We start from the raw sequence: 72,089 nt of genomic DNA, 5'->3' as shown, positions 1-72,089 counted from the left end.
GCATCAAACAAAAGCATTAAAAGGCTCATCAAAAATAGTTATCTGAAGACATAGCTTCATGCAAATGAGAAAATGTATCTTTTCTGACTTATTCCCAGTTGCATGTCCATTAGTTCTGCTTACTTTGGCTCATGACTTGACAAAACAGACATAACACAATTCTTTATACCATCATGGATCACTCATTCATGATATGTAAATACAGAGAAGTGCATTTTAAGTGTAATAAGGGGTTTATGCACTGCAATGTGACCATAGTATCCCTCTCTGTGGAGTTCTCAGCAGACTGTTTGTGATGAAACTGCCTCCTCAGGCTCTAGATTGATATTTGCAGTTTACTGATTCAGATTTGCTTGTCTGTTTTGCTTTGCGTCTTGAACTAAGCCACAGACATCACAGTTGAAGAGTATCTGCTTTCATCCCCAATTGCCCCTACTTGATGACATCACCATACCCACTGTTCCTTGTGAAACATGAAATTGTGTATTGTTCATTACTGATGCACATACCAAATGTGCCCCAACAATCACCTCTACCTCAACGTCACCGAGATGTTTTCTTGTAATCATATTAGCCAAAATAATGGGCAAGTGGGTCTGCCCAGCATTGTTATACATGACCCTAAGCATGATGTAATTAATTGCTTTATTAATTCAGGAACCACACCTGTGTGGAATCACCTGCTTTCAATATACTTTGAATCCCTAATATATACATACAGTCAGATCCAGAATTATTGGCACACGATAAAAATCTAAATACTTTTATTTCAATACATTTATTCTCATGCTTCATTGTTTTTTATTAAGTAATGCCATTTTTTTCCATTATTGGCTTCCATATCCATCCAAATTATTGGCTTCCATAACAATTATTGTAAATAAAATCAAAGTTAAATTGGAAATAAAATTTTACTTAATTAAGTTAATCTCAGTCTAAAGGAACACTATTGTATCATTCCATCACTTCCTGTTTCTTTAGGGTGTAAAAATGAGGTAACACACACGCAAAATCCCTTTGCCATCCATCACCATGGGAAAAGCCAAAGAACTGTCAATTCAAAAGAGACAGACAGTAATTGACTTTCACAAGTCTGGAAATGGGTACAAAAAAATACATGACCCGTTAAACATACTACTTAGCACCGTAAGCAATAATCGAAAATTTAAAACATATGGAATGGTAGCAAACTTGGCGAGAAAAGCACGCAAGTACACATTGCCCCCATGGATGGTGAGGAAGATGGTGAAGGAGGCAATAAAGTACCCGAGGATCATGGTTCAAGAATTGCAGAGCTTGGTTGCATTTTAGGGTCACCACAACTCAAAAACAACCATAAGACGCCACCTCCGTACCAACAAGTAGTTGGAAGGGTTGCACGAGGAAAACCCTTACTGAATGATAGAAACAAAAAAAAGAATGTGAAGTTTGCCAAACATCATTAGAATTATGACTACAAGAGAGTGCTAAGGTCAGATGAGATCAAAATTGAACTTTTTGGCCATACATACCAGGAAAAATGCATACAAGGAGACACCTACTGTCAAATATGGAAGTGGGTCATTAATGTTTTGGGGATGTTTAGTTGCCAGTGATCTAGAGTCACAGGGTCACAGTTACAAGCAGTGGCATAATGAATTCCACCAAGTAGTTCCACCAGGAATTTCTGGCAGAAAATCTGGTTGTCTCTACTAGAAGGCTGACACTTAGTCATAGGTGGATTTTCCAGCACAGCAGAAATGGTTAAGTGAAAACAACAGCCATCTCAGTCTCCAGACTTAAATCCCATCGGAAACATGTGGTCTGAACTGAAGAGGACAGTCCATAAGCACGAACCCAAGGATTCCAGTAGTCCTAAAAAGTTCTGCATGACAAGAAATGGTCAAAAATCCCCCCAAATGTGTTCTCTTCCCTTTTCACAAATTATAGGAAAAGTCTCTGGGCTGTCATCTTTGGGGTATCATCCAGGGGTGGTTGCACAAAGTTAAACCAGTGGTGCCAATAATCATAAAACCTCTGGGGAAATAAATTTGTTATCTGAAAAATGTAAGACTTTGGTTGATTCCATTGAATCATTAATAAAGCACACTATTTTACATATCTGAAAATAAGGTTTATGTCAATAACGGTATTATTTTTTAGTTCACAGTATTTTAGTCCATATTTATCAAAGGATATGAAAGGAGGTAACACTCTGAAGTTGTGATGTTCATTTTTGAAATGTACGACTACTTGTATAGTGGAAACCTTCACAGAGGACACCAGGGTATTTTGCCACCATAGGCTATGAGACCCAGACTTTGCTACATAATCTTTTGATGTTGCCTGCGTGACTATGGCATTCATGGCAAGGTTGCAAAGAAGAAGCCACTCCTGAAGGCAAACCGCAGAAACCAGAAGGGGGCTTTCATTTGCCAAACTAAACCTAAAATTGAATTGAATTATGTGTTGTGGTCAGATAAAATGAAAATGGAGCTCTTTAGACCTGCTTAATAGTGTTATGTTTGGAGTAAAAAAGTTAAAACTTATGTTGAAAATAACCCATACTCACTGTGAAATATGGCAGGATTTCTGTTATCTTTTGTGATTATTAAGATGAGAGGGAGGGAGAGAGGGAGTCATGCACTCCAAGATGTACCAAAATATCTTGGTAAAAAAATCTAGCTTCACTGCGCCAAAAAGCTCAAGCCTAACTGGAAATTAAGAATCCTGAATGATAGCAATTTAGTGCATTCATCAAGTCAACAAAGCACAAAATCAATCTTCTCAGCTGACCATTTCATCTCATAGACCATCTTCAGACCTCAGTCCAGCTGAACCTGTGTGGTTCAAACTCAAGACAGTTCACAAATGAAGACCAAAAGATCTGAAGGACCCAAAGCAATTGCCAGGAGGAATGACCAAACATCCCCCCACAGAAATACCAGAACCTCACAAAACATGTTGAAAGTGAAGTCAAGGCTAGAGCAGGATTAATAAAATTACATTATAAAATTACAAAATTACAAACATACAATTTTGAACAATTATGAAGAATAATTGTTCAAAATTCAGTGGATGACAGTCTACTGCTTCTGTATTGAGAAGAAGGTAAGCCATGTGCTCTGCAGTGATGTGTGATGTAGACACTGCCACATAAATAGATGTAAAAGTTATATATGTGAAACAGATGTAAAAAATCATGTGGGTCCCTTTGATGTGATTCTTTTCTCTGAAAACAACAAACTACAGTCAGGTGCCATTCCAACATATGTGGTGGTGCAGTGTTGTCATAGAAGACCTCTACCTGTCCAATGTTCTCTGGAATAGTAGTCATGTTACCGATTCCTTCAGTGTCCGATTCACTCATAGAGGCCTGAAGGCAGAATGTTCTACAGATGGCCCCAACCCACACACACAGAGGCTCAATCTGCTGTGGTCAGCTGTGCCGTCTCACCCACCAGGGACCCAAGTGTGTAACTGCAGCCTCTCAGAATAACAGCGAAACATTCAAAATCCCACCCTCTGCTCAGTCTGAGAGAAGGGACTTCCTCAAATGAAACTTCCCTTTAATTAGTTGGCCTCAAAGTAATGGGGTAACAGCAGGGTGGGGGAAAGATGGAGGGATTTGAGTGACAAGGTCTTGCTCTTGTCCTTTTGTTGAATTAGAGAAGATCGCCGTAGATTGCGCGATATATTGAAACACCCCTTTGCATATTCGCAGATATATTAAAAAGGGATCAACTTTAGCCGGCAACGCACAACAAACAAGAAAAAAAATGCTGCAGTTTAATATCACAGATTACGCTGAGGGACTGACCCCTGTACACACAGCCTGATTAGATTAATTAGGAACTTCCCAATTCCACGCCTCCCTCTGTCTTTTTCCCCGTGTGTACAGCCAGGAGTTTAGTTGCAGATTCAATATTTGCTTGGTGCCCATGTGTTAGTATGAAGATCTTTTTGGAGAATTATGAAAACATGCAGGGAGGAAAAAAAATTAATATTCAGTCAAAAAAAACTTAATACGTACTCTTTGAATGCAGGTGCAAACCAATTAACAAGCTGGCATTTAGGGGATTTCAATATTTTGTCAGAGATGAAATAGACTGTGGTATCTTGGATGTGTTTGAACGTATTATCCATGAATAATCAAATATTGAATGGTGTGTTGCAGCTGGGGGAAAACCTCCTCAGTAGAGGATTGCATGGAGTTCCAATGGATCAAGGGTTCATTGCTGGGCTAAAATGCAAGAAAAAGGAACTGCTATTTTGTAGAATTGTATTTTTTCTTTAACTGCCCTAAACTAAAAGAGAGTGAACAATTGAAGCAGAGAATTGTGATGGATTTACATGCAGGATGTTAATATTACCTTCATTATTTTATGAACATGGTGAAGTGACAAAAATTGTAATGCTCCATATGATGATAATGGATCTTACAGTGAATCTGATATGGATTGTTTTCCATTTGTGAAAAGATATTTACAGTGATGCTCGAGAAAATTATTTTAAGTAATCATTTTTTTATTATTAAAAGTGATCAAATCAATGATACTTAAAAACATCCTGTACCTTTCTGACAATTAACCAGAGTTACACAACGAAGCTAACCTGTAACCCAGAGAAATACAGTGTTATTTCGACTCCAAACCAGAGTCACACCAAACCTGAGACATGTCAGTCCACTGCTCTGAAATGAATAGGAAAAATATGCATGTTCCATTCTTACCAGGTGTTGACCAGAAAGGAGCAGAGCAAATTGACTGACATGTCCACACACAGTCTCCTCCATGAAGCAATTAATTTAGGGACCACAGTTGGGTCTTTAACACAACAGGTTTGCAACATAGACACACCTGTTGGAATAGGTTTCACACAGACAAAAAATTATAAATCAATTATACTTTTTAATCAAGACAGAAATGTTTTAAAATGATGAGCAACACATAGAAAAGTGTTTGGGACCTGTCATATCCATTGTCAACTTCCAATGACCAAACACATCAGTGTCTGCCCAAACCAGTGTCCTTTCATCACAGTCCTCTCCAGTTTCACCATAGTGGGGTTCCTATACCCATGCCTCATAATACTCACAGTGCACAGGGCATTCTTTTCCAAGCTCCTACCAAGTACTGCAACCAGCACATCATCATCTAAGCTGCTAGAGTAGGACCAGAGGCTTTTTGCATGTTGTGCAGAGATCAGGGGCCAGACGTCAATAGATGAGGGGTGGGGGGGTGGGACAGAGAATCCCTGAGGCCATGATCTGGAACCCTTTCCTTAAACTATGACACTCTCCTCCCAATTTCACAGTACTGCCCCCAAACTGCCCTGAAGCAGGACTGAATTGTATGATTGTGTGATGTATTACTGATGATGTTCCTGTGCTCTTGGACTGGTGTCATGTCACTGCCCAATTCACAGCCACACATCGGCTGTGATTTCCTTCCCCTGTGCAGTGCTGCGAAGGCCTTGGTTTTCCTTCGCCTTGATTGTAAGAGAAGTTGGCTGATTCAGACTGTGGTGCTCCAGGTTGCACTGGGTGACAGGAGCACAAGTCCATCGCCTAGGGTTTGTTGCAGCATTAGCACAAAGTATTAGCATCCAACTGCTGGAGCCACCGGCAGGGTAAATGTGCTACTTGGTCTTATTTATTGTGATAAAGATGCAGATGTAAAAATAGTCTCGGTATACTGAAATCCACAACCATATTCACTGTAATTTATTTCTGCCTCCTCTTAAAGACCAAGAATCCAGCTGATTTACACATTTTGTTAGAGGAATAACAAAGGTGCTCTCTCCATCCAAAAACAAGCCTTTAAAACTGAAGATAGCCAGAGCAGTTGGGGGTGGGGTGGTGTGTTAACTGTGCATTTAAATACTGAATTTTAAATATTCAATGCTTATATACAGACCTATTCAAACAATCCCAACCAAAAAAGCTTAACTGGTTCAGAAGACCATGAACAATACTGGAATCAAAGAAAAAAGGCCTGTGGTTTTGAGCTGATCAGCGTGTGCTGAAGAAACATCATGGTTGGAGCTACAGTACGATTAGACCTTTGTCCTCAATAATCTTTACCGCAGCTGTTTTGATACTGTTATTTACTTATGTGGAAGTGCCCAGTGTAAACAGTGAACTGTGTGAGGGAGAAACTGAAGGATTTATCAGCCTTGCACTGATACAGTTCTCTAGCAGCCTTACCTCCAGAGGGCCCATGATGAAGATGCTGTTTAAGCAAGCAAACTGCTTAGTCTCCTGCAGCAGTGACCCCATGATAGTGTCTCCAGTAATTAACTCATTTATTAGAAACACAAGAGTTTGCAAAGCTGCTGCCCAATAAAACATAAACAAGGACTTCTTAGGTATCCACTCAGCTGGAACTAAACAGTATTTGCTTAATCTACAATTTTAAAATGCATTACCAAAAATAAATGTTGGTGGACGAAAGAGTCTGATTATGTGTCCCGGGCAAATTGGCGGTAATGAGTCAAGAGACTTTGCTCATTCACATACATTAAAACAGCAATCATTATGAAATTAAGGCTGAGATTAATCCTGTTAATGACACTGCAGTGCTCTTGGGAATAGGGTAGCCCAGATGTCAGGCGTGCAGTGATGAAACGCTGGTCTGTTGATAGGGCCAGCTCCTGAAGAGGCCCCTCCAACAGGCACGCAAGCCACTCCCACTCAGCCCCGGCACTTGAAATGCAAATGAGGAGCACAGCGGACTGGTAATGAGAGCAGATTCCTGCGATAAGGATGGGGGGATGAATAAATTAAAAGGAGATCTGAACTGGAGATAAGAACCAGCAGCAGGAACCCTGATGTCCCCAATTAGAGAGGATGTCACCCCCTGTCTCAGCCGCTGTAATAAAGCTCTCACTCGGTATTCCGAATCACACGACTCCAACACTGTTAACATTTTAATGTCTTGGGCGTGCTAGGTAACATTAATTACTTGGCCGTTTGGATGACTCCTGAATCCCTTTAACGTCTGCCTTCTAATGGAAATCTGATCTCAGGCTCAGAACCGTTACATTGAAAAATAATAAGTAATATTTACCGAACCAGCCAGCAGTCATGCCTACATTCAACTGGTTCAAATCTATGTATTGACAGTGAGGGCCCATCACCATAAAAAGAAATTACAATGTGAATTTCATTTACTCCACATTTATTTATTGCTCACTGTTTGAAATAGCAAAAATTTGAGATTTCATTACAAATGGTTTAAATATAAGCAAATCTCCCCTCTGAATCTTAACATCCAAATCCAATAATTTCAGGAAATCTCCCAAAACTATTTCAGATAACATAAAAATGTATGGTCACTTTGAGAATTTTAACAGCTTTGAGAAGCATGTCTGTGTCTGGTAAATTTTTGTCTTACTTATCTCTCTCTCTCTCTCTCTCTCTCTCTCTCTTTCTCTCTGCTAACATCTTGCTCCTTTGCCATGGTAGAAAGGAAATTGAACAGAAATGAGCATTCTTTAGTTTCAGTGACTTCAAATTGACAACTTTCGTCTCTGGAATACTACGGTTGGTGTATTGTTTTTAAGGTGAAGTGAACCCGAATAGGAAAGGGTAAACCCATTTTTGTGGGAGATGTATACTTTTGGTGCCAATATCCAGAGGCAGAGGACATAAAGGAGAGATTATATTTTCCCCATGTTGTGGTAGCAGAGCGGATGGCGAGAGGCAGAGAATAAGAGGGAATGTAATGGTTGTATTACTGCAATCGCTGATGCATTATTAATGTTAACTTGATCAAGGCAGGTGGACAGACCCAGGAGAGATATCGCCGTCTAATGAACAGCCCTCTTTCCATGGCAGAACAAGGCTGGCAGCTGTTTCACTGTAAGGTGTGAGCTTTTGTGCCTTTGTGTATAAGGTACCCTATTTAATTTACAAATAATTTACACCCACCGTAATTGACACTATTCATAGAGCATTACTGTGTCAGCTAGTGGCCATGTCTGTTTGCATTTTAAATGAACAAGTAAATACATTTTGCACTGTGTGAATTTTTTGGTTGATTTAAAGCAACAATTCCATTCAAAATAGCTTAAGATACTGTTTCCCCTGTGGTTTGTTGGTAAGATTTTCTTTTTATTTGTGATCAATGTTTTGATATTAGGGGATCTTCATTTTGTCTCTATCAGACCTGCCCTTATAAAAAGGGATGGCTTGTCCATGTCCATGACTGATCTGTATTTGTTTATTTGTTCTTATTTTATGCTACATGAAATGGGATGCTTTTAATGAAATTGTTCACAACAGACAACTATTTCCACAGCTCATATTTTGCACAATACAATGGTAATCCAAAGCCAGATTCTTTGTTCTTTCATTTAAAATTGTGAGACAAATTCTCAATACCAAAAGAGGAAAATAGACAATTGCTAGTTAATATACACATTGAAGTAATCAAACATTTTACTGTACATGCACACACAAACACACACACACACATACAATAATATTCAGTTGTTTTGGGGCAAGGATTGATACATGAAGCATTGAGCATTTATTATGATAATATTGTTATTATCTGAATCCTTTGTTTTGACATGCAAAAAATATTTATTAACAATTGTCTTAGAACAGATGCTGCGAAATGTAAGTGTACAGTTCCAGTTTCCACGTGGTTATTTTTCTTTTTTTTAAAATTAAAAACAAAAATTGTACATGACTATATCCTAGATGTAGCTCGTAGAATTCTGTAGGGCACAAAACTGGGCCAGCAGACTTGGCAGTCTGGTCTATGGTAAAGTGTAAAGCCTTATCAAATAGTGTCAAAAACAAGGCTTTACGGGCAACAGGGCCTTCTCTAGGCTATTAAAGCTTTTTAGTGGTGGGTTATCTATTTTGTATGGTGCCATTGCTAAAAGGTTATCCCTAACACTCCACAAGACCTTGAAACATGAGCCTCAAGTTTACTCACTTCTGTTAAAAACAGTGGATGGGGCAACTTTGAAAAGCTCAATAATAGATGAGAAGACTGTGCACTATTTATAAAGCATAAGAGGTAGTCCAAAAGTAAATAGCACTGAATACCTCTGATAAGGTGTGGTGCACGTTGTGAATACAGCACTGTGGTGAATATATGCAGAATACTATCTTATGCTGGCTTATATAGCATTCTTTGTTCCAAAGAATGTCCACATATGCCATGCTTCTGTGCAATCAATGTACAGTCATTCTTGATAATTACATAGCTTGGTGTTCCTCTGATGGTAATCCAACTTAAACACTGTTTTTATAGTAAAACTGAGGCATGTCCGTTTTCCTTTAATTTCTATTGCGGCGCTGTCCAGGGTCTGAATGGAGCCTTTTCTTATCCTATACAAGTCACGCACTGCCCCCTAGTGCGTAGAATTGTGTTTTCAGCCATAAATCTGTGCCCTTCTCTGCTTGCCCATTGAGTCCTCCGGGAAATTCAGTAACATATGCAAGCAAAACAAAAACAAAATAAAATTGTTGCTTCAAGAATGCACTGGTCTAAAAAGTGACATGATTTCCAGTAATCAACAAAGCTATTTAAAAGGCTCACAAATGGACAGAGATGGGTTTTATCAGTGCTATTGCTGCCTGAGAGAATACATCTGTGTCAGTAAGCAGGTATGTGTGTGCATATGTGTTTGTGTGTAAAGAGAGTGCCAGCAGATACCAGATTGCAAATAAACCTTTAACACACTGAGGGATAGAAAAGCATGTTTGTTAATGAAAGTATTTCAACAAAAGCTTTTACAAAAAGTCCATCTTTAATCTGGCTAGTGTAAAAGCAGTGATTTAAAAATAAAGATTTATTTTGTTTAGAGCACATGTCACTTCTTCTTTGCTGGAGAACTGAATCACATGAAATGCATAGTCCTTTCATAAAGTGACCAAATATATATATATATATACAAGATTCAATATGGGAACATTTATAGTAAATCAATGTGAACATAAGCCATACATATACACCTATCCTGTATTGTTTTACTTATTCACCGCTGCTTGGTTGAGTATATCTGGATGTGTGTGTGTGTGTGTGTGTGTGTGTGTGTCTGTGTGCGTGTGTGTGCGTGTGTGTGTTTGTGTGTTTGTGTGTGTGCATGCGTGTGTGTGTGTGTGTGTGTGTGTGTGTGTTTTTTTTTTTTTACTGTGTGTGCTGCATTGCCTCTACTGCCAGAATTTAGGGGGCCTCACTGACCCCAAAGGTAAGATGGCCTCCCAGCAAATTAGGGGCGCCTCACCCCACTCCCAACACACCTCCTGTTTGACTGGGGATGGTAGAGGGCCCTCCAACAGCCCAGGTAATGGGAGGTGCAACCCGTCGTTTTAATAACCATCCCAGGCATTGTTTACTGCCAGGGATCTCCATGTTGATTAGGTGCTGGCTGGAATAATGCATGAGGGGAGGCATCCTTGCCTGGAAGAGTCCAGCACATACATACTGATTTACAGATGTTGAGCTCTTCAGACAGTTATGACTGGGGTTAATGTAATACTTATAGTGAACATGTCGCTGGGGTGGGGGAGGTGGGGATGGTGGGTGAGGGGGGATTTGGGGCGCTTGCTGCCTGCCGAAGCCCACACTAACTGCCAGAGCACAGAGGAGATGTTAAAGAGCTGGGTTTTCAGCACAGACCTGATATGCCATGTACACTGGGACTGACACATCTAATCCTTCTGGTGTGCCACTGGGGAGCGGGTTGGAGTGTGGGTGGGGCATCACAAGATAGCACTGGAAACATCCATGCCCGACAATGGAGAGGTGATCGCCCTGTAAAGCATGGAAAATGATGGCAAGTGAATGAGTTTTCCAGGAAAGGGTAGGAGAGGATATGCAGGTAACACAGAGCTCTGAAGTGACAGGGTGATGACATGTTTCCAAAGAGTACAAGTCGTCAGCTGTAGGTGAACTGTGGCAAAGAGGTGCTCTCGTTGATGAAATCTACAGGGCTGCAGACACTTGTTTGTGGCCAGGTGTGTGCACAGAGTTTTTTAAAGTTACCAAGAAGGTAAAGAAGAAAATACTAGGAATAATAGCCACATTATACAAAACTCAGACTCTTGTTCTGTAAATGTAAATTCTGTACAACTCTTGTTCTGTAAATATTAATTGTTTGATTGTACAACAAGCATATCATAATGTGGTGTGTTCACTGCACAACATCAATGTCTCTGTTTCACAGTAGTGTTTGCCAGTCTTGCTTTGCTGCAATATAGCAAAATCAAACAAAGACTTTTTTCAGGCCACCGTGAAAAGATAATTCAGTTACCTCTCTAGGCATCTTGTACTCTCTGTAAATGTTGTTCAGTTGATCCCAGTTGTTATCTTCTTATAAAATGACTATGATCATGACAGTAAAGCATGTCTTGTTTTTATTGTGGCTTCAGGCGATGTTTGTGAACACCCTACAGATATGAGTCCATGGTCTGTAGATATTTCATACTAGAATATTTGACTTTCTTTGTATGATTTCCTCACTCATCTTAAAGACCTGTAAGGAACTGTTTGCCTTCATTTTTCCAGCCCAAGCAATCTTTTAAAATACACGAGGAGCTGAATAAAATATACCTGCTTCTCTTATTCGGCTTAGTTTAACAACAGAAGTTTAAAAAAACCTAGACTAGGGCAAAACAGCAATCGGATCAGATGGGAAACTTCCACGATGCGATAATGGACAAACAAGTAACTTTGGGGAACAAAGGAAGTGGGGGGAAGAGTCTTCTGCTTATGTGTGGAGCATCATGTGGGTAAACTGCGATTCATTGAGAGTCAGCGGCCAGCGGGGAGAACCTCCTCAGCGGTGCGACAGAGGAAGCAGTCTCTAACAAAGCCACCGCCACTAGCCTGGTCTCGAGGAAACATCATACCTGAATTTTTCATGACTCCTCCAAGCACACCAGGACTACAAAACTGGCTAGTGCAGCGAAGGTCAGAGCCCAGGGTGGAGAAACAGATGCAAGTCTTGCCTGAGGGATGCTAAAACAATAAGTTCTTAGTGATGCACATCTACGAAAATTCTGAAAGTGGTAGATGTTGCGGGGTATTTTCCCCTTCATCTCCTAGGATGCTTCTACATGTTCATCTGCTTAATGATGCATGGGCAATCAAGTGAAGCAATTACTTTGAGATGGAATTTTAGCGCGGAAAGCATATATGAATGCAAAAATGAGCAAGTCCTCTCTCTATTCACAACTCTCAAGCACTGATAAATGTAAATCATAAATCGTCTTTTGTTTCATTTATGCCGGTAGAACAAGCACACCCATTTGATGTGCTGGTGTTCTCTGTCAAAAACTCCTTGGTTTGGTGGCCATTGTTCTGCCGTAATTGTCATTTTACAACATAAAAAGGAAACCAGAAAAGCAGATCCCCTAAGGCCGGGAGCAAAGCGTTTAGCACCCTATGACTTTGTGTACGCAAACAGCAACACTTTTATGACACGAGAGACACTAAGAACACAACCACAACACAAGGGCTGTCTCTCACAAAACAGAACAGGGAAACTGCCTCAGAAATTCCACCCTTTTTCTCCTTCAATTCCCTCCCTAATCAATATCAAGCATAAAAACAAGTCTGAGGGAGACAAAATAAAAAAGAGGCAAACAAAACAAACACTTGTGCTGTGTGTGTGTGTGTGTGGGGGGGGGGGTGAATTACAGCAGCGCTGCGTCGCGGTTCCTCACCTGTCGTTATCTACTTTAGCTCTTAATGAGAGCTGTTCTATTCTCGGTCACATCTGATTTGTTTTATACAAGTCCCTTTGAACAGCTGGGAGTTATTGAGCCTGCTTTGATCATGGAATCTTTCTGAATTTCAAATCAGAAATGAGGCGCTTTCTTTCTCTCATTCTTCCTCACTCTCTCTTTCATTCTCTCTCTCTCACTCTCTCTCTCTGTCTCCCTCAGCCCGCTTTTCTTGCTCTGTGACTATTTTGTTTGTTTGCTTCCCACCAACCAAGGCCAGCATTTGCAGGGGAGTGGAGGGTGAAGAAATGAAGGCTAGAAAGAAAAAGCACGGGAGATATAAGGAGATATAGGGAAAGATGCTCAGGACCCTGCTGAAGAGCACCATACACAGTGTAAATTTCTTCATCAATGTTTATAAATTTAACAAAGAGAGAAAACATCGCCACAAGACGGCGGGCGGCTTTTGAAGGCAGCGTTTCTAATGATGACCCTTGGCATGCTGTGGCACCTGGGACTTCCCCGAGAAGGAGCTGATGAAAATTAGCCTATTCTCATTTCAAACAGAATTTCGCCCAGCCCCTGATCAGAGCGGCAGCTTGGGGTCCAGGGAGAGAACACGCGCTACCAGAATCACTCAGCCGCCTGGCTCTCCCCTGGTAATTGTCGCAGGAACACACAGTGACATGACTGTAGGATGTGAGGGGTCTGGATGTACTCAGGCTGTTATTCCCTGTTTAAAGATTTAAACCATCAGGGTATGATAGGTCCCTTTGATGTTTGCTAAGCACAGAGCTCGGGTATGGGGGGGGGGTGGGGGGGGGCGTTACCAGGAGGCAATCATCTTTTTTGGAGCCACAACCGAGAGGGGGAGAGGTGGAGGAACCTCTGTCTCGCTGCAGTCACTCCACAAAGGAAAGATAAAAGCAGGAGGTTGAAGCTAGGGCCAATTCTGACTGTGAGGCAGAGATTACTCACAGTGAGCTGAGAAGTTATGGCTCCACTCCACTCCGGCAACTTTCTCCCCTTCATCCTGCTTTTGCTTGTGTTTTCTTGGGGGTGGAGCGAGTGCTTTTCTGTCCTCTGTCTTTTGTTCTTTTTTGGGGGGAAAGGAGGGCAATAAAGATAAATTTGTCTCATCCATACATGCCCAGCTTGTGTGGATCTCATTTGCGTGCATTTGAGAGGTCAGTTTTAGGATGGGTAGAGATGACATGACTTCCAGCCCTGCCCATTTTATTTTATTTACTCTCGGTGCCCTATAATGTTTAAGTCATCCCCTACCAGTTCCTACCTCTGGAACTATACTGCTTTCAGTCAAGAACATTGTTGGCATATTACAGACGACCATCGGTTATCTGCACCTCGTGTTTGTCAGTAGTCAGACCATCACCTTGTAGCTCTCAGCTTGAGGCCACACTCTGTGGACGGATAGCTTGCACATGGTTCTCATTCTCTTCTTTTGATGTGGTCTTGCATCCTTGTAAAAAATTTAACATGAAACGGATTTTCTGTTCCAGACATTTTTTTCTCAGCAGGTTTTTTTTTTTTTTTTTACTGTTTTGTTGAAGGGTTCAGGTGAAACTGTGCATTCATTCCAGCCGTGCATCAATGCAGTTTGCTTGGGCCCAAAGCAAACTTTATTACTGAACAGAGATACATATACCCACTTGTCCACTCATCAGTCTCAGGGCATTAAACCCCAAAGATGACCACACCCAAATAAAACCTTCTGCCACATTTTGATGCTTGGGAGACAGATAGGAGTGGGCTGCTGCAAAGGGAATTCTCGGATCTGAAAGCATTTTAATAACAATTAAAATCTTTGATGTTGTAATCTGTTCACATCAAAAGCAACAATCCCTCTGTTTGATTTTCTTTTGATGACATCCAGTGTAAAAACCAATCATGCCAATTGTCAGCAAACACAGTGCTCGTCTCAGTAAGGAGACATCAAGAGCAGGATGTACCAAGGTACAAGATGGGCCGTACAACAGTTCTGGGGACAGTGTACATCTTGAGCTTGAATATGACAAATGCACCTTTAATCATTTGCACCTGGTAACATGTCATTTAGACAACCTAATTATTAATTAACCTAATCCAAATAATTTAACCATTTGGATAATCTAAACATTTATGAGGTAAAACGTGATAAGGTAAATCTGAGATAATATGAATTTACCATCTTAATCTTAAGTGATAGTGCTGGAAGAATCCCATTCTCATATTGTCTCTTGTAATGAATCTTAACAATTTATCATCATTGTTGCTATTACTCTCTGTAGTAATATATTACGTTTGATTAATTTTTTAAATACATAATACATTCATTGGTTCTGATATTTCGTGTATGCACAGTGGAACTCTGGAACATTGTTTATAACAACATTGTGGCAGAAACTGGCACTTGTGCATTAGTTCCTTCAAATGTTGAAATTTCATGATCTGTAATTGCCATTCTAAACATCCATGGGGCACAAGACTCATTAGACAGAAGCAAAAACATGAATTCAAGCCATTAAATAAGCAAGAAAAGGGCAGTAAACTGTTTATTTGGCCAGATCTCTTAATGAAATACTAGTCTTGTGGGGTTACCGAAGAACATTAAATCAACATAACACTGCAAAGGACAAAAGTCTATCACATGTCTAATGAGCACTTTTTGACCTATATTCCTCTCATTTTTGTGCAGGTTCATTACAAAGTTAATCGCAAGAGGGACTTATTGGTAGTTCTGGGATCAGTGGAGTCAGGAAGGTTTTTTTGACATTTTGACAGCACTCCACAGGGAACTCACTCCTGCAAGAGAACATTTTCTGCAGAAATTCTGCCTCTGTCTGCCTGCCTTCCAAAGGGAATAGATTTAATTTGCAGAAATGGCCCATTAATTGTATGTCACTGTTGACACGAAACCAGTGATTTCTTGGAAGCATAGGTTTTCAAAGAGAATCTGAATTTACAAGATAAAAAAACAGTTTTATATATATATATATATATATATATATATATATATATATATATATATTTTCATTTTCAACTACATAATTTGGTGCAATAATATATTTCTTAATTGCAACAAAGCAAATATCCAGCATGTACAAGAAAAGTAATGTGAACAAGTCTTTTGTAGGAAAGAAATATCTGGCGCAGGACCCTTCAGCTTTGTCATTTACATCTGTTTTTTTCCTGTGTAGTTTGCTGATATTTGATGTCAAGTGGTATAAATTCTATTCTTGTGCAAATGTCACAGTGTTAAGTGTGCAACAGTGTGTATATAGAGATGTTTGATCCCTCTCCTTTGGTGGCATGTTCCATCCAGTTACTTCAGATTTAAGTATGATGACGACTCTTAGAAAGCAGAAAAACAATCAATAAGCCCCATTGTGCCCAGCAGTCATGAAAGTGAAGGCTAAATTCATTTGACAATTGGGATGAAATGCAAGGCCGGTCTGGAGATCCGTTTATCAGTGTTGCTTCTCAGTGCCGCACAGAGCAAAGTGCCAAATGGGGAGTCCTTGAATGCAAAGAGCTACTTTTTTCCTAGATGTGCATGCACTTGACCCTCAAGGCAAGACCAGGGCAACCCCAGTGCAGATCAGAGGGTGTCATTTCAAAAACCCTGTCAGATGGAGTAAGTCTGCTGAGACCTTCTCTTCTCCTCATTTTATCGGCCAGAATATCAGACTGGAAACACTTTAATAGCTTCCCAAACTGGTGCCATGTGAGCACTCACCTGCAGGATTTGATATGAGGTCCACATGACAGCGGGATGAAAGATGCAGTTAATATGAACAGGAGGCTCATAGATGATCAATGAGAGGCAGTGCCAGGACCCCATACACAGGAGTTATTTGATTCTGCCTCCGTGCCACTGTAATACCACCCTCTTTCTTCTTTCTTCCAAAGGATTAACAGGACAGAACTACAAAATAGAAAGGACAAATTGGGCCTTTTGTTTTATTTTGTTCTGTTTACTTATTTTTTTGTCACAAAGTCAGAATTTGATGCAACTGCATTCCTACAAAGAAAATAATACATTACCAGGGCTCTGGATAATGACTGGCTATTTACAGAAATGTGAAACTTATTTTCCACTGAAAATAGCCCTAAATCATGATTGAGTTTTATGCAATTTGGTGGATTTGAGTAATGTTTTCTTGTGACTTGTGAATCACAACAGGAATGCTGAATCTGACATTGTGGGTTATACTGTCACCTTTATTAACAGAGATCGGGTTAACCAACACTACGGGATAGATTTGCCATCATTTGGTATCATCCTGTCAGTGTCAATGCATTATATTAGCCTTCTTGTAATTGCTTGCTGTTGCTACTCCGTCATTTTAATTAACATAGACTAGGAGCAAGACTAGTGGTTCAATGGCCATGGCAGTGACCTGATCCGTTTTGGGATCACCCTATCAGTGTCACTGATTTGCCTTTTGTAATTGCTTGTCTTTGCTGTTTCTGACAAGTGCATACAAAGGTTTCCAGTACAGCATGTTGGAAAAGTGATGTAGCTAGAGTAGTTTTCTTCATTGAGGTCATTGGTTCTGTGTCTAAAAAGGTTCCTGAAAGTTCCTGAAAATGGGACTCTCCCATCTAGTCAAAGGCCTTCATCAAAGAACGCAAAGGCCAGATATGTCTCTCAGAGCACCAAAGCATTCCAGCTGGCCACTGTGCGAGCAGGGGTCCTGGAGGTGGCTCCATCATTTGTGGCCAGCACTAGGAAGAAGCTGAAACACGCTGTTGAAGAAGCAAAGCATTAAAGATCAAATGCCATCGCTGATATAAAATCAAAGGCGGCGACACATGGTGCGGTGCCATCCCATTTAGAAGCACATGTCAGGGAAGTGGACTTTATTATGGCTGTAATTGAAAGCCAGCCCAGGTCAGGAAGCAATCATCACTCTAACACTTCCCTCCAGGTAGCACTGCACATCAGGGGTTTGTGACACGTGGAAAGGTGTCCTTCTCGCAGCTGCCGACAGGGGAAGGGAAAAAAGACAAAGTCGCAACCATTCTTTTACTCATGACAGCACAATGAATCTGCAAGGCTGTTTTCAGAAAGCAGAAAACGGAGCTTGTCGACAGGGTATCACTTTGGGGGTAAGTGTGCTTGTGTGTGTGTGTGTGTGTGTGTGCGTGTGTGTGTGTGTGTGTGTGTGTGTGTGTGTATGTGTGTATGTGTGTAAAACTACACCACTACAGCAGTGTGGCATATTAGTAAGGAACAAGGTTGTAACCTAAAGGTTTCCGGTTCACTTCCTAGATGGGTTACTGCTGCTGTACCTCTCAGGAGGGAATCTCAGTAAATTTCCAATTGAATGAATGGAAGGCAAATTTAATGTAATGAAACTGCTGACACCTTGAATCATTGCCATGTGCTGACAGGACACCACGGTAAATGGAAGAACCAAGACGGCAGGCGGCTTTTTGAAGGCAGCGTTTCTAATGATGACCCACGGTAAAGAACCAAGACTAATGTCCACATTGACCCTGTCCTGGCCTGGCTGCCCTTTAGTTAGATGAGGGAGCAGACCTCGGCTGTGCGGAACATGCTTCAGGAGCATCCCATTAACCCTTCACATGTTGCCCCACTGACTCACATCTGGTGCAAGACTGGACTGGTACCAAGTCTCAGTGGGCAGTGCCAGTGCTGAAAATCTGCCATGCTGAGAGTGTCTAGAAAAGTGCAGAGCAGCACCGAGCAGGTGTGCACAGATAAAATGCCTGTGTTTCGAGGCCTTAAAAGCTGTAGTCAAAAGATGCTGATGCATAAAATTATATTCCCTGCCCTGGTCTCATATGATTGTCTGATGGTTTACAGAGGACTTGGCAGCAGGTCTAATGAGCTCTACACTCATTTAAATGATGCCCATGGTACTGCTACCCATTCTCAAGGGATCAAGCCTTAAATTTAGCTAGTTCTTTTTTAATGCTAAAGAGGAAGGCTTTTGGATTCTTGAAGCAAGTATTTTGGTTTTAAACATCTGTCAACAGACTGGGGCTTTAAATACAGCAGGAAACAGCAACAGCCAGGTTCCATGACAAGGGCTTTGTGGCAAGGTCTTGTTAAGTCCCACCATGTACAGGTCATAGAGACATTTTATCCCCAGGGCATTTTCTGGCATGGCAGTGTTTGAACACCAATGTAGTCACTTACAGAGGCTGAAAACCTAGGGCGTTTTCTAGAAAAGCAAACCAAGGAGTCACGTGTACATTTTCAAAATAAAACCTTTAGTATTCCTTCCTTCATGTTAATTCCTCTCATGTCAAATGGTGAATATGGACACATAAATCTGATCTATGATAAAAGGTGCCTCTGGACCTAAAGAGACAAGCTGCTTCAATGGAATAAAATAAAAAAAAGAAGAAAAAGGTAGGAATAGGGTTGTAAGAGGGCTCCAAGGCGAACTCTTTATGTGTCTATTTGATCAATTCTGGTAAAGCAAGATAAATATTGTATAAATTAAATTATTGTGTAATGTGAGCAATCAAATTAATTAAGGGTCCACAGCTGTTGGAAACCACACAGCTATTAATTTTTCAGAGTTACCACTTCTCCTAAGTTTTCAATAAATATTTCTCTAGGTCTTGGATGAATTTTTTATGGTGAGTCTGAGATGAAAAGAGAAGATGGAATCTAGGGACAAGGCTCTGGTTGCTGACATACTGCAGAGGATGCCTCTGTTCCAATCTTTATCAATGACATCCTCTTTGCATTATTGCTTTAATTACCCACTGTCTGATGTTGACCACATCATTAAGGACCAGAGGAGGGGAGTGTGAGGCGCATGCATTAGTGTATGCGTGTGTGTGTGTGTGTGTGTGTGTATGTGTGGATGGGGGGGGGGGGGGGGATTGGGGTGTGGTGGGGTAGTTAAACTATTTGTTTCTGCTGCTGCTTTCCCTGTTTTTAAATACTGTATTCAGAATCAAAAGAAGCCTCTAGAAACCTTTCCCTCCATTTCACAAAGGCAGTTGAATACAGCCAGTCAGGAGATGATGACTAAACTATGGGATTTTGTTTAACCCTTTTTCTGTTTAACATTTTCTGTAGATATTTGAATCATAGGTTGCACAAGAGTAGTCTTTGGTGCTTTGCCCAAGGGCACCCTCTGGTTGCAAAACCAGCTTCTCCATTGCTATGCCACACTACCATCAAATTATTGTACAACTTAGAAACACATTCATCAGAATTTTCACTATGTTCTAATTCATCTTTTTCATAGAATGGAGAAATTGATTATGTTTAACTGACTGCCAGTTTCATCAATGTCCATTTTCTCTAAAAAGTGAAGAAAAAAAAAAAAATAAATGTCCAAGACGAATTCATGAACATTTCAAACATGAAGGATGTCCCCAGGTGCCCACATCAAACCCTTAGACCCACAAACTTCGGGCTAAAGCCTAATTTTATTTTTGTAGATATACAAGAATGGTACTTTGTTTGTTAGAAGACAAAGTGTGTTTATGCCTCTCCAATATCAGAAAGTATTTTAGATGCAGACCTTTACCAGTAAGGTTAGCCCTGAAGATGCATTTACGGCAGGGGTACAAAACCCCCATCTGGGATTCAAACCCATATTTTCAAAACAAACCATAAGTGTTCTACCTATCACTTTTCATTGGTACACAAGTAACTACAGCAATAATTAGTTCTTCACTGCAAGTATATTTCGTGAATAATTTTGCAATTACTGAAAAAAATGTGGCTTGAAAAGGAGTCTTGACTACAAAGGCAAATCCCAGTAGCCCCCTGGTGCAAAATGTTCTCCTCTTTGAAAAGGCCACACGGATTCTTTTGACTAATTGAGATCAATCTTCTGCAAATTGCCTGAGTATCCCACCACCTTAAATAAAGTTCCTGTGGGAGACATTTATCAATTAACACACGTTATATTAATTAACGCTTCTTATAAAATTAATAGGAATTTTTTGACCCGCTTAAATACCTCCGCCCCTGGGAAACAAGTCACAACTTAGTGAGAGACCCTGTATGGGCTTGGCTTTGTCTCCTGATCAGTTCTGTGCTGTTTATTTCCTGCCAAACCATGCACATGCCCAGGCCACATACGCATATACATAATATCCATACTATAGAATTACATTAACTACATTTTAATATTGTGGTCTAACAAAAGGCTATATTTGTAAGAAGTACTTCATAAACAATGATTTGTCCTTGTCCTTTATGTATGACAATTAACAATAACTGTAATTAGGTCATTACACATAATCAGCTTCACAACATTCAAAACAACCAAAGACAGTGTTGCTGTCCTGTTGATTGGTGTAGGAATTGAATTTTGTTGCAATATCATGCAGCCTTATTGCTTTATGATGTGACTATAGTAATCTGACTGCATGTACTTGATTCTTGCTGCAGAAAAATCAGGCCCATAACCAGTCAATGCTTGGTACATTTCCAAAGTTTTTTGTTGTTTTCCTGCTTTCATTAGAGGAAGATTTCCCTTCACATCTAAAAAGCCCAGGACTGTTTGCGTTTTAAACCTTGGACACTAGCTGTCCCCAACCGCATCAACTACCATGGGATCTCCAATTGCTCAAGGTAGCCATTGAGTTTCAGGTGAGACATGAGACTACTAATATACTTTACTGATAAGAAATTTATGAACCAACCTGGGAAATTATTAAATACACAACCAAACAGCCATGGTTCACTTCACTGGCCACTGTATCCTTTTCATCAACAAAAATAACCCCTCGAAGGCTGTAAAAGCATGCTTAGAAAGTAAAGGACCATTTGGGCTGAAGAGGAAGTGAAAAAAAAAAGTATGACTTTGATATATCCTCTACCTAAAAGCTAAATCAAGTCTTTGAAAATATACAGCAAGTTAAATAATTAATTCCTCTGTGCGTTTGAATAGCTCCTTTAGCACAAAACCCTGAAATCTCCTCATAGGTCTCCAAAGGGACTTCTCATCCGCCCAATTTATGTGGAACCAGAGAGCACTCTCAGATTAAAAACTCTACATAAGTTCTATACCTTCAAGTGGGCCTGATAAAAGAACACTGAAATTGTGCCAACCTGTACATTCTTAATATGCATTATTCATTAGCTGTGAAATGAATACGACTATTTTTAGCTCATTCCCAAGTAGCTTCTGCAACTTCTACATGTGCTGCAAACCAATAAATTAAGTGCAAAGTTTTGCAGCAAAGCAATTATTGCAGTTGACTAGCATCTTAACTGAGGTTGTAGACTAACATGGGGCTGTAAATATTTAACTAACTTTGCACCCTAAACACATTCATATTTCATCAGGTTTTTCATGCAGTTTATTCTCAAAGCAAAGTGTTGGACTGCATAATTATTTCAGTTTAGCATTTTTTCCAGCCTATTACTTACATAAATACAAGAATTTGAGTTATAGCTCCTCTGAGGGCTAATTTAAGAAAAGTATGCATTAATTAATACAACCTAGACAGAAAATAAGAACTCCCTAAATAAGCTGTTGGTGAACATCAAGGATGATTCATTTCTTCAAAGGAAATGGAAGACTATCAGAGGAAGGGTTCTGTTTTTTGGACAGAAAGCTCCCAGGACAAACAGGTATCTCTCCCTGGACTTTTGTCCCAGTAAATAATGCTCCCAGCGCTTGGGGTCGACAACCAACATTGAACATCAATAACAAAATGGAAATTGAGTTTATGCAGGCTGTGTTGTCATTTTCATCCTCATCAAGGTCATGTGCAGTCCTTTACACAACTACAATAAATAGTATGATATGATTAAAAATTAACTTAATATACAAAATGTTTGTGGATCATGTATGTTTGTATGTGGATTATGTGATGTATTATTAACAATTAATAATTTTGTTGGAGGGGGTGGCAGCAATTATGAATATGAATGTTCTTGACTATGTGTGTTTTTTTCCACTCATTTTTTTTTCTTTGGCAATCATTTCATTTCTCCTCAGAAAAATATAGGAAATAATGAAATAATTGTCATGCCATTAAATATTTCAGGGTCAACTATGAGTAATGTGGGAATGTTTTCTGCTAGACTGCGTTTCTTTTTGTCACAAATGCATTGTGCGCGGCTGCCAGCCCAATCCATCACTCCCTGTTCGGCGGTGAAAAAAGCACTTTCCTCGGGTGTGTTTTTCTGCCAGCGCTGCTGTTCTGGGGGACCCGGGAGGCCACACTGATGGACGTGCTGGTCATCACAGCCAGGACTCGGTGGGATTCTGCAGCTCTGCAGGCACATCGCTGCTCTCTCCCCTGGCATCCCACCGGGACCAAGGGTCTCCGTGGAGCCCCACCTTCCCGTGCCACACGGTGAGCGCCTGCCCTCGTCCTCACAGTCACAGCAATTACCACTGGGTCAAGAGCAGTGAGTTTCTTTCTCTGAAAACACAATTTGCTTTTATCAGGAATATCTCATGATTGCCTGCTTTGAGGCAGTTGCGGCGGACATGCCTCAGTTTTGTAGATTCCGGGAAACTCCTCATTGCAACTTTGAGACTAAGTATAAGGCTGCTTGTAGTCACCATGTTACACCTTGTAACTCTGCATGTCTACATTGGGTTATCATTCTGTTTAATTCAAATAAGCATACAGCCCACTGATTTTTACTCCATGTCATTTTCATGTGGGGAGCAATTATGCAGCTGTAAATCCATTCAAACTGAAGCCTGCTCCTGGTTTACACAGATAAAGCGAGATTTGATTTCCAAAACACTCTCTCGTCTTTTACACAAAGAAGCCAGTGGGGAGATGGAGCAAGCACAGGAGAGAAGTGAGCTGGAAGGCAAATCTAGGTGATGCAGATGTTCTTAGAACGCCCGTGGGTTTTCTTTGGTAGGTAGGATCTGACAAAGAGATCTGTATTTATACAAAAAAATCCTCCTCTCTTGCTGGAGCATGGGAAATTAAGCCTGGTTAAAGATTCATTCTGAAAACACACTCTCACTTTCCCTCTGTTCTATGATGGCAGGAGAAATGAATCATGGTATCATCAGATACACTTTCCACCCACTTGATAAGACCTGTAGGTCCTCGATTGGACCCCAGTGTGGCGTCCCTCGAGTGTTCGTTCAAAGGAGGCTCCGCCAAGCCTCCAGGGGATGTTTAACTGATTGCAACAGCAAGTATTTAGAGAACTTCTATGGGAATTCAACAAGTTTGGTGCTGTCAGATGCAGACTTTAACTGTCAGGTAGCATTAGGTTTCAAAGACTCCAGATAGGAAGTAATGACCAATCCTGGCGATTCGACAACACTGAGCTGCTACATATAAGCTGAGGGTGCTCCTCTCAGACAGAGGGCCTTTAATATGAGCCAGGCAGTGCTTAATTTGAATATGAAACACTGATGCTAAGTGCATTAAATGGGATGATTATGACAGATTACAGCTGCAATGGAAATGGTATTCCCTGTTTTTCCCCTAGATATCAAACATAAATCTAGAGAGAGCAGGATGGGTTTTTTTAAAGAGTGGATGAATAATTTGTCAGATGCTAGTATAGCTGTGTCTGAAGTGATAAAGAGCAATTCATGTAGTTTTGAAATGAGATTTCTGACACTAACCAAAGTTTTGTTATCCATAAGAGCTTTGGGTCATAAACAATTGACCACACTTGTGTGGCATTCCAAAATGTACTTTGTTTAAAAATATTTCTGCGTCTTATGTTGATGTGTAAGCAAAATCCCTTATTACAGGTATTCTATCAAACACTATTGTATTTGGATCCCTATATATCATATTTTATAGCAATAAAAATATATGATATAGAGAGAAGTAGAATACATCTAGGCAGGAGTTATTTCTTTCAACACATATCATTGACAGTACAAACAGAAAATCTGTTAAAAGTCATCTGAATTAGCTCCAGTGCTTAATTCCACGGCATGGCTCTAAAGTTGTGGCTTGAGCGCCCTCTACCTTTGAGAAATCATAGTGACTGAGAATTGAAAGCATCACAATTATTTTCAGAACTGCACATGGCCAATTTGTGACTTGACTTAAAAGCTATTATCATTTCAATGCTTTTAATGTAAATTAGCATGTTGATTACACTTACACCTTATGCCATTTTTTATATTTACACTTTTTTTCCAAGATAATGGCAGATAAGGCCTTTGGAATGAGGGAATATATGTGTGCTCCTGTTTCAGAGCGTGCATCAAGATCCAACAGAAACACATTTAGAAATGATGTCTGGATATTATGAAAACAAACAGGTGGACTTGGCAAAGGTTCACAAAAGGCCTTGGCTCTCATTAGTGTTCTGCTTCCACGATTTACCTCAGGACTTTTCTTTGATAATTCACTTTTAAATGGCAAAACTTTAAAAATGGCAACATGTGTTTGAAATAGCTTTTGAAAAACTCTAGCTGCAGGTCATTCTTTCAGTGCAAAACTTTTTTCCTTTTTTGTTGTTTTGTTCTTTTTCATTGCTGTTTTTGACCCTGTTTTGTCGACCCGGAGTTGAAGTGACTTCTTGGAGTGCAGCCTCATGGTTAAATAGGTCAGTTTTCAAGGCTTCTGTACCTCAAATCAAAAATCCATTATAGATTTTGCTTCCAAGGGACCTGGGGCTCAGAAGGTCCCTTGCAATTGTATTTGTGGAAGAAGCTAAAAGGATTGGACTCGGCCCTCCCTTGGGGCATGGGGACAGGGGCATGCTGAGGTGTGTGCTCCAGGACCTCATCTTCATAAGGCAAAGCAAAAGCAAAAATGGAGGCAAAACAAAGCAAAAATGGAGATTTTTAGGCATTTCAGCTGTACTGAACCTAGAATGGTAGGGTCAAAGCCACTGGGAATAGGGGGAAATCTCTAAATTCAGAGGCAGGGATGAAACAGTTGGAGGCTGTCACCGAGGGAACCCTACCAGAGCAATGGGACCACACTCCAAAGAAGGGGTCTCTGAAGAATAAATTTAACAGTAATTACAGAATAACACCCAATCCCCACAGCCCCTGAACTATATGTACTAACAAGACAGGGGGGAGGGGCAAAGATGCAGACATTTTTATCAAGACATCTGTCATTTTATGGTGACAGCATTTTTTTTAATAAATGACAAGCTGCCCCCGGCGCCAGGCACTGGATAGGGCTTGATGACTTGAAGCAATGGCAGGGCAACATAATCGTAAAAGTCATGCAATGCCCTTCCATACTGCCATCCATGGGTGCCCTGTGAAGCTCCCTGGTAATTAGTGACCTTCACAGCCATGCATTTCATCATCAAATGTTTTCAAAATACATCTTAATTTGACGGAGGTGGGGGGCTGGGAGGTTCACACAGGGAAGAGATGCCCTACAGAAATCATTAAAGTGTAATTACAGCACATCAGCTGTGCAAGCGAGAGGCTCAGCTCCTCTCCTCCAGGCATAGATGTTCCACCAGACCATACATTCCACTGCAGACACTACTAATTTTCAGTCATCCCCATTGATGAAGCTAATTACTGCTATGTGTGGGTAACTATTCATACAGCCTTACTGTAGCATAGTGTGAAATATTCAACATCTCTGTTCATTGCTTTAAATTCAACCAGGTTTAATCGGGTGCCTGTTGGATTCTGGTTTTATTGACAATGATGCAGTTTTCCAACTGCTTCTGAGGACCCACAATGGAACCAATATGATTACATATTTGTGATGTTGTAAAAAAGATAAGGGGAAAATTGTTAACTAAGGTGATTCTTTATTGCATATATATATATATATTTTGCATCTACATTTCCTCACAAGTGACAACAGACGGAGAGTACCTGTACTTGAAGCTGAAAATAATTCACAGCTCATCATCAACAGTGTATTAACAATAAATGCAGGTGTGTAGCACATGTTTATGTGTCTTGCTTTTATCCTTTCAAATCACTGTCTCACTTTTTTACTTTTTTGTCTGGGTCACATAAAGCACTTTGTTTCGAAAATTTCCTTTTAAATTGTCTGAATTACTGAAATTTTGCTCTGCACACTAAATGTGATTTAACAGGAATCAACTGATCTTACCAAACTGCTTGAGCAATTACATTTGGTTATCAGTGTTTCTGCAGATAGGTGTTCTTACACTATGTACCATGTATTATGTGCACACCAATTTCTGTGTAATGACTTAACCTGATAATTGTTGTAATTATCTTTTAGACTCATTACCTAAATGTCTCCAATGTGTTTGTAATCAGCATTAATTAGAGTGAAACTACTGGCATTTAATGCACCTGTTATTGTATGTTTTGCCTGCATGCCTTTGAGAAAGGCTGTTGATGAAGTGTTGGACATCTGTTTGCTGGATCCTTTCATAGTAAAAAAATAACTTAAAACGCACAATTTTAAACATTTTAAAGTCTGTCTTCCCTTAAAATAGGTCAATTTCCATTTTTGGAGATTCCAGTGACAGTGCCCATTCTTAGCTGTCTTGAATGCAGTCTTGGAGCTTCATATGCACAAAGGATGAATATTTAGATTGGCTGTAATTAGTGCAGGCATCCTAGCTGTACACATCTTTTTGGAAGCATATTTCTGAGCCAACAGGTGAGTAACCACTGTCAGTCCATCTCATATCCTGTGCTGTAATAAGCTGAAGGGTTTTTTGTTAAAACCCAGTTGTTAAAACAATGATTTTACTTCTTGAGCAATACGTCAACATTTATAACCATATTAATAAAGCCCGGGCAGGGTTGCCAGTCCTGCTTGGTGAACCTGAACACTTGCCATGTTATCTCTGTCTCGGGGCAAAGAGAGTAAGGTAAGTGTCTGCCATCAGGCTGATGGGAGTGCCACAAAGATGGCATCCATCTCAGACAAGGACAGGCACGGAAGAAGGGAATGACTGTGAACGGGCCATCTCCCCAGTTCCAAGGAAATAATGATGTTGTGGGGAGACGTCAGAGTGAGAGAATCTGAGCAGCAGAGCCTTTTTAGTCAACCAGATGGGAAAGTCATAATAACCCTTGCGTCAGTCCCACTTACTGTCATGCAGTTTGAAGCTGCTGGTTAAAGCACAACAAGGATTAATGGGTTTCGGCCTGGGCAAGCGGCATATCATTCTCTGTCACTTCCCATGACGATCATCCCAGGATTGTCACAGGCCATCCCATCTCACGCTGAGGGTACAGCTTCTGAAGAGGAGATCTCTCCATCGTAGTGAAAAGGCACAGGCTTCTCTGCTAATAATACCACGTGAAATGATGACTTCTGATCAATCATTCTCTCCTTTGAGGATCATATGAAATGTGACTATTGTAACTTATTCTTGTATCTGATTGCAATGGTGATTTTGTAAAATTACGTAAAACTGAAACAGCTGAAAACAAGTGAAAAGCTATACATAATCTTAGCAATCCATGTTTATTGTGTCAATGATATTATCCATGATGTGATGCAAATATTTGAGGAGCCTCAAGATGTCTAAGTATCATCTGGGTTTTTTATTGGAATACAGTCATTTTGTGACACTGCTTTTCTTTTGAAAGAGAGAAAATATCTGTAGATGTAGTAGTAACATTCTATAAGCAGTCTTTCTCTCCAGACATTAGTTCAGACAAATTGAATAGATTACTATGACAAAAATGTTTAAACATAGCAAGATGGACAAACTATGACATTTGAAATTGAATTATATTGGTTGAATTTTGAATAAATCAACAGGTTATGAAACCACACTCCATTGTAGGTGCCATGCTCTCCCACCAATACTTTCTGACATGAAATATTTTACTGTTTATTGTCTATTTAGGCTATTAAATCTCATATGGCACTGACTGGATAAATAAATTAGTATTTTCTATTGTAGTTTTGCATTAAAATTGATATAAATTACTGGATTTAAATAAAAAAAAATATTTGACACTAGAGAATGAAAGCATATGTTTTGAAATAGTAACCAATTAAGTGGTGTGCCTTCCAAAAGAAACAAATGAATTAAATTAAAAGAGCCCTAGACCAGACTGTAACTATAACTCCAGATGCAGAGTGACTTCCAACACAATAGAACATAAGTGTATCCATTCACGCTGAATGAGCAAAACCAGTAAGTGTGGGCATAGCACTATTCAAGCCCTACTCCAAGTTAACTTGTGCAACCTGTACAACCATACATTAGTCACTAGATCGCTGAATCTAACATATCACAATACTACACATAAAACAACCAGCAAGTAATATAAGTAGCAGGTGTTAAGGGGTAGGGATTAAGGTGGAACTGAGAAGCAGTCTGAAGAGGTGGATCTTCAGTCTGTGGCAGAATGATTCTCTTGTCCTGACTCCCATGGGGAGTTCATTCCACCACTGAGAGACCAATACAGACTGGTATCATGTCTGAGAGAAGCGACCCTCTCAGGATGGGATAGTGAGTTGCCACATGGTTGCATGGTCGGTTTGAAGACCGATTGTAAGTATGAGGTGGTTGTCCCACCAAGGTTTTGAATTTGATGTGAGCAATAACAGGAAGCCTATGGAGTGAGGTGAGGAGGGGTGTAACGTGACTATGTTTAAGGAGATTGTAGACAAATCGTGCTGCTGCATTCTAGATGTAGAGTGTAGGCTGAGGGAGAGTTCTTGTAACGGGGAGAACCTGGAGGGGTTGTAAAGCTCCGTCTCAGTCTTAGCAAGGTTAAGCTTTAGGTTGTGGTTCACCATCCACTGTGAAATATCCTTCAGGCAAGTTGAGATGTGTGCAGAGACTTTCTGGTCAGATGGAGGAAAAGACATTAAAAATTGAGTGGTGTCAGCAAAGAAGCAGTGTGAAAAGCCATGAAAGGAGCCAATAGGTTGTAAGGAGAGAAGGGGGCTGAGTACAGAGCCTTGAGGGATACCTGTAGGCAGGCTGTGGGGTCTAGATAACCCCCAAAGGAGGATGGACAGTTAAATACTGCCTGTTCAAGTGTTTTAGAGAGAAAAGAAAGGAGAGAGACCAGTTGATAGTTCTGGTCAGCAGATGGGTCCAGAGTCCTTTTCTTCATGGATGTATAGCCTGTGGAGAGTGACAAATTCATGAGAATAGTGATGAAAGGAAGAAGGTGGGGAATGATGGTCTGCAGAAGACGTGAGGGAATGGGACCCAGGGCACAGATGGTAGGCTGATGTGATGTAAGGAGATGAGCGACATCAACATGGTAAGAGATGAGGGCTGTGTTGACTGTAGGGAGTTTTGAATGTCTATAATCTTTTGGTTGAAATGATCTGCAAAGTCATCTGCAGAGAGATCAAAGTGGGGTGGGGGAGACCAAGGATTGAGGAGAAAGAGAAGGTAGAAAACAGTCTATGTGAGTTAGAAAGTGAGTTTTCAATCTAATATCTAATATCTCTAACATTTAATGCTTAGATGGTGTTATCTAGCTAGTTATCTAAATTGCAAGTGATGCAGGAGATATATTACAATATAAGTGAAATGAAACATTGACCAGACTGCAAGAAAAAAGACATATGTCCCACATTCTTATACTTTTTGTGAATACAACTGGCAGAAAATACCAGTGTGACTGAATCAATTTGTGAATGTATTCGTTTTTACGATGTCATGAAATAAAAATTTAAGTTCCTTCCTCTCATATAAAAAAATTAGTTTGAATGTTTCCCATTGAAACACATAATGAAAGCAATTTTCAAAGTCTTTACTTTCAAATGTGAGCAATCTACAAAATACATTTTGCTATAAATGTATTATCCTTTGAACGCATCTTCTGAACCAATGCATCAATAACAACATGACTGGAAAAAATACATAACAAGTACGGTGAGACGGTAACAATTATTCAAAGCAATGCCCTAATGTGGGATCTTTGTTTTTGGCAGAGCACTTCTGAAGACTTCAGAGGTTGTGTTCTTGATGATCTGTAAGGCCTCTCCTCTCTGTGAGTGTGACTTAGTGGAAGACAAACTGACAGTACTGCACTCCTCCCAAAATCCTCCTTGAACCATTTTACATTTCACAGACATTGGCAAGTAACTACATGTACTGTCAAGAGCACAAATACTACCCATCTCCATGAGTGTGTTCAGAGCTTCAGGCACCCAGCCATCCAAACCACAATCTCATTTCTCATCATATTGCTTAATACATTATTGGTATTTTGAATTGTGAATTATTATAAACACAGTAGTTTTGATGTTAATGTTCTCAGTCACGGTATCAGAAAACCAAAGCATCACTCTGTCAAGTAACATTCCATTTCATTATTTGAACCCCTCAGTCTTATTCATAAGAACATAATGTGCTAACCACTGTACTATAGAGGTAGACCTCATGATCTGTATGTTTAAGAGCTCATGGGTTGTTATTCTCTTCAGTACAGAACAGATTAATGTTTGGCACAGCACCATTTTATCCCAATTATTCCACACTTTAGCTGATCAGGCTCGGTGCCAGGAGAAAATAAAGGGGGGTGCACAAAAAGTCATAAATGCTATATAGACATCGGGATATAAGGACGCAAATGGGGGTGTACCGAGGTCCATCTGGGGGTGCAATGCACCCCTGAGCACCCCCATAGTGCCGGGCCTGTAGCTGACAAGCTTAGTGGCTTACGCTATAGGTTTAGGATCCACACAGTTGACTGTATGATGTTTATCATGTCTTGATACATGTGCAAGGTGTTGTATGTCACCATTAGATGGGATTGATTAACAGTACAGTGGTTTTCAATATTCTGTTGTTGCTGAATATTATTAGTCTGGTCTGTCCTTTTCTAAATGTCATTAAACCAATCCATTTATTGAAAAAATGTAATTTTCTTGTGTTTGCAATTTATTTTGACTTTGTGGAGAAATTAACAATTTCAGTATGTTTAATAATATTAAAGAAGGTATTGTTTTGTTTAATGTTAAAATTCCCTTGTTTAACATTGTCATGACAGTTTTATGTTTACACCACAGCTGGGGTCAATTCCATTTCAAATTCAATTCAATAATTGAAAATCTGCATAGGACAGAAATGGTTTTCCATTTCTGAATTGAATTTCAGTTCACTCACTGAAGTAAATGAACTAAAAAATGAAATTCACACTGACTCTGGTTTATATTAAACCATGTAATGTGATAGAATTTCAGGTAAGCCCTATACATTTCAAAGGTGACAGGAAAAGACAGGAGCAGTCCTTAAGCAGAGCAACACTTAAGCAGGATATCATGAGCATAAAACTTGCCTATTATACATGCACCATATTAAACAAAATTAATCAGTGTATTGTATTTTCCTGTGTGTAAAGGGAAATTATGTAGTACAGTAAGATATGAAACTAGGTAAACATGAAAACTGATATTCGATCCTTTAAATCACTGATTTGGTAAAACAACACTGCTCAGACATAATTTTTATACCTTAACAGCATTGCCACTCCTTTAAAGCTAGTGGAAAGCTTGAATGTCAGGCATTTTCCTTGTGTACCAGAGAATATTTATTTAACATTACATATGAACTGTAAACAACAATCAAATTTCCAGTTTATTTCAACACTGTAGAACACAGTTTTCATGAAACAACAGTGTTGAGACATCATTTGTTTACAGGATCACAATCTTACATATCCCAGACAAAGCCCTGAAAATAGGCATTTTTTATATCAGGTTGAAATTCTTAGTAGACCTGAAAATTCTTGAGGCCTACAAACAAACTTAATTTACACTACATTGACATTTTAATGAACCAATGCTGTTCAGATCTTAAAATGGACTGGGAATAACAAGAAAAAAATCATTAAGTTTATTGCTTTAAGACAACATATTTTGAGTTTGGACTGTAAACCAATTTTTCCTGAATGAGTGCCAGTTTGAAATTTGCTTGCAAATTTTCAAGTCCCTACTCCATTTGTAGTCTCTGTGAGGCCCCATAGAAACTAGACTTTGATTGATTTTGTAAAGATTTTGAACAATTTTTATGGGATACCAAAAAACATACTGAGCTATAAAGTGATGTGTAGTTCCATACTGAGGTCCTCCAAAAATAATGACACGTAAGAGCTGAATTTATATCAGTTGGGATTACTGACAATGACTTAAGCCAATGCTATGTTAGTGTATTTGTAAATCATTAATTGATATTAACTGTTACATTAATTTATGAGTTTATGTAACATTATTGTAAAGTGTTACACTTGAAATCTTAACTTCACTATCTGAAAGTGGTGAAGTAATAACTAAATTATATGTCTAAAATTAATCACTATTGATAACTGAGTTATAAGACTGTTGGAGTCATGACTAGTCAAAATTATTTATTTTGTTGACTGGAAATTGTGACTAATCATAATAGAATTAAAGATATCTTGAACTGCATTATTACTAGTTAGAATTACATTATGGATATGATGACTTGGAATTATGACTAGACATAAATGAATTATAGACATCTATAATTTATATAACCTCAGTGAACATCAAAGTCAAGTTAAAATTTGCAGTAGTTAGGCAAAGGTTTTGAGGGCTAGGACTATCATTTTGGTCTCACCTGAGTTTAGGAACAGGAAATTCATAAAATTCAGAGCTTTTTGTTTGTAAGACATGTTTCAGGTCTAAAGATCTGGTGATGTTCACCTGGTTTTACTGAGACATACAGCTGTGTCATCAGCATAAAAATTAAACTTTACTTCATGTTTATGGATCTCAAAGCAAGGGTCCAAGAACCAAATCTTGTGGAACACAAAATAATACATTGGAATCTGTCAAATAAGTATGACCCACCAAAATGGGTGGTGATGGACTAGAAATATTAGCATCCTGCCAAATGCGCAAACTGGAGAACCCACCCAGTAACTGACAAGTCAATACACTGCATCCCTGGTATGACAGAAATGAGGACAATTACTGTCTAGACTGGAGGTGTCATTTAAGAGTGCTCTTTAATTTGAGGTTTTCCACTCAATGTCTGTAAAGTGCTGAAGGAAGATTGTCACATGGGGGTTGACAGAAGCTCCCTTCCTTTTTACCACTGTGTAAAATTTGCGGCTCACTGTAGTTTTAGCCAAGCACTTGGTCTCATCTTCTGGACTGATCCTAACAAGAAAACCTGTACAATCAACAAAGTTTATTTAACATGAGATGAGGCATTGAAGAAATACTATATATATATATATATATATATATATATATATATATATATATATATATATATATATACAATACAAAGTATAATGCATAGAAACTGTTTAAATGCTATATCAAAAAATGTTAAAAGGGTTCCATCAATATGGAGTGGAAATTTTCTGACCAGCTGAATACATATTATATAGCTTCCTTTACATGCTCTGTATCAGCTCCAGGGTGGCACAGACTCCTGGTATTCTGTATTAAAAATACAGAAGCAGCCAAAAAAGAACTGAAATGTGTCACTTTCTCCTCAATGCTCACCATCCATTGAGTTGCAGACAGTAGTTCTTATATAGCATAATCTGATGAGCTTTTGGATGACTTGCAAATTTAGCTGTGCCTTCTTGCTTGCAGTCATCTACATTAACACACAAAATGAAAATGAGGTTGTTAAATCTTCTAGCAGCACAGTATACATCAACAATTTATTTAAGAGCGCACATCTTTACTGCCCTTATCTTATATATTATATCTTAACTTATCTGAAGCTCATTGGGACAGCTCAACGCATGTTCGTTGGTTCCCATCCCGAGTTTCCTTTGTAAGAATTCCAGCCAATTTAACTAGGTGCTGACATCAACTAGTCAGGAAATATGCTGTAATATAGAGGTAACTGCTAAAATAAAGGAAACACTGACATAAAGTGTCTGAGTAGGTAGCTGGGTCACCACAAGCCACAAGAACAGCTTCAGTACACCATAGGTGTACTGGCATAGAAACTGTCTGAAACTCTCTTGGAGGGATGCGACACCATTCTTCCACAAAAATTCCATCATTTATGGCTTTGCTGATGGTGGTGAAAAACGCTGTCTCAGGCACCTCTCCCTTAAGTGTTAGACTGGATTGGGATCTGGCGAGGGAGACATCCATGGCATATGGCTTATATCATTTTTATGCTCATCAGGCATTTATGAACTGCAACACAACCATAGTATCTGTCTTTGAAGATCTACACAGACTATTCTTCATGAAACTTCCTTCTCACAACCTAGATCAATATTTACTGTTGACTGATTCAGAGCTGCTTGTCTCTCTTGCCATGTATCTCGAACCAATGCACAGACATCAAAGTCAAGGAGCGTGCACCTTCAACCTCAGTTGCCCCTAGCTTATGATGTCTTTCCCTCAGACTTCCATGCCTGGGTCACCTCAGCTACTGAAACATCAGCAAATTACGCAGCTGCCTTCACAGAAGCTCCTGCCCCAACAATCACCCCTTTCTCAAAGTCACAGAGATCACCTCTTCTAGCCATGGTAGCCAAAACAAGAGGCAACTGTTCCTGCCAAACAGTTTTATACATGACCCAAGCATAACTGAATGTTAATTCCTGAATTAACACAGGAACTACACCTGTGTGGAAGAATCTGCTTTCAATGTGGTATGCTATTATAACTGCTCAACTGTTTACTTTGTTTACATCATCTAATACATAACATCTAATAATGTTAACTATACTATACCATTGTATTCCTTAAATAACTACACGGCATTCTCCTCGACTATTCTGTTTCGCTTCTGCTTCTCAAAATTCAGATTTATGTGTTAGCAAAAATTATGTTTTTTTTTTTTTTTGTTTTGTTTTTTCCTGGACTTCCATCTTCTTGACCACAAACTCAGGCTGTGAGGGGGAAAAGATTAATGTTTCATCCATAGTGAATGCGTTTGTCAGAACTGCTTGCGATGAATGAATTATTCATTCAGAATGTTATTCAGAATCAACTTTAAAGTTAGCACCGTAGCAAAGGTCTCATCGTTCACTGCAGTCTCGCGAGCGGAACTGAGGCGGATGTCCTGTTATTTCTGGCACTATAGTGACGACCGCCCCGGCATGCTGCGTAGTTCAACCCTTCACAGAGAGTCTTCCGGCTGGGAAAATGATCTTTTCGTTTTGCTGTTCCGCTACTGACGATTAGAATAAAATTCACAAACTCTATTTACACGTTCACACCCTAGGTAATAAAACTAGACGTTTTTGTTTATTTTTCAATAAAACAGATTTACGTGTTATTTGAATCAGTTAGCTACATATCAGGTTGCATGCACAGCAAGATATTAAAATACATTGCATGTGGCCAATGCAAACGTCGACATCAGTCCTAGCGTCAAATAAAATGTACATGGCAACGACGAGCTAGCTGGACGATATATGTCTGCGTTAATCTTAAAAACAAACTTCCAAGTTTGCACCTTGCAAATTGGAAACGTGCAGTGATGTCAATATGCAAATTGACTTTGTAGTACACATTGTTGTACCACTGCCGATCTGTCAGATTTAAAAAAAAAAAAAAAAATACAAAGACCGATGCCATGGCACTGAGAGCCACTATTTTCCCTTGGCCTGTACGATTCACTTCAAAACACGAGAGCGATTAGGCTACTGCTCACGTTGCATGGAAAATGGCTCGCCATGACAGGGTCTTCTTTCACCTTTAGGGGGAGCCCTGACATTCAGAACACAAAATGCACAGTACTGTACAGCATCGACTTGACCTAGTTTTCATGTAAGGACGCCTTTAAAATGTATCATCTTCCGCAGGATCGCCACTGCCTGCCTGAATTTATGGTGCCCGTGTGAAGCCAAGAATGGTCTGATATAGCAGTGGAACTCAGATGGAGCAGCGTGTAACGTATAAATTTACTCGATTGCTTTCTTGATTAATTTGCCGATTTAATTTAAACCAAAACTGTTGGTCAGGAGATTAATACTATACACATTACTATACTGTACACATTATTACTATAATCGTTTCTTCAACTGTTAAAACTACTGTAATTTTGACAGAACTACACAGATATGCTTCTAGTGTCTAAACACATTTTAAAGCAGATCATATACGGTTCTTTTGCGGACACCGTTTTTCATTATGAACATAAACTGACGTGAAAGCGGCTTCTTTTGCCATAAAAAAATAGCTATATTTCAATATTGGCATAACTGATATCACACCAATTGCCTTGGTGGTTAGGTCTTCGTTTCGAATGTTTTTGAAGTAACACGATTCTCCAGAAGAGGGAGCTAGTATTCGCTTAACCCTGTTCTGATATTCCCTTCCTGGGTTTTTAGATATTCCTTTTAGTATCTTTGACAGTAAATGGACAGCAGAACAGAGGCGAGAAGAACCATTAAATTCATCCCGGAAAATGTTCGGTGAAAAAGCAACAGGATGCCAAAAGAATAACACAAAAAGCTTTGTTATATTCACTCCATTATGCATTACAGTGCAAATCCAGACATTTTGAACTGAGGACTAATGCATTTGAGAAGTATACGAAGTGCCGTTTCTCTGCTGCTAATGCAAATGTTCTAAAGCAGTGGAGTGGGAGCGTGATGCTGTAGCAAGATAATCTCATCTATCATTCCTTACACATAAGGTCACAGAGAAAACGATAAAGTTCAGCAAAGACAACATAAAACTAGTCGTATTTCACTGTATTTATTGTTACAAAATCTCAACAATAATACAGCATTTGAAAATCAAATATACAGTGAACAGGAACTTATTGGAGTGATTTAAAAACAGCTGGCCTTGTCGCCCTTCATTGCTGATATATTTTGATGTTTAAGCATACCACATGTAAAGGAGCTGTGCATTATCTGTGGGTACCACATGTCATCTGCAACACAGTTGGCTTGGTAATCATCCATGTAGAACATACAACATACAGTTCATCACTAGGTTTCATTTAAAACAAATGTAAAAAAAAATGTTTTTTGGAATGATTTCTTTGGAAAGAAATATCTGGTGTTCATGAATAAACATATGTAATTAAAAATGTTTGGAATGGTGAAAATCAGTTTGAACTTTTTCATGTCTGTGAGTTATATCGATATGTAAAATAAGACAGTAAAATGTTAGTTGTGCTAAATTAAAATATGCAGCCTCAGTGGAAAAATATAAATTCTTTACATAGGTTTTAAAAACAAACTCTCAGACATACCTTACTGTTCTCTAACAACATTGCCATTTAAAAAACACCAAAAACAGAAAAAAAAGGTTTCATTTCAAAGCAGTGCATACAACTATGACCTAGTTTAAAAACTAACACAAATTCCGTAAAAGCTCCCACGTAAGAAACCCCAGTAAATCTGTTTATTGAAATAATATGATTTTGTATCAAACTGATTCTACTAAATTCAGTTCAGTCAAATGGCATTCTCATACCAAAATCATAGCCTTCATTTTATGAAATTAGAATGGTGGTTCACTTCCCAAATTAAAATTTCCCTCCAAAATTTTATCAGCCCCAAATTTCTTCCTATTTTTGTCAAATAGTTTGATATAAAGCTCACTTTTTAATTTTGTGATAATAAAAAAAAAACAAGAACAAACACTGGTATTTTGTTTCTGAGTTATCAAATCTTTAGTTAAAAATAGAGAGATGATGACAAACTTTAAATTATGACATAAACCCAACATCCCTCTTTTTTCCAGCTATCAAATAAGAGAACCAAAGCAGTGAATTGGAGTAGAAACAAACACTCCTTCCTCTACAGCCTCCTAAAAATAAATGCTTAGTAATATTAATGAAACCAAAAGGGTCCATTCTCATTTTTGTGTAATGGTATATCCTTTTTCCTAATGATTTTACTCCTGTCCTATACCCTACCACTTTTTCCATGATTTTCCCCCATTCACAGCTATATAAGGGAATTCCGTGACATTATCATAATATTGGCTGACTGTCATTTAGAGCTGCTGAGAAGGCAGTACCATGATTAAGGTTTTATCGCAGAACTATGATCTATAGTAATGACAGGTCCTGCAAGAACATTACTATTTCAAGTACCCAGCATTTTCAGAAGTACCTTACCACATTAATTTAGCTGCATGCTTGACTTACATTTATTGCATGATTGATTCTTCATGATTCATGATTGACTTTAGTTCTTTTAAAATGTTATTTAGTGTAGTTCAATGTAATTTTAATAGTACATATAGAGTCCTAATTCACTTCATTGGTTTTTAAATTTTTAAAAACAAATTTTTAGATTTTTAAATTATATGTATATGTACGAGACAATATACAGTACAAACATGGTGATGGTGAATGGCAAAGGAAGAATAAAATCTGTTAACTGAATCAGCTGCTGCAGAGGTCAAAATACAGTTGAAACCCACAGAAACAGATTTTGTTGCATTCTAACAGTAAAACACAAGATTAAAAAAACACAAAGAACATGATGTGAATAAAACTGCATCTCCAGCTTTGCACTGCCTTCCAGAAAGTGGGAATAAACTCCATACATTTGGAATTAATGCTATCTGTGTCTTATCAATAGGTATTTGTACTTATGTATAATCATTTCAGATGTATTTAGCTCAGATGTCTTCAAACAGATGGGGTACACTCAGATGATTTCCCCATTAGTAAACCCAACTTGTACCTTGCACTTGCACAGCTCTATTCTAGCCTCACTGTTAATACGAACAAATAAAAGAGGATCACTGGCCGATGTGGAATTCTAGAGAGGTAAAAGTTTGTTCATTTAGCTACATTAAACAAGTTTGTGAAGTACAAGGCAATTGTGCACAAACACACACAGAAGCTTATCAAGCCAAGACAGCTCTAAGTACAGGCACAGGGGGCCATGCAGGGAAAGCCATTCTCCTTTCCTTATAAGTGATGGCCTCCTCCATAGAACATGCTCTCCACTCAGATTGTGCTTTTCTGTTGTTCTTGAATAAACTTGTATGGCTCTTCCATGGTTCCTCCAGAGATGTAATAAGGAAAGCATTACACCATAACCCCATGAAACAAACTGTCACATGTTGTAAAAGACAAACTATTCTGCTCACACTGTTGGTTTTTGTTGCCATGTGTAAGTTATATGTTTGTTCAAATTAATGCATTAAAAACAATGGCATAGCAAAAACCGCAGTGTTAACAGGATGTCTACATGACCAGTTTATGAATCAGTAATATAATGATTTATCAAAAGAATCCTATTACTAAAACAAATAAACAAAGCTTTTTTTCAGAAGTGTAGAAATTCCCTGGTATGTCTAATTCCTATAGGCTGTATGTTACTTCCTTTTTCAGAGATATCCATTTTTCCTTAAAGCCTTGATGAACAGCCTGCTCTCCTCAAATCAATAGTATTATGGGCAGCATAGACCAAAGTGCCAATATCTTTACATTTCTCACAGTTAGCAGGAATCTACACTTTCCAACATATGGCTGTTTGTCCTACAAGTTAAACCATCTATCCTTTCATGTAAAATCAGATCTGCACCAAGCCTTTCCACGGATGTGCAGTCCTAATTAAAATCTGACCACCCTTATGGGAATATGACCTTCTGCCCTCTCACTGTAATACCATCACACAAGGGGAATATGACTTAATGACCCAACAGAAGACACTATTCAGCTCTGTGAGATGTATGCTTACATTCCATTTGCAAAGGTCACATTGGATTCCTGATTGATGCTTTCTTTAACTTCAAGAGGCAGAGTGTCAAAAAGATGATCTTCGACGATGAGGCAGTTTTTTCGGAGAAGACGACACTGCCCCAACTGGGATGGGAGGCGATCCAAACAGTTTCCCTTCAGCTCCAAGTGTGTAAGCTGCACTAACTGGCCTATTTTCTCAGGGATGGAAGAGATACTGTTGTGCCCCAGACAAAGGGTCTTTAGTTTGGTGCATTTGAACAGCTGCTTGGGAACAACCTCTATCTTGTTACCAGTGATCAAAAAATGCTGAAGGTTTTGCAGGAACCCTATTTCAAGTGGGATCACAACAATAGAGTTCTGACTAACATCCAAGTACCTCAGCTTGAGGAGGTTGAAGAGAGGAGTGGGTAGGGACTCTAGTTTGTTGTGTGAAAGGTACAGGGACTCCAGATTTTTGACATGGCTTATCGACAATGGAATGGTAATGATTTTGTTATGCCACAGTTTGAGGCAAGTCAACCTCTTAAGGTGCTGGAAGCTAATAACCTCTTCAATGGTGCGAATGTTGTTGGACTTCAGATCCAGCTCCTGCAAGTTGGTCAAACTAAAAATGGCATGGGGGATTCTCTCAAGTTCACAATTATGCAACTCCAACTCAGCTAAGTTCATCATCTTCTTCAAGCTATTAAGTACCAATAGTTTAGTACCGTCATTATGCACCACCAGTTTGGTGAGGTGTGGAGATAGATCTGTAATGTTTGATGGGATCTTAGTGAGGTTGCTCTTTAGATGCAAGATCTTTAGATGCCGCAGATCTCTTAGGGATTCTAAACCTATCATTTTGTTATTTTCAGAGTTTAGGTTGCCCACCAAGTACAGTTCCCTCAAGTTTTTCAACAGATAGACCCAAGTGGGAATCTCTGCAACGTCTGTAAACTTGACATGAAGGCACCTGAGGTGGTCGCGGAGAAAACTGAATGCTGTCTGTTCAACTTTAGCAGGACAGTGATAGAAGTGCAGCTCCTGAATGTTTATCATTTGGGAAATCTTAGCCGTGAGTCGGGCTTCAGGAATCAGTTCCAGTTTTAGAATCTCTAGGTCCGTGAGATCAAACACAGCATCTGGGACTCCAGAGAGCATAAAGAGGTGGAGCTCCAGCTTGTCCTGTGTGTTGCGGGTCACGTGCTGACGCAACTTCTCAAAGGTCCACTCATGGTTCAAACTGATTTCTCGCAGCTTGTTCTCACTGACCTCAGAGAGAAAGACCCCAAATCGCTTGGAGTACAGTTGGTCATACTGGTCAACCATGTGCAAAAGGAAAGCAAAATCATTCTTAACATCTGGAATGTCACTAAAGCTGCTTTCCTCTCGAACCTTCTCAAAGGAGTACTCCTTCAGGGGGCGCCTGAACAACCAGAAGAGAGTGTATATGCACACTAAGCCATAGATGCATATAAGCACAATGTAGCTGACAAGGAGTTTCCTCAACATGAATGCCATATTATGAGTGCACTGGAATTTAGCATACCCAGTTAAATGTTTGATATCAGGCTCACACAGGTGATCAAAGTTGATGGCAGCAACAAAAGTCAATGTGTAACACAAGATCAAAATAAACTTGACTGTTTTGATAACTGTCTGAGCAACATACAGCTTGTAGATCAAGTCACTGTCCTCAACATGGGCACGGAACTTTCTCACCTTCTCAAAGAGAGCTTTTGCCTGTTCCCCATCTTTCTTGTCCAGAATGGTCATGCTTGGGACTTCAATAACAGGCTTCTCAGCTGAGAATTTCAGCCCAGATTTTGATAGCATAGGGGTAGACTGGTTGGGACTTCCCTCTTCGCTGCTTGTTGAAAAATGCTTTGGTAAAGAGGAGGTACCTGTGAGTCTTTGTTTGTTTTCTTCAGAGTCCTCACAGGCTGTCTCAGACAATGCCTTTGTAGTCCACGGTGACTCAAAACACTTTCCCAGAATGGACACAAAATGCTCAATCTTTGAACTAGTCTTTGGATATTTGAACCAGAAATTGCTGCTGACCATGAGTACAATGGTGTGGATGAGAGCAAGGTAAGGAAAGTACTTGGAATACCAGGGCAAGGCTACATGGTAGCACATCTGGTTGACAAAGACATACTGCTGAAAATCTAAGTTTGTCCGCACTCCCGTTGGTGGGGACTGGCCAGATATTTTTTTGCCTTTGAATGTAGCTGGCTGTGTGACATGAATCTCCTGAACCACACTGTCTGGGAGATCTTTAGAAGTCAATGGTGCAGCTGCTAGTGTCACCCTGTTGACCTTCACTCCATTCCTTGTGGCAGAAGTGGGCTCTGCTTGCCTCGGCATGGTGAAGGTGGGCGGATTTCCTGAACCCTCCCCAGATTCCAGAATGGGAAGGCAAACCACTTGGTCTTTGGTTAACTGCATTGTGCCAGCAAATATCGCCAACATCAGCATGACGACTCCAAGATAATCCATAAAGACGTCCCACCATGGTTTCAGAATTCGGTAAGTTGGCTGGATGTCATTGAGAGAAGCTACTTCTGTGAGGGTAAACATTCCTGCCACAGAAAAAAGAGCATCTTGTTAGAAACTGAAAAGTGGACTTAACACACATATATAACCAAGAATTATCAGAACCAAGAAACCAGAAAACAGATATATAAGGGTCAACATCTCAATGAATGACTAAAAGCAATGTTGTTCTATTAGTGTAACATCAATTCAAATTAACTTATAGAACAAAACAAAAATGAAATTTATTAACTGAGCTTGTTCCTCCATTCCAATATCAGAAAAATCACCAGAGAAGTGAACCCGCACCAATATCTGCTGATTCACTGTTTCACAACACAAAACATCTACATTAGGATGACAGCCCTAATGTAGTATTGTGATGATGAATCTGCACTTTGTGCTCAGAGACAATGGCTCAATTAAATTACCAAAGTGAACAATTTCATTTGCATTTCATGACTACGTAGACTATGTTTCTTTCTGTCAAAGGGCTGTACCAACAGTTTAATGATTGTGATTGTGAGTTTAGCAATATTAACACACATAGCCGAATTAATGCAGCCTATTAGATATTAATAAATGTTTGATGTTAAACATTTGATTGTGATTTTAAGAGCTACAACAATTTAAGAACCTGTGGTAACATACTATAGGTAAAGAAGTTTCACAGACTTTGCATTTGCCAATTTATATAAATACCTTGCAAACCAGACTGAACTGCTTATTTTCCTACACCTAAAACTCACTAGAACATGAGAAAAAATATACATTCCTTGTCTGCATTAAACTAGTCATGCACCAAAAATATAGATTTTTTTTTTAGTTTTTACTATGCTCTTAGTTGTGTCTTTCCCTTCTTCCAAGCTTTAAGCTACTCGTCCTATTATAAAGTAGTATTTTTGGCTTTGATGTTAACCTCTCAACTGTAAGGAACCAATGGAAAGCTTTATTGGAAATCTGGCCTGTGAAATTCTAGACAGTTGGAGAGTTCAGAATGTCTGGTTCTACAGTGAAGAGTGGTATTAGCTAAATGATCTTGACTTTCATTAAGGTTGGCACTAAAAGTCTGACCACTAGCTAATCAAAAATTACAAACTTGATCCAGACAAAGTCCTTTTTGGGGCTGTCCTAAAAGGAAACTCAATTGGGTTTGAATTGTGCAATGACAATTACACCAAGGATAACTGTATGAGAACATAAGGGAAATCCTACAGAGCATTTATAAACCACCTTTGTAAGGACCACTGATTTTGAGTGTACTTATTCTGTTAAACTGAACCTTTAAGGAGCCTGGAAGTTCAATTTCAATATTTTTAATCCAACATGTACTGGGTTTATCAAAGACAACATACATATTCTTAGTTTCCGATTGAGACACAAACAAAAATAGTAAGGTAATGCACTGACCATATTTTTAAAGATCAGACCTGGGAGTCTTTCTCAATCAAGCTTGATTGTTAAGTTAGATCTGTTTATGCGAAAAACACTTTCACTCAGCTTTGACTGATTTATAATTATCTTTACATAACAGAAACAAACATTTTCAGTTAGCTAAACACACTGATTGCTACTTAAAACTACACAAATAATGATGGCACAGCTCCAAAATGATATCCATGTTGAGTTCTGGCATGTGGTACTTTATGAACAAATCATTTTGTTAATTCAACAATATGGCCAATTTCTTTACATTTATGGCGGAAAGGTGGAAAGCAGCCTTGGACAGAGTCAGTAGCTTCTCTGAAACCTACTTTCAAAGTCGGCCAACTGTCTGCATTAAAAAGCTGGCATTACCTTCTGGTCTTCCTCCACACCAAAGACAGAGACCAACAAAACATCAGCAACTAATGTTGCCTTGTAGCAGGCAAAGCCGGATGTGTGCATTACTGTGTATCAGCATGGAATACAATAATGGTGGCATGTACCGGTTGTCCAAAGTTCCATATTTGCCATCTTGCACACTTGTCTTTCCCCCTTCTAACAAAAAGATCATGAATCAACACATCTAATGCTGCCATCTCCTTTCAGAAAAATTTGATTGTAGTTGCCATATCTCAGAATGTTTGTAGGACCACATACACTTTGCTTGCTAGTTAACTGCACTGCAAAGGATAACCAAACGTGTTCTTCCCTATGCATAGTTTCCTGCAATGCAAAGTTTGGGCACAGTAACATAAATTCAAATGAATTTCAAATTCCAAATATGTTTACATGAGATTATGTTATCAGTAGGATTATCCACAGAATATAACACTTCTTCTATTCAGAAACATTAGAGAATACTGCCTCATTTTTAATATTTCATTCAGTGCAAGCTGTTAACATGGTGAGGTCATATTCTGGAATTATTGTATATTACAACTAATAATTGAAAATTGTGAAATGCAAATATAGTCAACTCATCATCATAAATATGTTATCATGTTAACTTATCCATTTTGACATTGTGTATAAGAAGAACTTCTTTCCTGATTCAACACCAATGAAATATGCTTCAACTTTATACAATGTACTAAATCGTATAACCAAGAATTCTATATATCAAATCAGAGAGCAGGCTGTCAGCATATGATTATGCAATGGCTAGAGCTCTGAGAATTTGTGATTATGTAATAGTGAGAAAAGTGGGTGGGGACAGGGAATGAATGGTCATTGGCAGATATAAACAGTATTTGAACCAGGGGCAGCTGAAACTGGACACAGACCTGGATGCTCAGTGTGCTCCATCTTACCAACAGCTCTGCAAAATACCTCTTGCTCTGTCCTGGGTATATTCCCAGTGTGTACCATGTTGCTATAACACACACTCCTTGTGCCCACTCAATTATGCATTGTTGCTCATTATTATCCATGTCCTCAGTAGACAGCCTGCTGTAATTTGCAAAGTTAGTTACAATGTGTGCATTGCATTTTGGGACATGTTAACATTTCTACATATCCTGAAGCCCATTTCTAGAGCACGTTCGTTAGATGTCCCAGTTGAGGGAATAAATAACTTTAATGATGAAAATCCACCACCAACTTCATACTCAATTCTGTCTAGTGGTTTACATTGCAATCCCAATATAAAACAACTACTGTACTTTGCCTCAAGGGCTATACCAGCATGAGCTAAAATCAGCTAGCACATGTTTCCACTTATCCTTGCCATTCTCCATCACATAAACATATGGAATATACATAAGTGGAGGTAGTTGCAGATGTTTGGATGAATAACACTGGATAAGAGCATCTGCCAAATGAATGTAATGTAATGAATGTAAATCAAAAGCATCTTTTGCATTAAACATGACATCACTGATTTACAAAGCTTAATAACTGAGCTTAAAACTGTGTTTTTATAATTTATCAGTTTTATAGATGCTTGTTTGTTTTACGTGACATTACCAAGATAAATGGCTTGCACTTATCAAGGGAGAGACTAAAGTGCATTCGTTGAGTAGGGCATCTACCTCTAGTCTAGTCTCTATCATCTTGAAAAATAATTTCCCCTGAACAGACTGCAGACATTAATGTGTTCATTTTCAAGAAAATATTAAGACTAAAACAAGTAATCACTAGTGTGATGGGTCCTGTAATGCAAGCAGGGCAGAAACCCATATTGAAATGATATAGTTATGAGACATCAATCATTAATATCAATTTCATTTGCTATTTTTAAACATTCATTATCTAACTTTCACCTGGTCTAATGTGAGTGAAGCTCTGATTTAGTGTAGGTGAGGTTTTCCATGGCCATTTCATTACATTGCATTATTTAGCAGACACTCTTACCCAGAGCGACTTACATAGGTTACAGTTCTTAACAATGTTATCCTTTTGTACAGCTGGATATTTACTGAGGCAATTGTGGGTTAAGAACCTTGCCCAAGGGTACAGCAGCAGTGTCCCAACAGGGATCAAACTAGCAACCTTTTGGTTACGAGTCCTGCTCCTTAACCACTATGCTACAAATTGCCACTCAATTTGTAGCCTTGTCTTATGAGGCATCGCCCATTGTGAAAAGATGAATCAATTTGTTCGGCTTCAAACAAGTGTATGCTAATATCATATGAAAAATGCCAATATTGAATATTAATCATATGATCATTATCATTTTCTCTATTGATTCCAAAGGTGCCAACACTAGACCAATTAAGTTTCCTCGTCCTCATGCTACTGCTGGAGTTCTCACAGACTTCTTGATTCTTGTTACCAGTCACATAGGCCTCAGTCAGCAATCAAACAATTCTCAACTACACCATAGGCAAAGGTTTGGGTAAGGAGCTGGAAGAACACTAAAAGGCTTATAACTTACAAAACTACATGTATAGGTGAGGCATGAAAGACATTGAGGCCACACACTCTGAGTTCAGATCCACAGGTTAAAATCAATTCTCAATGTCAATGTCGAAAGGGTTAACTGCCAAGAAGGTTGTGAACCGCAACATTTGCAAACCTGACCTTGCCTGGCATGGGAGCACATCAGTTATGCTCGAGCATCTGTAGAGGTGGCACGCTGGCTCTCTGGATGATGAAGACTCGTCTCGTTACGTTAGTTAGCTAGCTAGCACAGCTGATGTTAATGTTAAAAGCCATGTTACTTCACGTTATGAGCTGTAACGTTTTCTATTTTGAAATACATTTTCTCTTGTTCAATAAATTATTAATGACATTGAACATACAGTGTAGCAAATAATAACCTATTATTCACAACGATCCTGTTCAACGATCCTTATTCCAAATGTGCCCTAACTTTAAATGTTAAACCAGAGCCCGTCTGCTATTTAGAAATTCTCTGTTTAAACGTTGCATCGTTGTCATGGCAACGTTTATGGCTGGAGATAGTGATGTTGCCGAGTGCACAAGTTTGGAGAACATCGGAGAATTTGATACTTTTTAAATTGCGACAGATTTCTACAACTCATGTCTATGCGTGCGTGCCCAATGTGGGTTGCATTCGAATTAATTCGAACAAGTTATGGGTTTGTTGGATCTCATAATGCTACCATGGATGGCTTTCTTCAAACGAAGCACTTTCTAACTTGTACTCTCCAGCAAGCAACTGCCCTCAGTTGGTCCTAGTAACCATTCATTAAAAGACGTATTTTTGAATGAAGTTCTCAAGCTGAATTTAAGTCTATAGATAAATAAGAGCCATTGAATGATTGTGCGATTTATAATCCGAATAGTCGATTATTCGTTTCAATAATCGATAGATTATTCGACTATCAAAATAGTTGTTAGTTGCAGCCCTAGTTCATCGTATTTTGATCAACTTTAACAGCTCCACATACAAGATCAATTTCACAATATTTGGAAACATGAATAATGGGCCTTTAATTAAAAATATCCAAAATCAAAGGGCCACAAAGGTTTCAGCATGCAATACTTCATTTCAGGCATCACATATTTCCTTCCTGGTGGCACAGTGAGATGTATGGAAGTTATCCTGGCTTGGGGGTTTATGGGGGAAGGAAAAGTGTGGAATTTCATCTTCACCCTTCTCCATTTGTATGAATACTCTGAGCTATAAATAAGATGACATTTGGAGCACAGGACTTGCTTTTTGTATTTGTGACTATGTTTACAAAATGGGGATTTTTTCAGGGGAATTAGTGGGACTTCATGCAAAATTATGAGAACTGATGGGAATTTTCTGGAAATTGTAGGAATTAATAGGTTTCTCGCACACTGACTTATTTTTCCCCTCTGAACCTTCATCTGGTCAGATGGTGCTGTAATTTTGAGGCACTAAGACTTTGTATAGTAACTCCAACTGTAAATTCTTTCTATCCCTGTTAGTTCGGGTACAATGCATTCACACAGGTGATGGTAAATGTGACACGGATCTATAGAGAAAAATTCTTATGAATGATGACACAAGCAAAAGCATAATACCTTGCAAGTACAGCTAACTGAATAAACTGAACATAATATCTACAATGAATTTGAGGTATGCTTTTCCATTTGCTTTGATATAATATCCCTAATGAACAAATTCTTATATCTACAAACTCAGAATGGTATTGCCACATGCTTAAATAGCTAAGGCTAATGTTACTCCAAACAGCTTATGTTCAACTTTTATTACTTGCGACAAAGTTGTACCTTGATTGTGTTGTATAACACCCCCTACAACTAACCAGAAACTCAACTGCAACCAAGCTGCACAAAGTTGACAGCAATTCACCTTCATGCAACTAGTTTCATGCAACAGCCAACAACTCAACAAAAATATTTCCAATGTACAAATATATCAAAATAATCACTTCTCTAAGACATTAGATAAATACTTAAAAAACAGGTCTGCCATTAAAATGGCTACATTACCTCACACAAAGTAAACAGGCACCATTCCAAAACAATGTTATCAAATCCTTAAATATTTTATGTAACTTGCCTTGACGCTCACCAGACGTTACCTTTCATATTCTGTACCTGTGAGTTCCTTCATTGATTGATTCAGGGTGTATAAAATATCCTTATGTTACGCCACACAATGGCCATAACATGCAAAAATCACAAGACATGTTTAGGCTAATGAATGAATGATACTACAAAATTAAACTGTAATCCCTGTAAAAATTCTGAGCCATACCTCCAAAATGTTCCATGAACTTACAGTGTGCATTAACCTAGCAGTGTCGTAAAATCTTATCATTACAGTGTGCAAAGAAAATCTGCATATTATTATTCTTGTTTCCTGTGGTCTGGGCATTGTATTATAAACAAAACAAAGGACTGGACTGCCATTCATTACAGCATTTCCCATACTGTAGATGTTTTACACTGTAATCAAATTCTTTACTTTTGGTACCTAGCTAGCTAGCTACCTTACATTATGCCTGTATGCCATAAAACAATATGCCTTTATTATCATTTCCACACTCCCTGGTATTCTAAAAAGCATTCATCCAAGCATTGAGTGCTGAAGCCTGACTAATGAAATCTTCCTATACATTCAGTTATTTTTTTGCACCAGAAGTCACACCACAGTGAGGTGGGCACTAATTGCAGGATAGGTGCTAATCCACTTACATCATCTAAGCAACTCAGAGGCAGCTGATGAATTATATGCCGACTGACAGCGGTTAGGGACAGCCTATTACACACTGACATTGAAGGCTGCAGGGGGCCAGCTGATTGAGAGGCATGACTGGTGTCTTTTAAATTGAAACAGGAAGTTACCTGAGGGAAAAGTTCTGGTGGCGGCAGATGACTTGCCCCCCTCAATCATACGAAAGGCTGCACGCTTGTGAGAAGTTTTTGAGACGTTTGTGATTCACTTTTTCATTGTCATCACTTTGGGACACCTACATAAAACCTGAACAGAAATAACAGGCTGGAGCATGCCGCTTCAGGAGGAAGCTAGGATGGTGCTCGTACTGGGAGACGTCGTGAAGCCCTCAGGTAAGCTGGTTCTCTTGCGGCCTTCGGTAGGTGCATCCAACATCCAGGTCACACTGGCATAGGCTCAAGTTCACGTTCTTTGCACACCTCAGGGTAAGTTACGTACGGCCCTAGGTAGCATAGTTGCAAATTTGATCCCCTAGACCATTTTCGTAGTTCACGCTAGCTAGGTATCCCCCATCTTTGTTTTGAGTAAGCATCAGTTAGTGGCAGGGTAGCCCGTGCCGTGACAAGCGGTAAGAGGTGAAAACCCTGCCCCCCCCCCCCCCCCCCCCCCCCCCAGCCACCCCTATCCTCAGTGGAATAATATCAATTTATTCCATCCACTGGTTGTCAGTAGATGAAATGGCGGGTTTTGAACCAGGTTCATCCTGCCTTAAAGAAGAGTGCCATGCCAACTACGCCACTAGGGAGCCCAGACTGTAGCATAATGGCAAGGAGGGCACAGTTCTGTTTCAGTTAAATGGCAGTTATATGGACTCAAATTAAAAACTTGAGTGAAACTTTTCCTTACACATCATCTGTTAATATTGCCGTTTGGATTGATTTCTAAAATGTTCAAAACCAGTTTCTTTGTTCAGCAGACAGGTTATGTAGCAGTTGTCTTTTAATGGACCATAGTTTTGCCTTTATCTAATCCTGAAGAAACCTGTTGACCCTTTGCCAGTCATGCCATGCTAGAAGAGCCATCCTCTGTGAAGCATAGTGAGAGCTTTTGCTTAGTTTAAGACTGATGTTTATAAATGGAATGATTAAAGCGAGTAAAACTTTATTATGTAAAATACACAACTCCCTTTTTGTACTGGTAATCATAAACCCATTGTCAGTGTCCTAAAACACCATTTATCATTGAGTCTCACACAGAAATGTCTGTGCAAGCCTAAACTGCAAATAATCTACACAACAGTAAAAGAATCATATTCATCATCAATATTCTAAGAAATTATTTGTATAGAAACTATTATTTGAACATGAGGCTCATATACATGAAATTAAAGTCATCAGTAGCAGGGTTGCAAAGGGCTGGAAAATGAAAATTTTGAAATTTTCCACAGCAATTTTTGTCTTGGCAAATTTGGGAAGTTATCTTTTTTCACACACTTGCAAAAACATTATATTCTCAGTTTGGATCAGGCTCACCTTCAAAATTATTAACAGAAGGCAATTCCTGATCTTTAAACAATTCCTTAATCCTGGATCATAGACTGTATTCATTCATAAAGTTCTATCAACAAACGTGACCCGAGTTTTGAAATTTTGGTTGGGCATCAATGTACAGACTATGTGTTCATCACATGCACACAAGGAAAACAAAAGCTTCCAACTGTCTAGGCTACCTGTGTACCTCACTTCAGGGATGAGTGTTCTGGTGGATGAGGTAATTTGTTGATGGTGCATGTGATGATAACATGTACAATAACTGAAATATAATAATGTAATGTTTTTTGTCAAAAGTCTTCCAAGTCACACAATTACTTGTACTTCAATATGACAGAAATGAGTACATTATCGAGAATAGTGAATAGTGGAAGTCAAACGGTGACAACATAGTGCCCTATGTATTTACAAAGTGTCAATTACATGTGCTTCTCTCATTACCTCAGCTATTGAAGGTGCCAGAAAACCTGCTGATTTCAACCTAATAAACACAGGAAAATACAACATAAATACAAAATGTTCTTTTATCACTAAGCTTCCCATCACAACTAGTATATGAGATGACAGATCCACAGTTTACTCAATAAACATACTCTAATCTAAAAGCACAATTATGAAAATCATACCAGCTGTATCTTCAAATATCATGCTGTCCAATATTATTAGCTTTCAGCATAACCCTAATCTTATGCACAGATACATGTTTCAAAATATCACTACATACGCAAAATAAAGCTTGACTTGGCCATTCCAGCAACCTTTAGACATGTAGACATATACCCTTTTCTTTAAAGATGTGAAAATTGTCAATTTGACAGTTGCATTTAACATTATGGTAATTCTAATGTTGAGAAAAAAAAGAAGAGTGCCATTTCCAACCAAAAGAGAAAAACACTAACTACAAAGTCAGCAGACTAGTTAAATTTCATTATGACTATGGTTATCTAACTAGGTGGCAATAGCCTCTGGAAAAAGGTTCCTGGATTGGCTAGGCTACAAAGCTCATGGTTTACTTTCCTTATACACCACTGCAAGAGTTATAATTGTCAGATTCTGTGTCAGTGAGTTCACCTTGCCCAATCTGTATTTTTCTGTGCTTCAAGGAAATAACCAAACCACACAGTAAGCATTTGGGGTAGAATGCATTCTTTCTGGCAGCTGGAATAAGAACATGAATTTTGTTAGTCAGTAAGCTAATACACTATGCTATTGTGACTGTGCTTCAAGATTCTGTCTGAAATGCAAATAACAGTATATAACACCATGTGTCAGGCCCACTCTCCCATCTTGAAGCAGGGGCATAAGCAATGCCTTGAGTGAGGCTTACAGCCCAAACCTAACCTCACATGGGACCCCCATGATGCACTGAAAAGATTATGGCAAAGGTAGGTTCTCCTTTAACCCTAATTCCTCCAAGACTGAATTCCCAAAGTGAGTAAGAAGCTATTTGATTTAGATGTTAACAAATCCACAAATCCACCCAACCTGTATCGCCAGCTCTGGACTGTAGACGAAGTTGTCCTCACCATCTGGAATGAAAACATTCAGCCATAGCTTGAGTATGTGTGTAGTAACAATATTTTGGGTAGGATCTACTGTGATGTCAAGTGCCTCAGCTCTCGTGGTTCAGGCTTAAGTTTGTGGTCCATACTTCTTTGTCCTGGTGCCCGTCCAAAGTAGACAGAACAATGCCAAATGCCCTCCAAACAACTACCAAATTTGAAGAGTCTTGAGCTGGTGATTGTTCAGACACAACAGCTACAAAATAATAATCTGAAAAGCAATAAAAACAACAGGAGCTAAGTAGCTATGGTAGTTCGCCACCTCATCATTTAAAAGAAGATAGCTGTCTAAATCATGCTACTAGGTGTGACCAAAATAGAAGTGATCCATACTACCAACTTGTGCATACTTCATGAAAAGGAATGGGTATGAACTAAATATGGCCTGTAGGATGCAAGAATTTTTAAAAGTCTCAGGAGCTGAATTTTTGTATAAATTTAGCAGCAGGCTATATAATGTCATACTTTTTTTCACAAACCCACAAAAAGGCAATTACCTTTGATGGATTGTCTTAGTTAACCTCAGTCTTTTTTAAGTAGTTCATACCTGTTAATGATGATTCATTCTCATTTGTCAGATCATAACACACACTGGGGAATGCTACTGCCATCATCCAGTCCCAGACCTCCATGAGCCATTTTCATTATCAGCATCACCAATACTTTTTCAATGGCACACAGTGAAATACTAAGATGTAGTTAGCTTTAGGGGTATTCAGCTATAGCATTCCAATGTCTCTCTGCAAGGTGACTATTCTTATTTACTTACATCCGAATTCATTCAACCAAGGTTTCCTATGGTTTCAGTTAAGCTTGGTTTGTATGTAATGGTCGAAAATCATAGCAAAATCACAGCTTCAATGAGGTATATAAGTGAAAACCAAAGGATCTTTACAGCACAGGAGTAAAGCAATCTTTTGCACAAATTACTGGGCAGTTGCTTTAAGATCCATCCATTCAAGTGTAGTCCAAATTTCAGTCTGGGAGCAGTAACCGTATGTTGAGAAAGGCCCATACTCAACATTAAAAGAATGAGATAAATGGTAAAATTAAATGCAGTGAAGAGTCCTTCAAATTTTAAAATGTATATTTACTGTTGTAACACCATTCTTGCCATACTAAACATCTATAATAAAAAAAATATGGCATGAGTTTTAGATTAATGCCTTATATTGCCTTACACTGTTCACAGGACCTTGGGTAGTATCAAGATTATAGTTTCATGTATATGACTATATAGTATTCTTTTTTATTCACTTTGCATTATAAACACATTGTAATTATTCATATTATATAACCTCAAAATGCATTCATTCAACACTTCTTAAATAACAATGACATAAATCTTAGTGCCATGTAGCCTACTGTCACGTAATGATTTATAAAAATAGCTACCACAGCTAAACTTGTATAACCATATTACATTTTAGTTTGTTACATCCATACATTTCAGGTGGCAAGAACGCGCGAAAGCTTAACTTCCAGAGATCAAGTAATACAAATGTGAAGCAACTTTTTACAGCAATGACCAATGTGATTTCGCGTGTTTAGCAAAGAGCAGACACGCATTCATTTACATCCTAGAACGTACGTTTTTTCTCAGCACTAGGTAGCCAAGTTTCAGTGTTCTAAAAAAACATACACAAATATAACTGAAGCCATGTTGCGGCACTGGTTCACTTTGAGAAAACACATAGTTAGCAGAAACGAATTGCCCATATAGTACCTAAATTCAAAACATGTTACTATCCCATTTCTGTATCTAACACATTAATTGATCAACGTTGAGGAAAACATAAAAGAGTATACTTACTGTATCATAAGAAGGCGTTATTTGGACATCTGAAATCACATCTATCCAAACCAACTCATCCACAGAATATCCCTTCAGCCAGCTACACAGATACTGTAAAGTCCAACACTCTATGTAGCGATGTGGACATCAAAACATCTGTATGATTACATTGCGTGATACATGAATCGTAATTTTCGTTTTATATTTTATACTGCATAGGCTTCAACGCCATTGTGATTCAGGCTTAGGCAGGTACAGTGCGTGAATCGATATCAGCTCTAGCCAATGTGACACAGCAGTTCTCCTTACGACGTTCGAAATCAATCGCTATCTTTGAATAGAAGCCTGTTTTCGAATGCATGGTCACTGCATTCAATTAGCACGTATGGTCCGGTTTTAAAACATAATCCGGTATATTCGGGAAGCCAATAGGTCTCCTACGGGAAGTTCACGTTTTCGAGCCTTCTGGAAATGATAGCTCGATATGTAGCATCAAACCGTAGAAACGCAGCATTTGCCTTCAAAGAAATTCTGATAAAATGTATCTGAGGAACACAAACTGAGGATCATTTATTTCCCCTTTCATCCCCGGTCGCAGAATGAAACAGCCTTGCGTCCCATTTTACGCGAAGCTGAATGTGCGTCTCACACGGCTAACCAGTCTGCACCAGTTGTCAAAACAATTTGCTAGCTGCATCTCTCTAATACTAAGACACAATGAAAAAATATTCGTGTATTCTCTTTAAAGAGAGTTGTTCTTAAAACCACGCCTTGGTCGAGTGTTAAATTGATTTTAAATACATCCGATGTTAGTAGGCTACAAATTTATTAAAACTGCATTCGATTTAATTTTATTTCTGAAACAGGAAGTCCACGAGGGCAGTCCTTAAGTTTACAGGGGATCATGAAACACGCCGATACCTCCTCGACTTACTTGCCGGTAACAAGTGCGATAAAAGCTGTAGCTATAGCCAACATGTTCAGCCACAGTAGCCAATTTTATTGATGTCTAGTTAAAAAAAAATTAAATCCACGTCGAACTCTGTTCTTGAAGACGGGACTCGGCTATGCTAACCGAAGACCTTTGCAACCAAGTCATTGCTACTACTAATCAAGCGCGATGTCAGCAGATTCTCTTACAATCCGGGTTAACCCTTTATTTAGCAGAGCACCGTCAAGCATGGCTTTTGTTTACTTTAATTATCAAAAAGCGCTTCCCGCTATTTTCGAATGTACCCTTTGGAAGGCCTAGCTGAAACCCCAATGACTGTGACAATATCTTTAATATATTATTATGTTACGCTCGAAATAAATTGTAGTTAGCAAATACAAGCCGACATAGGACCCAGTCATTGTCAATTGAGTTATATGAAACAGAATTTTGTTGTTTTGGGGAATATGGTTCTAAAACGTTAACGTTGCTGTACCTGATTTGCTTCATCGCCCTCCATTTTCCGTTTTGTCTTTACTGACAAGGCCTGTCGTTAAGATTTATTCACCAAATCGGCTAAGTAAAGTACGCAACCTACCAACAAATATCAACTAAAGGATGTTTCTTTAAACAAAGCATTGAATACATGTCTAAAATATATTCTAATCAAGAAGGAGGTTTGCAACAGCTAAAACAAGGAGATATACGTATCAGAAGCATGAGCATTACATACAGTGCTTTGCTCTAAAATCAACAAACACCTAAAAGGCAAAACCAGTATGTAAATGCAAACCTTCAGCTGATTGAGATCCACAGTGTCGGTGTTTTCTCTGAAAAATACAACCGTGAATTGAGTTCCATGCTTCAATAAAAATGTAAACAAAATCTTTAGCGTCCCACTGGGGAGTTAAACGTATAGCATGCGTGTGATTAAGAAGATTAAAAAGACTTTGCCTCATCTGTCCCTCTGAGTCAACATACTGTGGCCAAAGGTTGGTTTGCAATAGGTCCACAGGAGAGCAATGGACCAATACCAGAGTCAGTGACAAGACAGAGTTCACAGGAAACTGGGAAGCACTATAGCCTGGTGTCAGGTGGAAAGGTGCTTTTCACACTTGTCTTTCTTTGTTATGGTTGTCAGGTGTACATGTGTCAGGAACAAACATCATTTAAATGTTGGAAAAGTATTAGCTTATGGTTGACACAATAACTAGACTTGGATTAAGCACCAATTATTTTTGGTAGTTTAGGCCGTGTAGACTGCACAGGCCTGTGTCACATGCATGAAGCATGGCAGGACTGCCTAAGAGAAAAGCCAAACAGCTTGTGAGATATTGCTCTGTCTCAGCTATTATTATAAGCCTGTTCATATGGAAAAGACAGTGCTATCTGTACCTGTAAGAAAAGACCAGAGTGTTAGATCAATAATTATGTATTTGTTAACAAAGGAAAGGGAAGCTAGCTTCTGGATATTTTGCATTTGAGATGTAACAATTTGCTCTGTTCTCAGGAACATTAGACACAAAGTGGTGGGGAAAGGTGTAATGAAAGTAAGTGGGTTTGGGAGCCCCTAGCAGCACCAGCTGCTCCAAAGTATTTAGGAAAGCAGAAGGACAAGCAGCCTAAACCCAGTACCTGTTGTAAGGCTTGACTGTTGACTCACAGTGACAAGGTGAATCCCACTCTAAACCTCCAAACTCGTCATGCTGACAATGTCCAGATTTCTTGGCACACAAGACCTTACTTGTTCTGTTTTGAACGTACAGCTTTCAGCTAGTTCAAACTAGATGATGAGTACAAAAGGGCAAGCCTCAGTTTAACCCTTACATTTGAGAAAAAGGAAAAATCAGGACGTTTAAAGAGACACATTACAAGAGTGAAGGAGTTGGCCTTGCCAGGTTTATTAACTCCATTATTAGATTCATGAGGAATGTTTATCTTACCAGGATGTGGTCTGTCACTAGGCTCCGTGCCAGAAGAAAATATAGAGGGGTGCAATTGCAAGCCACGGGGGTGCACAAAAAGTCATGAATACTATACTACTACTACTAAGACATCAGGATACAAGGAGACGACTGGGGGTCTAAGCACCCCCATAGCACTGGGGCTGTCATAGACTCTCCTTCTCTTTATGGGTCAAAGAAACAGGCTGCAGGAATAAGTATTAAGTAATAAGCTTCAGTAATGGTATTATCCATTTACCAAGTGTTGCTATGAACTAGAGAATAGGCACAACATGACTATACCATGTTGGGTGTACCTGTGTTTTCAGCCACAGCACACAAAAGAAAAAAATATGACCTTTTGTGTAAAAGAATTCCTTGACAAGGATCACAATACTGTGTAAGTAGTATCAGCTTCTCTGTGTTACCGTACACCTTAACAACCCTAAGTGAATCCACTGTAAATTCACATGGCAACAGATTCAATGTCTACTAAGTCATTATAGTTAACAAGTGAATCCACTGTAAATTCACATGGCAACAGATTCAATGTCTACTAAGTCATTATAGTTAACACTGATGGACACCACAGCAGACGATCTCCTTCTCTTCCCCCTCAGGGAGGTTAATTCCTCAAGGTCAAGCCTGTGTCTCCAGGAGGTAGCTGCAGCTGGGCCTGCTGTCCAATGACTGGATAATCTGTGGCTGTGTTTACCTAAGCTGATACATGCTCTAAATAATGTACAGACCACAAGCACTCCACTGCAGCTAAACTCACATTCAACAGTGGCATAGAGAGTCTTCCCAAAACTCACATTGGGACAAATAAACTCTCACAGTCAGGAGTTTAGAAAGGGAGAATGCAGTGATACTTTTTTTGTAATTGATAAGCTTATGCACTATATCTGAAAAGTAAATTATCACTTTGTATTGAAGCTTGAATCTTACAGGTTAATTTACATTTTATATTTGCTTGCTAACTTGCATTTTATTTTTATGTGTTCATGTATTTAATCTTGACAGTAGATTAAATAATCAATTGCAATTAATCTTGTTGCCTAACTGAATTCTATCAACTGTTTCCTCCATGTGTTTTATATGGAGGCCATTAAACTGTCTTCTCTTAACACAAACACTGGTTTACACAAATGTGTGAGCACCTCAACCTGTGTTACTAGCAGAGTGAAATCTGCTATGTTGCCCCCATGTTATAAAAAAAACACAAATAGATCTAGGCTGCCTTGTCTTGCTTCAGAATAAGGTTACAGCAGATGACAAAATGACCCTTTCTAACTTTTGTTACAGAAGTCTAAAGCCATTTAATGTGCTTTACTTGGCTGACCACATGAAAATTGCTGACATTTCATCAGTTTTGTCTACACTTCACTTATGTAACTTGGTTATTTCAGGTCTATGCTCCTCTGGTTTTCAGGAAGTGGTGATGATAACAGCCACATAAATTAGTGTTGATGTATGCAATTTTTGTTTTTGTTTTGGGATTTTCTGTTTATGACACACAGCAATGCCACATCAATTTATTACTTCCCTCTCTGTTACTGGCTTCTGTGCCTTTCACAGCTGTCTGCTTAGGGGCAAAATAAGATCTCCCTGGCACAATTATTGCTGTCCAAAAGCTGGAAACAAGAACTGCAGGACAAAAAGCCTTCGAAGACTATGAAATCAACAAAGACCATAACCAGAGAGAGTATATTTCTAAATTATGCATTGTTCAGTTGTTGCTGGCACAGAACTACGTATTTTGGATTTACTGATGATTTCATTGTTCATCCTAAATTTTATACACATTTCAAAATGAAGTTAGCTTAAAGTTAGCTTGTTTTTATAAAGTGATAATATATGTAAGGTTGACTTTTTTTTTCCTAAATTCATGTTTAATTGACAATCATACACAAATATGTGACATTTTCTAATTACAAGTCCACATATTATAATATTTTGGAATATATATGTGCTCTGTAAGGTACTGCATTTCTGCCACTCTAGTGGCTCCCAACCCATCATGGCCCTCTGCTTTGTGAGTTAGTTAGTTTCATTTTTGGTATGAGTAAAGTCAATTAAAATGAATGTATTTAGATAAATTCCTGAAGAAACATTTTGGCAGGTAGCATTTTTCTGTATGGAGCAAACCAAATAACGTTAGCTTCAAAGAGTGGCATTCTGAAAAATGCTGAAAAATGCCCAAATGGAAGAGTTATTCTGAGAGAAGGCTACAGATGTGCAGATGAGTGAATCGAAGATAAACAGGAAATATGCTGTGTTCCCATGTGTCACAGCATTCACTGCGCAACACTGCCACCTAGGCCGATGCTCTGTTTTCTGGAATTTGTCACAGAGGAAGTAAAACAGCTGCATTTCATTAACACGATTATCACCTGGCCAAAACTGCAGAGAATAAATAAAATATGCTGTCTAACCTGATTACCAATGAGAAAATAAATGCAGCTATTTTCCCTCTTGCTTGATTTTGACATTAAAGTTATTTTGTGTGTTTGCATACTGCCTATTGATATTCACAACAGGTTTTTGTATTTATTTTACTTAACATGTCATGTCTGTCCATCACATTTGACAGAGACAGCCAGTGCATTTGCTTATTTGTGTGATGGTTTTGTTTTCAGACCACAGTGTGACCATTTACTAACAGAATGTTTAAGCTAGGGATGTCCCTGCTCAAAGCTGTGGTTCTCATTCAACCACTTTGAGGTAGCAGGGTCTGACAGTCTTGGAGCTTCACACTCGCAAAATAAACCACAACCTCCAGAGATAGGTTTACTAACCCTTTTCCTCTACCACATTGACTGTTACTGTAGTTCTGTGAAAGATAGCAAGCAGCACCCTCCACAAACCCAAATGCAGACAATATTACTGCTTTGTAACCAGGGGAGGGAGGCTTTGTAAGAAAAAAAAAAGCCAACTGAGTACAGTCAATGACTGATTTACTATGATGTAGTAAAAGTCAGACTATACCACAGTACAGCCACCTTCAGTTCTAACCCAGAAGTGTTATTATGGATGAATTCTTAATGCATGGTCCTTGGCTAATCCCAGTAAAATGAATCAATAGATAAAACATTACACCTGTAGGAAATTCAAAACATACCAATAGTTGGAGGGTTGTTTACATTTTACATCAGTTACATTTTACAACACTCTTATCCAGAGTGACTTACAAAAAGTACATTCATTAGGGTTAGGCATGCAGTTGATAGATACTGAACCATTAATGCTACACGTTTTATATGGCACCACTGTGGGAAACATTGCCACAAGTGTTCTCATAGGGCATAAAAAACTACTGTACCAATCAATCACACCTGAGTAAGATATTGATCTAAAGATTTATGCTAAAATGCTTGAAATTTGTTTCTTAGACAAATATAGATAGTGAAGTTGACACCTATGTATGAATTTCTTCCCAAAAAAAAAACCATTGTTTTACTAACAGCAATATTTTACATTTATTACATTTACCATTTTAAACACTGGTAGCAATTTGCCATGAGGCAATTAACTATTTTTAAGCTCACTGCATTTAACTGATGCATTTGTTAGCCACTGGATGGAATCTAGTTTCTTCTTACAGACCGCTATGCTAGATAGCCTGTTAACTACAAATGGGCAACCATTAAGTTCAACATGTTTTCTCCATGGGAGGAATAGAATTCAGAATGTTTTAGGGTCAATTTTGGAAAGAGCAGGTGTTGTGTTTATGCTTCTGTAATTATTCTAACATTTCTTGATTTGTGTGCATCCTCAGACATGCAAACCTGGCCTTTCCCTGAAGAGAGTAAAAGAATTTACTGCACAGAGTAATCAGTTGAAAATAACTGTAAAATTTATTTGTATATATATTTAAATTTGTCTTTAAATAGAACATATGAACATATAAATAATACACACACACACATATATATATATATATATATATATATATATATATATGCACACACACACATATCATATCTTAGAAAACATAATAATTACTATGTAGACAATGGGATATAAGGTGACAACTAGGGTTGCACTGAGGTCCATCTGGGGGTACAATGCAGCCCTAAGCACCCCCATAGTGCTGGCCCTGTGGATGACAAAGGGATTGTTACCTCATTTTTATATCCTAGTGAAACAGGAAGTGATGGTGTGAAGTCTTCATTAAGTAAAGTAATAACATTAAGTAAAATTTTATTGCCAATTTATTTGATTTTATTTACAATAATTGTTTTGGGTGCTAACAATTTTGACACCTATGGTTTCAGAAAAAATAACATTACTTAATAAAATAAGTATAATGTAGAAATATAAGTAGAAATAAGTAGAAGTAGAAATAAAAGTATATAGTTTTCACTTATGTTTGAACATAACATATTGATTATTATCTGTGTTGTCTATTATATGCAGGCTGTTTTCTTCATTTTTATCAAGGGTGACAATAATTCTGGACCTGACTGTGTGTGTGTGTGTGTGTATCTACAGTATATATATGCTTCTACCTCTGAGATGTTACTCCAGATTTGCCCTGATCCGCTTGGAACAGTCTATAGATGCTTCTCATTTAATAAAATCAACTTGTGTGAATTTGTGTGTACTCATAGCTGGAGGTCAAGAACATAATAGGGTTCACTGAGTTCTCCTGCCAGATCAAAAGCAAGCTAAAATACTGTACTCTGATTTAAGTATAGTTAACACTCTCTCTGTTAAAAGTTGTACCTCTAGTAGTATTGAGTAAAACATATTGTAGAATTCCTCCTACTGGCCGATATGGAGGTTTCCCAGACGAAATACTTGTATACTCAGTAATAAAATAGTAGCATACTAGTTTCTGAAGCACAAAACTTTTATGGATCCCACTAGATTATGGTTCAATTTTCAACAAATTGTAATTCTAAAAAAAATACTCTGGCATAAAGTAAACACTTTAATCAAGGATGTCAGTATAATGCCATATGGATCCTTTATGGATTGGTAATGATAGCACACAAAGAAAGGCCCCATAAGTTTGAGACTATGAATGTTCTCTGGCCCTTGCCATGAATTGCCTGTTCATTTATGAAATTTAAGTGAAGCAGGGAGGTCCTCCTGCAGAAAATGCCTACAAAGAACTCTGCTATGCCCTGCTTTCATTCATACATAATCCATTCCAATATTCCAATACTGAAGCATTGTCATTAACATGGAAAGCAGTTCCATTATTGTTGTCGTTCCTCACAGTTGACATTGTAAAATAACTTTTTAAAACAATGTTTTTTTTTCAAACCAAATTTCATGAAGAAACAAACAAAAATACACAAACTAAAGATTAAAAATTTATAAACTTAAAATGCAACAAGGGATGCAGTTATTTAAGATCAGAATTATGATCAAAACATTTCTCATTATAGAGTTAACTATATAGTGATCCAAGATCACTAAGGGGACATTCAAGGATATCTTTGTAAATTACAATGTTATCATTAATAGCTAATAGCACCCTAAATCTGGTATTGCAAAGTTGAAAATGTGTGCTATGATACATAATAATTGCCTTGTTTGTTAAGCCATTGTAGAGTCTGCTTTGGTGTAAGGAGGCCCAATGACAGCTTCACAAAGGTCTCTGTTTTTCTGCCTTTTCAATTAACATTGAATCACATCAGAGAAGCCATGGCAATTTTCCATAATGACTCAATACTTGTGCTGTTACTCCTTTTATTCATCCTCCACCATGCACATATACATAGCTGCATACAATATAAAGTATAATCACTATACAATATAAAGTACTAATCACTAACCTGCCCTAACCTGCACATGGAGTCTTACCGTTAGAACTGTGTTAGATACAGAGACTGCCTAGAAAGGGAGCACAGTAATGGGCCAGTGTTTTATATTACGCTACCCTTAAACCAAGCAGAACCAACAAAAATGACTCAGTGGCTACATTGTTACCAATAGTGCTGAAACATTATGTTGAATACAGCTTCAATGGGGAATGAGACAGAATCAAATAACTGGTACTCAGTTAAACAGTTAACCAAAACAGAATTTCTAATAGCCAAATATCTGTAGTGTTGCACTTCATAGTTAAATATGTGATAAATAAACTGATGATAGAAAAACAGGTGAGTACAAAAATACAGTAATAGTATATGTATAAGAATACATATGAAATGTTGGGTGGTCTCCAGTGCAAATCCTAAAGAGCTGCCCATAAACCCTAGTGCTATAATATGGATATTGTATCATCATTTTCCAAATATGTCGGAAAAAGGTCGATAGGAACGTAGCATTGCACACAACATACCCTTGATTTCCTCAGACAAAAAAGAGATTAATCCTGAGAAACAAGACCACCAAATGTAGAGCATTAAATAAATATAATTCTGAAGACTACCTATTATCTGCTATTGAAATTTAAATTCAGGTCAAATCCAAGCTTTGTGTGAAAAAAGTCTAAAATATTCAGTTTTCAAATATTTTTCATGATACTTCACTTCATTAAATGATATACAGGTGGAAGGCTATGCCATTACACCATAAAGAGGTTTTCTTTATATCAGCAACAATGCCAAACTAACAATTTTTTATGACAAAAGTAAAAAAAAAAAAAAAACACAGAGTATGTACTCATTAAAAACACAATACCCCTAAATTATATGTACTGAGTATATAATGCTATTTGATACTGAGCTGCTACTGCTAACTGCTAACTGCTACTGCTACCATGTAACAATTAGGATTGTCAGATTCAAACATTGGAATTTGGCATTTTGCAGAGATATCATAGATTACTCTACTTTCATTTGTTCCTGAACATCTGAGGGCAGTGTCTCAAAGAGTGCATCTTCCACCACAAGACCACTGCGCTTCAGGGCCCGGCAGGAGCCTAGCTCAGGTGGCAGACTCTCAAAGTGGTTACCCTTGAGTTCTAAGTGTGTCAGCAAAACCAGATATGAAATCTTTGGTGAGAGCAAGGACAAGGTATTCTTTCCCAGTTTGAGGGTCTTGAGCTTTTTGCAGAAGAAGAGCTCATCTGGGAGATTCTCTATCTTGTTGCATGTAACAGAGAAGTACTGGAGACTCTGGAGGACACCAATCTCAGGCGGGATGAAGCGGATGTCATTGTTGGAAAGGTCAAGGTAGCGCAGCTTATTACAGAGGAAAAGGTGGGAGGGGAGGATCTCGATCTTGTTGTGGCTGAAATAGAGTCGCTCCAAACTGCTCAGTTTCTTGATATGCTCAGGAATGTAAGTGATGGCATTGTGCCACATCTTTAGGCAAGTGAGCTTACGCAGGTGTTGGAAGCTGAGGATTTCCTCAATGGATTTGAGGTTGTTCTCCTTCAGGTCCAGCTCCTGCAGATTGACAAGGCTAAAGACAGCATGGGGAATGCGCTCTAGGTCACAGTGCACCAACTCCAGTTCAGTCAGGTTGACCATCTTCTTCAGGTTACTCAGCATAACCAGCCTGGTGCCATCATTATGGATATACAGCCGCTGCAGATGCGTGGATACATCCACGATAGACTGTGGGACTTTGGTGAAGTTGCTCTTCAGGGATAGGGTCTTGAGGGACTTAAGCTCACGCAAGGACTCCAGGATAATATTCTTGGAGGAGTCAGGACTCAAGGAGCCAATAAGATGAAGTTCTTCCAGGTTGCGCAGGCTATACATCCACTGTGGCAGCTCCCTGCTGTCATCAAACTTTACTCTCAATACCTTCAGGTTGTCCTTCAGGAAGGAGGTGGCAGCACTATGTATTTTCAGAGAACACTGATAGAGGGAGAGTTCCTGGAGGTCCTCAAGCTGAGCAATGGCAGCTGGTATTGTGACATTATTGATAATCTCCAGCTTCAGGGACTGAAGCTCAGTCACTTCAAAGATGGTGTCTGGAAGCCCAGATAGCATAAAGAGCTGCAACTCCAAGCGGTTGTTGGAATTAATCTGTAGCCTCTGCCGTAGTTTCTCCGCAGTCCATTCATGGTTCAAATTGAGCTGCTTCAGTTTGTTCTCACTAACTTCAGACAAAAACACTGCAAACCTCTTGGAGTACAGAGGATCATATTGGTCAATCATATGTAGCATAAATGCAAAGTCATTCTTTACATCTGGAATGTCATCGATCCCAGTCTCCTGCCGCACATACTCAAATGAGTACTCTTTGAGAGAACGGTAGAACAACCAGTATGAAGTGTACAGGCAGGTTAGTCCATAAACACCCACAAAGCACAAGTAACAATAGGACAACTTGGAAAACAAGTGAGCCATTGTATGATTGCATGAGAAGTTTTTGTAGCCAGTCATATCCTGAATGTCGACATCACACATGACAGTGATCTGCACCTCTTGCACCAGGGCACTGTTATAGGCGATGATCAAGAGGAACTTGAGCACTTTGAGTACAGTCTGGCGAACGTACATGATGTACAGCAGATCTCCCTCTTCCACATGAAGTCGGAATTTTTTTACCTTTTCAAACAATGCCTTGGCTTGTTCTCCTTCCTTCTTGTCCAGGACGCTTGCAGCTGGCTTGTCAATAACAATCTTTTCTGGGATGGACCTGAGGGACTGTGTCTTTTCCAGATTGCCTTCTGTAGTGGACAGGTTGAGATTTGACTTACTGGTGGTGCTGTTCTTCTTCTTGTCCTTCTCTTCAGGGTTTTCCCCTGACACCTCAGACAGGGCCCTGGTGGTCCAAGGTGAATCAAAGCACTTCCCCAAGATAGATATGAAGTGTTCTATTTTAGAGCTCGAGCCTGGGAATTTGAACCAGAAGTTGCTGCACACCATGAAGACAAGGGTGTGTATGAGGACTAAGTAGGGAAAGTATTTGGCATACCAGTGCAGTGCTTTTTCATAGCACATCTGGTTTATGAAACTGTACTGCTGCAGGTCCAGATTGGTCTTTAACCCCTTCATTTCAGGTGGGACAGAGTTGGAAGGCGAAAATGTGGGCTCCAGCATGAGCTCTGTTTGGTTTATTAAGGGGCCTGTTTGGTTTATCATAGGCATTCTTTTGGGAAGGCAGATTATTTTGTCTTGCATTACCTAAAACAGAGACAAAGAAAAGAATCAACAGACAAATGTATAATAAATACAAGATGATTTATCACTGTTTTAATATGTTAGGATTATTTCTAAATTGATGAAATAGAAGTGGAGATTTTGTCCTCATAAAAATCTGCAGTCCAATAAAATTACATCCAAAAATTATACCACAGCTGTCTATCTGTGTTAGGAAAAGCCACTGAACAAATGTCAGTTTAATATAGGTTGTGTTTTATAGCATCATGCTCCATAGAATTCTACAGAAAGATCACTGTTCTTAAAGTCATCCACCTGGTTCATCCCGTTTGTGCCCAATCCAGACTCATAAATATCAGTGTCTCTCCCAAAAATTCTGTCTAACTCTAAACGTGACCACAGACAATTATTCTCAATGAATGCCCCAGAAGAATGATTGAAAAATATGCAAGCAATTAAAGGCACTCCAGATAAAGAAAAATAAAAATCTGTATGCACACTACAGCAAAATGTGTACAACTTGCCATAAAAAAGCAAATATTGCAAATGGGCAGCACAAACACCAATGCAATACACCTGTTACATATTCATTTACAAATAAAGTTTCCATGCTTTTGCACAAATTAGCAACATTTTAAAACAATATAAATAAGCACATCACAAAGTAATATTGCTTGTTACACTGAATGAGGAAAGCTGGAGATATGCAGATTTACAAGGAGATGCAGCGTTACTGCATTGTGGGGATGGTCTTATTATAAATGTTGATACCTCGAGGTATGGGACAAGATAGCATGGTGAGAGGGGGGTTTAGCTGAAGAGCTGGAATTAATACAAAAATGAGGAGTCTAGGTGTGTGGATTGGGCTTGGCAATGATGAGATACCTGGGATTAGAGAGGTTTCTTAATGCATTATTATGAGATACATAAACAAATTTCAATAGCCAGGATTCAATCTTAAATTTGATCCATCAGAGGATTAAAGCACAAGCTGTACTGTCTGTAAACTAATTAAGAGTAGCTGAAGCCAAACACATGTGGCAAAGCCACAATATGAGAAATACCTGTGACCTCCATGGGTCATATAGGAAATTAGCATTTAATGCTAAGGCTATTGGAGACTCCATAGGGATTCATACTCATGATCAAAATATTTCCTGTGAAAATGAAAATCAAAATAGGAACTTATATATTTCTTAGGCAGAAATATGGGCTATACATAATGCTGCAGTACTAAAATAATAAAAAAATAAGTAAAATTAAAAAGCATTGTGTTTGTAAATTACCTTTCACAGGAACAGTAAATCCTTCATTAAAAAATGATTATAGGGGGGATAATGATCTCAAAAGCAACATGAACCGTTTTTTTGAGAAATGAAGGAGGCAGAAATCTGCTCTGCACTCTACATTCCAGAATTTCCCATACTGGTTAGATGTTACACATGGTGATTGGGGAGACCATGGTCGGTGTTTGACATCATTCTGGTATTCTTAAAAACACCCTTGAATGGGGCTGCTATCATCTTAGAATATGGCAATATCTTGAGGAAATTTTTGCACCATAGAGTAATGATTGGACTCAATAGGGCCTCATTCACTTAAATGTTTGTGGAAATGACCATTATTTTTTCTTGGGAAAGGTGTTTAAGAAAAAATTCACATTGACCTTACCCATTCACCTGTGTAAACACCACTTTTTTTCTGACCTTTGTTTATATGATGATGAATCCCGGTTGTTCTTAAATTAGATGGTTGTGCATGTTATCTCTGATTAGCATGAGTAAACAGCCCAACAATCCCATATATGGACATTCTGACTTTCAAGGCACAGGTATAGCCAATGCTGCAAAAACGGAAAAAAGGGAAGATCTTTTCTCTGATTCAGAGATGCAGACTGTGTGGATATTAACACGTTTCATGAATCCATCGCAATTTTTTTTTCAAGAAAATATACTTTATTCAATATATTACATAAAATGTTATATATATATATAATGTATTATAATATATATGTATAATACTACAATGAATGTAAATAATATGACAGTTTAACAATAAGTCAAAGTGATATTCTGTCCCCCAACAGTGAAATTTGTAATTACGTCCCATGCCTACAACAATAATATTGTGTATAACAATTTCTTCAAGACAGTATGATGATAGGTATGATGTTTTCTTATCACTCAACCCTTGCAGGTACATCTCAATCACTTTAATGTCTACTTCAGATAAACATATTCCTTATATGAGCCAAATGTGTTTTGTTTGTCTTTTGGTACATGTTATAACTTGTTGTGCATTTGCAGTTCACTGTATATTATCTCTAACACAACTCCATCTTAATTAAAAGCAATTACAGCTAAGTCAACTAAAACATTCCAACAGATTAAGGCCTTTACAGAGTGAGTTGTATTTGAACTCTATCCCTTTAAGACCTTTTTAAAACACCAGAAACAATAATTCATCTGATTCAGGCAGAATATTACATTATTCACTACTTTTACTTTCTGAGGATGGATGGCCACTTTTAGAGTCCACTGGACTAACTACCATCTGGTTTCAGCGGTAGGGGAGGTCATGTCTGGAGAATTGCTCGGAAAAAGAGCAGACTAAAAGTAATATCAGCTAAAAAAAGGGAAGAAAGCCATGATGTGGGAAAGGGAAATAGGAAACTCAGGTATGCTGAGTGAGGGCCCTGTAGAAATGATCAGAGGAAATCTACAGACTGCCTTTAACATCAACATGCTTTATCAAGCAACAGTGTACTCAACAATTATAGTGCACACAATGTGACTCACAAGTGCCTATGCTCTCTCTTAGACATGACTTGGCTTAAGCCCATGTTTACCTCTTTTAGTCTAATAGGAGGCATTGCTCCATAATGCCAGGAAAAATATTAATTAGGCCAATAATGGCTGTTTTGACAAGGTCGCCATTCCAGATGTAAACGTGGGGGTGATCTGATGTTCTGCACTTCAAATTCTGTAAAGTATTTACAAACTGTAATAAAGTGTTTGAAACACTTTTCAAACCAATTCCTAGGGGAGAAGAAGGGATATTCCCACCCAAATACAGAGTTCCTGCCAAGGATGTTTGGGTAGTCTAAAAATAATTGGAATAAACTGCAAGAATATCAGCAGAAATGAATCAGCATCTACCACTCAAGCTGGTTAGGGAGCTGTTAAATGACTGGTCATTATTTGCAGTGCTAGACTTAACGTGGGTTTGTTAGAGGGCCTGGGTGTTGTGTGCTAGAGCTATACTTCCTCCCCTTTTCCGTTGGTAAACTCCCAGCACACTGTGAGGCTTTCATTTGTCAACACTGCACTATTTGTAGCTGCACCGCCTGCAGGACTCTCTGTGGTGTCACATGTTCAGTTTTTCCAGGATTTGCGTGTGTCTGCGTGCTAGGGAGAACAAATTCTCCCTTGCCACTCAATGGCTCCCCATTTTATAATCATTAAAATGTTAATCTTTATCTGGAATTGGAATGATAAAATATTGCTGTAAAGTTCAACATTATGTCAGCATACATAATACTAACAGCCAACAAATGGACAAGAAAACCTTGACTTCAAAGCACTGCACTGGTTATGTTTATTAACAGACTTTTCTAAAGCCTCAATTGCTCAAGCCATATTGAGTTAAAACATGGACATATACTCCATGTAAATTCAGAGTAACTCCAATGGCTACTCAAAGTTCAAGGTTACAGTTGAAGCTTACAGCTACAGTTATTTTTCATAACATTAAACATACTGCAGTATAAGCATCAAGGGAATGAAGACTTTTTTTAGAGGACATAACAGATATTGACACTGAAAATACCTGAATAACACAGAAGTGAGAAGTGAGGGGGGGTGGCACCACAACAGATAGACCTAGGAATAATATTATGCATGTTTCCCACAATGGGCATGTGTGGGCATAACTGGACTGTGACACACTAGCCCATTGTCAAGAGTCAACTCCCAGCAGTTGCATCGTGAAAACACAGAGACCAGCAATTCCTGCCTTATTAAAGTGTTTCAGGCTTTAGCAACATGCCCCAGAGTGTATGTGGTGTTGCCCTTTTACACTCTCAGCCTCTCAAGGACTGTGTGGTGGAATGACGGTACACTGACCTGTAAGGTGCATCCGAACACCCCAATCATGAGCATGGCCACAGAGAGGTAGTCAGTGAACACATCCCACCAGGGCTTCAGTACGCGGAACGCTGGCTGTTGCTCAGAGAATTGCCGAAACTCTGTCATGGGAATCATGGCTCCTGCTAGGACACAGAAACGGTTTCAACACCAATGGCCAGCCCAACTGCAAAGATCAAAAACAAGCCCCAGATTCACAGATTTCATTCAGATTTTTTTTTTTAAGTCAGCCTGTGACAATTCAGGAATGTTGTTTTTTTAAATGGGGAAAGGGATGGGGATGGGGAAGATTTGTTAGGCTTGGCGATACTGAAAGTGTATTCAACATTGCTTGGGTGTCACCATTATCATAATTGCAGAGCATTGCTGTCAGGGGGGAGCATGCCTCCACTTTTTGAAACAAACAGCTTGCATTGCAGCCTCTGCCAAAACACTATGAGATTAAAGGGGCTTGTTTGCACTGGCTTTATTCATAATAGATAGGCTTGGAACTTGGATCTGGCATGAACCTAAGATGAGATACGTAATGGATAAATAGTTGCTTAAAAATGTGAATTAAATCAGTTTTATATTTCCTATCTCCAGCAGTCTCTAGATTTCACTTTGTTTAGATGTTTTTAAGGGACACATTAAATATGGCTTGACAGAGGATTATTAAATTGCATCAAAAAACTCTGTGCTGATAAAAGTTTTGACAACATCTGAAAGACAAAGATTAGATTACACATTAGGAATATTTGAGAGAGCCAGAAAATTTCACTGTGAATTATCCTCAATCAAAATCAAGTATAGACAGAAATACTGTATATCCACATGGAAAACTTAAAATCAATATTAGATTAATATAAATAAATAATAATTCTAAATTATCATCATGATGCATTTTAAAACAATGAACTCATGCAGCAATTCCTATAGCTCTGATTATACATATTTACTCATCAAATATACAACACTGGCCCTTATTAAACTGTCAACGTTCCTCAGGCTGTTTTCAATTTCACTGATGATTGTTTCTGTTATAATACCAATAATTATTAAAAAAAAAAAATGTTCATTTCTAATTATTTCCCTCCAAAAGCATTCTACCCTGCATACCTATGCATCTACTACAAAGGTAAAAACATTATTCATACAGTTTATTTATTTATTATTAAACTATCCTTGGTATGGAAATAAATGACCAATTGCTTTAAATATTGTAATTCCCAATATCGACTACATGCCCAAGTAATTGTATATTAGAACATTTTTAACCTTGGATCAATATCTGTAACAACTGCACAGTTTATGGTTTCAGACTTTATTACCCACCTGACAGCATTCAATATAACATAAACCAAATTTAAGTTGTTTTTTAATTCATTTTAATTAAAAATGTAAAAAGATGTTGATCCTGGTTCAATTGTCAAAAAAGCACCTGCAAAAGATCATTCTTTCTTCTTTGAATAAAGATACGGGTTGGGTCTCTGGTCACATTTCTCACACAAACCTTA

General features: G+C 38.7%; 2 protein-coding genes across 5 annotated transcripts in view; both read right to left on the bottom strand.

The window, feature by feature from the left end:
- Window positions 1-38,785: 38,785 nt before the first annotated feature.
- On the bottom strand, window positions 38,786-56,431 carry lrrc8db (leucine rich repeat containing 8 VRAC subunit Db). Of its 3 annotated transcripts, XM_036521991.1 has the most exons (3): window positions 56,282-56,431; window positions 52,686-52,729; window positions 38,786-42,694 (listed from the first exon to the last, which is right to left on the bottom strand). In XM_036521991.1, exon 3 carries the CDS (start codon window positions 42,690-42,692, stop codon window positions 40,128-40,130), a length of 2,565 nt encoding a protein of 854 aa, XP_036377884.1. In that variant the 5' UTR covers window positions 42,693-42,694; window positions 52,686-52,729; window positions 56,282-56,431; the 3' UTR covers window positions 38,786-40,127. The 3 variants fall into 3 exon arrangements, with proteins under 3 accessions (XP_036377884.1, XP_036377881.1, XP_036377883.1); XM_036521988.1 differs by lacking the exon at window positions 52,686-52,729; XM_036521990.1 differs by lacking the exons at window positions 52,686-52,729; window positions 56,282-56,431 and adding an exon at window positions 54,576-54,738.
- Window positions 56,432-64,123: 7,692 nt separating this feature from the next.
- lrrc8c (leucine rich repeat containing 8 VRAC subunit C) overlaps window positions 64,124-72,089 on the bottom strand; it is a 10,951-nt gene continuing 2,985 nt past the window's right edge. The window contains exons 2-3 of one of the 2 annotated variants that reach the window (XM_036521495.1): window positions 70,573-70,715; window positions 64,124-66,472 (exon numbers count right to left, since the gene is read on the bottom strand). In XM_036521495.1, coding sequence (XP_036377388.1) covers window positions 64,214-66,472; window positions 70,573-70,710 — 2,397 coding nt within the window. In that variant the 5' untranslated portion in view covers window positions 70,711-70,715 and the 3' untranslated portion in view covers window positions 64,124-64,213. Of the gene's footprint in view, window positions 66,473-70,572; window positions 70,719-72,089 lie in introns of both variants that reach the window. The other variant, XM_036521496.1, reaches the window with a different exon arrangement.

This window comes from Megalops cyprinoides, chromosome 2 (genome assembly GCF_013368585.1).
Source record: "Megalops cyprinoides isolate fMegCyp1 chromosome 2, fMegCyp1.pri, whole genome shotgun sequence".
NCBI lineage: Eukaryota > Metazoa > Chordata > Actinopteri > Elopiformes > Megalopidae > Megalops > Megalops cyprinoides.
Note: the sequence above shows the minus strand (reverse complement) of the source record. Positions and strands in the feature narration are given on the sequence as shown.

What these genes read in the sequence shown, in the direction of transcription:
- lrrc8db (XM_036521991.1), bottom strand. Translation starts at nt 42,692, where the DNA reads ATGTTTACCCTCACAGAAGTAGCTTCTCTCAATGACATCCAGCCAACT.